The 72,089-nt window shown below is 45.7% G+C and overlaps 1 protein-coding gene across 16 annotated transcripts; it reads left to right on the top strand.

Annotated features, from left to right (window-relative positions):
- Positions 1-33,636: 33,636 nt before the first annotated feature.
- ENTPD6 (ectonucleoside triphosphate diphosphohydrolase 6) lies at positions 33,637-71,809 on the top strand. Of its 16 annotated transcripts, none has more exons than XM_064275692.1 (16): positions 33,706-33,937; positions 35,497-35,600; positions 39,003-39,091; positions 40,587-40,898; positions 43,131-43,207; positions 56,799-56,942; positions 59,420-59,495; positions 60,062-60,097; positions 60,921-61,009; positions 61,640-61,719; positions 62,578-62,642; positions 64,058-64,159; positions 65,654-65,794; positions 68,007-68,063; positions 69,107-69,219; positions 69,605-71,809. In XM_064275692.1, exons 4-16 carry the CDS (start codon positions 40,616-40,618, stop codon positions 69,704-69,706), a joined length of 1,365 nt encoding a protein of 454 aa, XP_064131762.1. In that variant the 5' UTR covers positions 33,706-33,937; positions 35,497-35,600; positions 39,003-39,091; positions 40,587-40,615; the 3' UTR covers positions 69,707-71,809. The 16 variants fall into 16 exon arrangements, 14 of the variants coding, with proteins under 14 accessions (XP_064131754.1, XP_064131763.1, XP_064131762.1 ...); XM_064275691.1 differs by having other exon boundaries at positions 40,584-40,898; XM_064275690.1 differs by lacking the exon at positions 39,003-39,091 and having other exon boundaries at positions 40,584-40,898.
- The last annotated feature ends 280 nt before the right edge of the window (positions 71,810-72,089 follow it).

Raw genomic sequence — 72,089 nt, 5'->3', positions numbered from 1 at the left:
TGGCATTCCTTAGTAAGGAATTACTGTGGTGTGTGACCGTTCCTTTCATGAAGGAGACTTAAGTTTTCATTATTAACAATGACAAAACTTGTATATGGATCTTTGTACAACATTTACTTCTAAATAGTTTATCATCTCTCAATATACATATGTTTAAATATACATATGTATGTTATATAGTTTTATGTATGTGTGTATATATAGAGAGAGAGAGAGTCACTAGGTTGCACAAATGTTTAAGAAAGTGCAGATTAGCTAAAAGGTTGTCAGCCTGAACATACCCAGAGGCACCTCAAAAAGAAGCCTGGTAATCTGTTTCTGAAAGGTCACGGCCATGAAAACCCCATGCAGAAGTTTTATTCTGCAACTCATGGGGTCTCCACGAGTTAGAATCAACTCAATGGTAACTGATTTGTTTGTTTTTTCATATATATGTTATCTTCAATTATCAATTCCAAATGGTATTGTATTGCGATCAGTAAGTGTGATCTACGTCATGATTTCTGCTTTTGGGAATTCATTGACAATTTCTTCATGGCTTACCACATGGCTGATTTTTGTGACTGTGCTACATATGGTTAAAAGTAATATATATTCTCCGAAAGTTTAAAAAAAAAGACCTATTATCTTGTGTATGTGTGTGTGTATACATATATATATACCCAACTACAGTAGGTATGTATATATGTGTGTGTGTGTGTATACATACATACATATATGCCTCTGTGTGTGTGTGTGTGTGTATATATATATACACACATATCCATTGTTGTTTAGTTGATTCCAACTCATATTGACCCTATAGGACAGAGAAGAACTGCCCCATATGGTTTCCAAGGAATGTCTGGTGGATTTGAACTGCCAACATTTTGGTTAACAGCCATAGCTCTTAGCCACTAAGCTGCCAGAGTTTCCATATAGATAGATAGATAGATATAGATTCAAAATTTTATTGCAGTAAAATATATATAATAAAAAATGTTACATTTTAACCATTTAAAATGTACAAATCAATGACATTAATTACATTCATCATATGGTACAATAAACACCACTATTTCCAAAAGTTTTTCATCACCCAAAACAGAAACTCGTTGGCTCTTAAGTAACAACTTCCCACAACCCTCCCTTCTAGCCCCTGGTGACCTACTTTTTTCTCTATGCATTTGCCTATTCTAGCTATTTCATATAAGTAGGATCATACAATATTTGTCCTTTTGTAAGATCTATTATCTCTTACATGAAGTTTGTCATCTGTGTTATTCAAGTGCTCTGCTAATTTTTATCTTCTTAATCTATCAGTTTTAAAAGATATGCATTAAAAATCTCACACATAATAATGGATTTTTCAATTTCTCTTTGTATTTCCAACAGTTTTTATCTTAGATATAAAACTCACCAACATTTATTTGCCGCCTGCTCTATCTCAGGCCTTGTGATAATGACTTTACATATATTAGCTTATTTAATCCTGACAACAACCCTATGAGGAAATCATTATTATTAAACTTGTTTTTTAGATTAGAAACCTAAGGCAAAGAGGAATGCTAGGTCACACACCTAGAAAGCAATGGAACAGAGATTTAAACCCCTACATTTTAGCCCTAAAGTATGAGCTCTTAACCACTATAAAAAAAAAAAAAAAAAAAAAACACTATAGCTACTGTTTTTTCATTAGGACTCTCCATTAGTCTACGCATCACTGTCTTAGTTTTTTAGTGCTGCTATAACAGGAATACCACAAGTGAGTGTCTTTAACAAATGGACATTTATTTCCTCACAGTTTAGGAAGCTAGATGTTCTAATTCAGGTCACTGGCTCTATGGAAAGGTTCTCTGTATCAGCTCTGGGGAAATGCCTTTGTCTCTTCAGCTTCTATCCCTTGGTTCCTTGGCAACTTTCACGTGGCACAGCATCTATCTTTCTCCCATCAGTGCTTGCTTGCTTCTATGCCTAATCTGCTCCTTTTATATCTCAAAAGTGATTGGCTTAAAACACAGCCTACACTAATATGGCCTTATCAAAATTGCAAAGAAAATCCTATTCCCAAATGGAATTACATCCACAGGTACATGAGTTAGGATTTACAACACATGTTTTGTGGGAAGACTTTTTGAGTGAGTCTCTTAGACTTACAACTTTTTTATCGTATATTTCTCTTGACCATACAAAACAGGAAAATATAGGTGAGATAAATGAAGGTATATCTAAGACTTGTTGTTCAGACTTCAATTCTTCTTAATTATTTAATCACAAAATGTGGTATATACATACAATGGAATACTACTCAGCCAGTAGGAGAAATTAAATCTTGACACATGCCACAGTATGGATGGAGCTTGAAGACATTATACTGAGCAAAATAACCCAATCACAAAAGGACAAATATTGTATGACTTCACTTATATAAAAAGACTAGAAAAAGCAAATGTATAGGGACCAGAGTTTATCAGTGGTTACCAGGGGTGGAATGGATGGGGAAAATGGTGGTTAACGGTGATGGAAAAATCGCATTAATTAAGGGTAGTATGGCACAGTAGATTATTGTAGCTGCTGTAAATAAGTTGTACATCTGTAAAAAGTTCAATTGGCATAAGTTGTGCGATATGTATATTTACAACAGTGACAAAAAAAAGAGTAGCTGCTGAGGCTGCTTATGCACAATGAAATACCTCATGGGATTTGGGTTCTTGGTTTACAGGTTTAGGGTCATGGTTACGTGGGACATCCCAGTTAACTGGCCTAATAATGATGTGTTTAATGCTTCTGTTCTACCTCCTAGTTCGTTGCATAGTGCCTGGGGTCTGAAAAGCTTGCAAGCAGCCATTCAAGGCACAATAATTGGTCTCTATTCACCTACAGCAATAAAGGAAGAAGGACTGTCAGGAATAGGAGGAGGAAATGGAAGATGTGGCAAATTTCCTCCATGAATAACTGCCTCCATTGCCATGAGACAAGTAGTGCCTGGCTACCATTACTGAACATTTTGTTGAAAAGGTCCATAGAAGTATCCTGATCAAAAAGGGGAATGCAAAAGAGAATTTTAAATTCTCATGGACTCTAGACTTTCTAGAGCCATGGAGGGTGAATGAACCCTGGAAACCGTTGCCCTGGGATAATCTTTAAACCTTAAAAGAAGAATATTCCCTGAAATCATCTTAAAACTGAACAATAGTGTAGCTTAACTAGTTTAAAAAAAAAAAAAAAACTGCCTTGAGCATTATGCTCTTTTAAGAACTATCTATATGGGGTCAAACTGACAACAGCAAATTGAAAGATTACTTAGGAACCTTAGGGGATAGTGAGTTCATATCAATGAGGGGGGAACAACTGAGAAAAGGAGGGTGAGAATGGTTGCACAACTCAAAAAATGTAATCAATGTCACTAAATTGCACATTTAGAAACGGTAAATTGGTGTATGTTTTGTCATGTATATTCTCAACAACAACAAAATAAATAATAAAATTTAGGAAAAAAAAGAAGAAAGTAAATATCAGCCCAGGATTTTATATCCAGCAAAACTGCTCTTCTGCATAACGGCCACACGAGCAGTTATCAACATGCAAAACCTCCAGGAACACTGTTGCCTTGATCCCTCCTTGAGGGATCTCTCAGAGAACGAGCCTTGTAGCTTACTACGCATTCTTAGTTAAGCCTCGCAATAATGCTCTGAAGTAGGCATTAGCATCTCTATCTTACAGATGAAGAAACTAAGTTTCCATGATACTGAGGAACTTGCTAAGAAGTGATGAAATTCTGGGGAGATGGTGGCATAAACAGACCATCATTTCTACTCTCCCCACAAACACAATGAGGGAATGGTGCTCAGCCATGAGGGACTTTGAATTGTAGAGCACAGGACAACAGCGTGAAACTGCAGACAAGAAAAAATCAATGGGTCAGCAATGAGCTGCTTCCCTCACAGTCCCTACCTGTCCCCCCAGCCATGCAGGTTGCTGTGAAAGCAGCCCCAGGAAAAGGGCTTGCTTCTCTAACCACCACGTCCTCTTGCCTGTACAAAGAGACAGGACCACACACTCTGCTCTAAAATCAACAAGGCATAATTCCCTGAGGGTCTGTTCAGAGAGTGCCAGCACCTCCCCCCACCAGACACTGTCAGCTTCAAGGCAGTTGTGAATCACAACAGATGGCCCCAGTAGTGGAGTCTATTCCCATAATCAATACTTTACCTGTCTTCCTGGGCACTCCATCGCTCAGACCTCTGTAACTGACAGGACAGACCTCCCTGGGGGTCAGTTTGGTTCTGTCTACTCCCTCTTCTTTTGTCGCTGAGGAATACTTACTGACGCTGCTGTGTGCTAGGAAGTAGATGTCTTGAGAGGATGTTACACCAGCAGCCAACACACTACAGGGAAAGGTTCTGATAGCAACAAAGCAGACCTCCCTGGGGGTTCATTTGGAGTGTGACAGCCCCCTCCGTACCTGGTTATAGTAGGCTGCAAAAAAAAAAAAAAGCAAGGCTGCTGCAAATTGCTACAAAAGGTGTCCTGCAGTAAGGTCTGCTCCCATATTCGGCACTTTACCTGTCTCTCCATGCACCCACAGCTCAAGCCTCCAAAACCAACAGGACAGACCTCCCTGGGGTCAGTTTGAGTCTGCCTGTCCCACTTTCCAGTCAGTGCTGAGGACTGCTAACTGAGGTTGCTGTGTGCTAGGAAACGGGCATCTTGAGCAGAAGCTGCACTCACTGACAATAAACTACTAGGGAACTCTTGTAGCAACAAAGCAGACCTCCCTAGGGGTCCATTCAGAGTTTGACAGCTCCTCCCCCACCCAGCAACTGTTGGCTTCCGGACTGAAACAAACTCCTACAGAAGGTTTTCTACAGTGGAGCCAGGAGGTGGGTCACCTAAGTGGAGACTGCTCCACCAAACACCACAGGACCACTGGGGCTCTGAAACCAACAAGACAGATCTTTCCCAGGTCCTTCTGGGAAGCGCCAGCCCCTCCTCCTCCTGAAATGGAGGAAAGTCTGCCTGTGCTTCCCCTGAATGCCAGCTCAGACATAAGCAGCTCCCATAGTGCTGGGAAGGAAGACTGGGGCACAACTGGAGGGTAAAATCTAGTCCTGAAGGGGGCTCGCTTGGTGTGGGTTTTCCCACTGAAAATGTGGTTGCAGAAACAGTGAAGGGATGGAAGTAATAAACAGCAAGAAAGGACTGTGCCTCCTGGTGGAAAGATTGATTGGTGTGTGAAATTTTGCCTGAGTAAAGGTGTCTGCTACTTGTCAGGTTGACCTCGATGTGTTCTTTGCTATGTTTGAGACACACTGAAAGTTGAAAACCAAGATCTGGAACTTTTGAATCCTAATTAAACCAGGGAGGGAGAAGGAGCTATCAGAGAGAAGGAGAGAAAATGGTAAACAAAGGCTCTGCCCACCTAAGAAGTTTTTGCCATGAGACCAGAAGTACTGGTGCTCAGCTACCATTACTGAACATTTTAAGCAAAGACTCTACAGAAGAGTGCTGATCAAAAGGGAGAAAATTCAGAATTTCAGATTATCATGGAATTCAGACTTTCTGGAGACATTTAAGCTGTATGAACCCCAAAACTATTTCCCTGAGATAATCTTTAAACCTTAAACCTTAAGCCAAAAATATCCCCTGAAGCCTTCTTAAAATGAAACAATAGCGTAAATGGTAAAGAATGTCTGCCTTGAGCATTGTACTCTTTTAAGATCTATTTACATGGGATCGAAGTGACAACAACAACTCGAAAGATTAGATTGGAAATTTAGGACGCAGTGAGTTTATGTTAATGAGGGAGGGATAACTTGGAAAAGGAGGGTGAGAATGGTTGCACAACTCTAAAAATGTAATCAATGTCACTGATTTGTACATGTAGAAACTGTTGAATTGATGTATATTCTGCTGTGTATATTCTCAACAACAAAAACAAAATGAATTTTTTTTTAATGGTGGATATCAAAGTCCAGCCCTTGCTGCTCTCAGTCACTCACAGCACAGCTGCCCACCCATGGTTTGGCGCCCCACACTTGCTCACTCTTTGCGATCAGGAGCTGAAGCTCCCTTTACATGCAAATGCTAACACAAGTGGCTACATCCTAATCTTCAGATCTGGGTCCAATCCTAGTTCCACTCAGCAGTAACCAGTCGTGTGACTGTTGTTAGCTGCTGTCATGTTGTCCCCTAAACTCATGGCAACCCGATGCATGACAGAATAAAACCCTGCCTAATCCTGTGCCTCTCATAGTCAGTTTCAGATAGATTCTATCATCCCTTTTTACAGATGATTAAACGGAAGAAGAGAGAGCAGAAATAAGTGGCCAGGTGCCAGAGGGTACTTGACAGAGCCAGTATTCAAACCTGGGGCCTCTGCCTCCAGAGCATAGTCTGTTTTTTTTAAAAACTTCTCTTCACATTTGCTTTATCTCTCTGAACTATTCGAAAGTTATACACATCTTAACATTTCACCCTTAGATACTTCACAATTACCACACATTAAAAAAAAAACACTAATTTAATATTACCTGACATTCAGTCCATAATCAAATTCCTAAACTAACCAAACCAAACACATTGCCATCAAGTTGATTCTGACTCATAGCGACCCTATAGGACAGAGTAGAACTGCCCAATAAGGTTTCCAAGGAGTCGGTGGTGGATTCAAACTGCCGACTTTTGGTTAGCAGCCAAAGTTTTAACCACTGTGCAACCAGGCTCCTCAAATTCTGCAGTTGTTCCTAAATACAGACTTGAAAGTTTGTTTTTTCCTTCATTTCAGGATCCAATCAAGTTTTACAGAGGCTTTTTCTTGTTGTTTTGTTAGTGTCTTTTAATCTGGAGTATCAACCACCCCAAACCCTACCTCCACTTTTCCCCATGACATTGTGGTGTAGAATGCCTCTGTGATGGTTAAGATTGGGTGTCAACTCGCCTTTCTGTGACTCTCAGTGTTTTGGCAGCCGTGCAACTTCGTGATCACTTCACTGCTGAGATTTGATATGTGATCACCTCTATGATGCTATCTGCTGTGAGTAGCCAATCAGTTGAAAGGGGTTTTCCTTGGGGGCGTGGCCTGCATCAAATGTGGACAGATGTTCTGGCAGGTCTTGGGAGCTTTTTTTGCTCATTCTAATCCTGCAACTGGCTCCTGTTTGTATGACCTCTGGTTCTTGGGACTTGAGCTAGCAGCTTACCTGTGGTCTTGCCTGCCAATCTTGGAATTTATCGATCTTCGCAGTCTGTGAGCAACAGCCCTGCTCTACAACCTGCCAATCTTGGGTTTGCTAGCCCCCCGTGGCTACATGAATCAGGAGAAACCTCTATCCTGACCCACGGACTTGGCACATTACAGCCTCTACAATCACTTGAGCCATTTCCTTGATTGATATATATATATATTATATATATATATATACACATCTGTTTTACTGCTTTTGCTTCTCGAACCCAGCCTAAGACAGCCTTATATTCTGGAATTGTCTGGCTGTTTCCTCACAGCTAAATTCAGATCAAACACTTATGGCAAAAACACCACATAGGTGACATTTTTTCCAGGAGCTCGCCCTCCTTCCACCTCACAGCATGGTTCGCGGTGGAGTTATTCTGGGACTAACAGGCACAGTCGGCACCTAGATGGGAAAGGATGACCCTCCACACAGCTCTCAACAATGGGCAGCTGCATGACTGTTATGAAGTCACTGTTACTGAGAGCCCCTCGTATCACACCAGTTGTCACATTATTTTTACAATGACCTGGCTGTCCCCTGCAGCAGACACCTGGTATTCCCTTGGCTAGGGACACAGCACCTCACAGCCTCCCACCTCTGGGCTGGCTTCTCTGCCTGAGGGCTTTTACTGGTTCCTCTGGAACATTCTCAGCCCATACCCAGGGAAAGCCAGAAAGTAGCGGGCAATCCTCACTGATGAGGGGTGGAGTTGGCAGATGCCAGCCCAGTGCCCAGCTTCCCTGTTCCTTGGTGCACAGCTCCTCTGAGCATCCCCCATTGTCACACTGTCCCTTCCCTGGCTCCATCCCCCAGCTCCCTCACTTGGATTTCCTGGGACCACTTACACATAAAGCGCACACAGTCCTCAATCAGGGTCTGTCTGGAGAAGCCAAGCTGAAGGAAGAGACAAGTCCTGAGGCACAGCCTGGAGCACTTGGCCCTTGTATTCCAGAGGCCATGTCTGGGCTGCCCCAGGGCTGCCCCTACAATGGGAGTCACAGTGGGCTCCAGTGCCTGTGGATGGAAGAGGGCTCAAGGGGGCCAAAGAAACCTCACACCTAGCACAGACTGCCCTGAAGCTGTCTGCTGCCCACAGAGCCTACATCTGCTGGGGGGAATGTGAGCCAAGAGGGAACTGCCTGGGGAGACCATTAACCCAGGCAGGCAGGCACTGGGAGCCTAGAGAACCAAAGAACCAGGTGAGACAGGCAGGATCTGTGGAAAAACTACAGAAACACAAAGATCTAACAACAATCTCCTAGTGTTTCTGAAGTCCTAGCACTGTGTGCACACCTTACTGCTATTTTTACAATATGCACCCTTCCAAAAGAAAGTGCAAGAAAGCATACATACATAGAAAATCAATGACATTTAATTCAGTTTTTAAGACTGTCTTAGTTCTCTTGTGCTGCTATAACAGAAATACCACCAGTGGATGGCTTTAACAAATGGAAATTTGTTCTCTTACAGTCTAGGGCCAGAAGTCCAAATTCAGGGTACCAGCTCCAGGGGAATGCTTTCTCTCTTTGTCAGCTCTGGAGGAAGGTCCTTATCATCAATCTTCCCCTGGCCAAGGATCTTCTCAGTGCAGGGACCACGGGTTCAAAGGACACACTATTCTCCCAGTGCTTCCTTCTGGTTGGTATGAGTTCCCCCATCTCTCTGTTTGCTTCTCACTTTTATATCTCAAAAGTGATTGATTTAAGACACAACCTAATCTTGTAGATTGGGTCCCACCTCATTAACATAACTTCCTCTAATCCTGCCTCATCAACATCACATAGGTAGGATTTACAACACATAGGAAAATCACATAAGATGACAAAATGATGGACAATCACACAATACTGGGAATCCTGGCCTAGCCAAGTTGACACACTTTTTGAGGGGACACAATTCAGTTCATAATAAAGACCGCTGAGAATTTCACAATTCCCCAAGAGAAATACAGATATCCTCAGCTGTTGTAAAATTAGATCTCACGTACTCAGAACTACCAAAACCATCACTATGTCTGAGTAGTAACAAAACCAAAATGACCAACTTAGTTTTAAGCCAATTTAATTTTTCTAAAAATTAGTAAACCTACTGTTCAAAGTTCAGGGTTATGAAAAACAAAGACCCAGAAACCGTCACAAATTAAAGGAGATTAAGGAGACATGATGGCTGGTGGCAGTGTGGTTAAGTGCTCTGCTGCTAATGGAAAGATCAGCAGTTCAAACCCATCAGCCGCTCTGTAGGAGAAAGATGTGGCAGTCTGCTTCCGTAAAGATTTTACAGTCTTAGAAATCCTATGCGTCAGTTCTACTCTGTCCTATAGGGTTGCTAAGAGTCGGAATCGACTTAACAGCAATGGGTTTTGAATCACTAATCCTGAACTGGATTCTGAAACAGAAAATGACATTAGTAGAAAAACTGGTGAAATACAAATAAAGTTTGTAGTTTCATACATAGTGTTCTACCAATGTGAATTTCTTAGCTTTGATAAATTTATATATGTAAATTTATAAAAGATGCTAACATTTGGAGACACTGAATAAAGGGCGTTTGGGAACTCTGTACAATCTTTGCAACTCATCTGGAAGCCTAAAATTATTTCACAATAATAAAGTGGTATCATGGATTGAATTGTGTTCCCCCAAAAAGTGTCAGTTTGGCTAGGCCATGATTCCCGGTATTGTGTGGTTGTCTTCAATTTCGTGATCTGATTTTGTCATGTGTTGTAAATCCTAACCTCTACATGTTAATGAGGCAAAATCAGTGTGGGGTGTATCTTGAGTCATAGTCCTACAAGACTCAAGTCACATCCTTACTCAAGTCACACCCTTGCTTGAGTCACACCTTCTATTTTACAAGAGATAAAAGGAGAGAGAAGTGAGCAGAGCAAGAGAGAGGGACCTCACTACCACCAAGAAAGAACAGCCAGGAGTGGAGCATGTCCTTTGGACCAAGGGTCCCTGCATTGATAACCTCCTAGACCTAGGGGAAGATTGATGCCAAAATGCATGGAGATCTCCAAGGAACACTGGGCCCATAGATGTTGAAAGGAGAGAAGGACCTTCCCCCAGAGCCATCAGGGAGAGAAAGCCTTCCCCTAGAGCTGTCCCCGTGAATTCAGACTTCAAGTCTCCTAAACTGTGAGAGAATAAGGACCCATACCTCACACCATGCACAACAACTAACTCCAAATGGATCAAAGACCTAAACATAAAGACTAAAATGATAAAGATCATGGAAGAAAAAATAGGGACAACCTTAGGAGCCCTAATACAAGGCATAAACAGAATACAAAACATTACCAAAAATGACGAAGAGAAACCAGATAACTGGGAGCTCCTAAAAATCAAACACCTAAGCTCATCTAAAGACTTCACCAAAAGAGTAAAAAGACCACCTACAGACTGGGAAAGAATTTTCAGCTATGACATCTCCGACCAGTGCCTGATCTCTAAAATCTATATGATTCTGTCAAAACTCAACCACAAAAAGACAAACAACCCAATCAAGAAGTGGGCGAAGGATATGAACACACACTTCACTAAAGAAGATATTCAGGCAGCTAACAGATACTTGAGAAAGTGCTCTTGTTCATTAGCCATTAGAGAAATGCAAATTAAAACTACGATGAGATTCCATCCCACTCCAACAAGGCTGGCATTAATCCGAAAAACACAAAATAATAAATGTTGGAGAGGCTGCGGAGAGATTGGAAATCTTATGCACTGCTGGTGGGAACGTAAAATGGTACAACCACTTTGGAAATCTATCTGGCGTTATCTTAAACAGTTAGAAATAGAACTACCATACAACCCAGAAATCCCACTCCTCGGAATATACCCTAGAGATACAAGAGCCTTCACACAAACAGATATATGCACACCCATGTTTATTGCAGCTCTGTTTACAATAGCAAAAAGCTGGAAGCAACCAAGGTGTCCATCAACGGAGGAATGGTTAAATAAATTGTGGTATATTCACACAATGGAATATTATGCATCGATAAAGAACAGTGACGAATCTGTGAGACATTTCATAACATGGAGGAACCTGGAAGGCATTATGCTGAGCGAAATGAGTCAGAGGCAAAAGGACAAATATTGTATAAGACCACTATTATAACATCTTGAGAAATAGTATAAACTGAGAAGAGCACATACTTTTGTGGTTATGAGGTGGGGAGGGAGGGAGGGTGGGAGAGGGTTTTTTACTAATTAATTAGTAGATAAGAACTGCTTTAGGTGAAGGGAAGGACAATACTCAATACATGGAAGGTCAGCTCAACTGGACTGGACCAAAAGCAAAGAAGTTTCCGGGATAAACTGAATGCTTCAAAGGTCAGCGGAGCAAGGGCGGGGGCTTGGGGACCATGGTTTAAGGGGACTTCTAAGTCAATTGGCAAAATTCTATTATGAAAACATTCTGCATCCCACTTTGAAATGTGGCGTCTGGGGTCTTAAATGCTAACAAGCGGCCATCTAAGATGCATCAATTGGTCTCAACCCACCTGGAGCAAAGGAGAATGAAGAACACCAAGGTCACACGACAACTAAGAGCCCAAGAGACAGAAAGGGCCACATGAACCAGAGACCTACATCATCCTGAGACCAGAAGAACTAGTTGGTGCCTGGCCACAATCCATGACTGCCCTGACAGGGAGCACAACAGAGAACCCCTGAGGGAGCAGGAGATCAGTGGGATTCAGACCCCAAATTCTCATAAAAAGACCATACTTAATGGTCTGACTGAGACTAGAGGAATCCCGGCGGTCATGGTCCCCAAACCTTCTGTTGGCACAGGACAGGAACCATTCAGAAAACAACTCACCAGACATGAAAGGGACTGGACAGTGGGTAGGAGAGAGATGCTGATGAAGAGTGAGCTAATTATATCAGGTGGACACTTGAGACTGTTGGCATCTCCTGTCTGGAGGGGGGATGGGAGGATAGAGAGAGTTGGAAGCTGGCAAAATTGTCATGAAAGGAGAGACTGGAAGGGCTGACTCATTAAGGGGAGAGCAAATGGGAGTACGGAGTAAGGTGTATACAAACTTATATGTGACAGTCTGACCTGATTTGTAAATGTTCACTTGAAGCTCAATAAAAGCTAATAAAAAAAAAAAAAAAAAACTGTGAGAGAATAAATTCCTGTTTGTTAAAGCCATCCACTTGTGGTATTTCTGTTATAGCAACACTAGATAGCTAAGACAAGTAGGTTGTTGATTGGGAGAGATCCCAGGCCAGAGGGAGCTGGGGAGGTGTAAGCACTGACACTGGAATGCTTTATTGAGCTGATCTCCACTGTCTGTCTGAGGTGACAAATTCTCCAGGGCTTTGAAGGGGTCTCTGAAGTGTATCTGAGAACTGTTTGTCTGGAGAGTGGCTCCTACTGTAGCTGGTCAAGGAGGTCGTGTACATTAACTCCCCCACAGCCATCTCACACACTCAGTCAGAGAAGCTCAAGGCAGAAACCAGAGTTGGTAATCAGATCCCTGCTGCACAAAGCAGTGGAATTGAACTGGAGCAAGAGAAGGAGCCGTGAGAACACACAGTGTTGCCACAAGGTGTCCAGTACTATGGAGAAAGTATGCCCCAGTCAACATCCTCCAGCACCTGGTGCCCCATAAACCCCCAGCTTCCTGACAGAAGTGCTTCCATGTCTCTTACTGAGGGCTTCCTCTGCCCACAAGACCAAATCAAGTTCATGTGTAGGGAGGGCCAAAAGGGACAAGGAGCTAACACCTCCAGGGGCAACCCTCAACCAATGACAGACTATCGTTAGTGGGTAAACACATGGCTTCTTTGCCCACCAGGTGAGATGACTCAAACATGTTCCACACTCTCCCAAAAGTCTCCAACAGGCTCAAGCCCCAGTTGCCCACAGAAGTAATCCATTCATCAATGTACTCTACCTTGGCTTCCTTCTCCTCCCTGTCTTGCTTCCTTGGTCTCTCACCATGCTTTCCCAAATCACATCCCAAACTAAAACAAAAAAAAAAAACAAACCAGTTGCCATCAACTCCAACTCCTGGCTACCCCACGTATGTCAGAGTAGAACTGTGCTCCAAAGGGTTTTCAATGGCTGTGATCTTTCGAAAGTAGAGCTTCGTGTCTTTCTTCTGAGGTGCTTCTGGGTGGATTTGAACCTTCAACCTTTCGGTTAGTAGCTAAGGACTTATCTGTTTGCACCACTCAGGGACTCCTAAACAAACTATTTACCTCCAAATCCTTGTCTCAAGTCTGCTGTTAAGGAACCCACTGAAACAGAGGCTGAGCCTCGGTTCGAGCCCAAGACTGGCTGATTCAGAGCCCAGGTGCTTAGCCCTGGTACTACCTCAGCTGCTCAGCTCTTGGGAAAGTCAGTTTATTCAGGGACACTGTGAGGGGCCACAAACATCTGTGTGCCGCCCCCAGTTACTGGGCACCATTTTCCACCTTCTACTCCAACTGACGTCTAGCCACCATCAGCAAAACATGCACTCTGGCATCTTCCTTCTTCTCCAGATCTGGAACGATGTAGAAGGGAACTTGTCCAGCCAGGGAGTTACCTCTCAACTATATCTCATTCAGCACTTGACGTTCACCATCACCTCAACTTCTGCCACAGCTGTCAGTCTCCTCTCCTCTCTCTCCAGCCTCAGCCTACTGGGGAGCTGCTCTCTCAGGATTCTGTCCTAGCCTCTCATGACCCATAATCATTTCTTCCTAGCTTAGTTATCCCAACTCTTCCTTCATTTCACCTTGCTCTGTGTGACAAGGCTCTCCTGAGACCAAATGTGGTGCTAACAGCTGCCTCCACCACTTCTGTTTAGCTCCCAAAATTGCTCTGTGATATCTCATTCCCAGCAATGTTATGCTGATGTTTTGGAGAACTCTGGCTTCCATTGAGTCTTTGTTCCTTGCCAGCCATGGACGCTGGATATGGTTGACATTAATGAACTACAGCAAGGATTGCAGCTCACAGTAGCTCTGCCCATCCCCCCCCCCATTGGCCTGGCATTCTCCCTGAGGTGTCTTGAGGGCAGTGGTTGGGACTGTGGCTCCAAGGCCTGCCAGGCAACAGATGGATGAAAAGCCAAAGTCTGCAGAGAAAGCAGAAGAGATAGTGGCGAGGCAGCTAGAAAAGAGGACATGTGCAGCCCAGGGAGGGTAATGGGCCCCCTAGCCCAGACCACTCATTTTCTGGTGCCAATAGGCTGTTTACTGAACCCATTTTTCAGCCTCAGTTTCCTCATATCTAAAATGTGGAAAATAATACTACTTTGCAGGGCTGTTGTGAGAATTAAATGAGATAGGCATAAGTACACAGCCTGGGTCAGCTTATGGCAACCTATGGAATCTGTGCTATCATTGTTATCATCATTAATTACCGTTTTTTAAATCTCTGAATCCCCTTACAGAGAAAACCAGTTATCTTGATGGCCGTTTGAGAAAGGAGTAAATTTTTTAAGATAGTGTGATCCAAAGAATTTTCTACCAGCAACAGTTGTTAAGCCCAAGAGGCCTTGGAATTCTTTTAGAAGAGGGTTCAATATCATCAGGCTTGGGTGGCTCCCAAGAGGCCTAAATTATCCCTGAAGTCCCACTATCTTGGCTTATGATTCCTCCTATCTCCCTAATTAAACAGTCTGGTTTAATCCCTGCTGCTAGGCCCTCCCTTAGACCTGCCCTCCCCAGCCGCGCAGCCACTCGGTGCTGGGCGTAATTTAGAAACTGCCAGTTTGCAGACTTGGTGCCCCCAGCAATATGTTCCACGCCCGCTTCCTTTGTGCAAGGCCTGACTGGTAACTGGCAGTTGGAATGTCTTCTAAGCAGACAAAAGACCAACTCAAGTGTGCGACTATTTGAGGGCAGCGGTCACTCCCTCTGTGAGTGGTTAAGGTTTGGGCTGCCCAGAGCCAGCTGCTGTGTCCTCTGAAAAGAATGGAGCCAGCATGTGGGCTCCACAAAGGCCTGGGCCCTGGGCCCCAGTGCAACGACCCACTCAGAAGCACCCTCAGCATATGGGTCCCCAGGGCTTCCTACATTTCACAACCATGACTTCCCTCTTCAGGGACAGCAATATTTGGAGACCTTAAATGGGCTGTGTGACTACATTAAATTCCCAAGGCAGCCAGAACCAAGATGCTAATTGGCTTGGCTCATGGTTCTTCCCCTCCATGAAACAGATTGGCTCATTTTTCAAGCAACTAATTGTTAATTTGAAGCCATGAATAGAAAGAGATGGGAAAGACCTGTCACCTCCTGTCTACTAACTGTTAAGCTTTGTTACTCATAGGCTCCATGGAGATGAAAGGTCTTTGAGTTAGAGAAGATGGCAAAACACAGGCAAGTCAGGGACCGATGTATGTGTACAAACTGCATTGCACAATTGCCTTTCTTTTATGAAACATGGTGGGGATGCCATTCACAATTAACCATCACTGTCAGTGCTTATTGGGGACAAGGCTCATGTTATCTCAGGCCTCAACAAATCCAAACTTTGGAGAGGTTGCCATCATTTGTACAAAAGTCTCAGTTTGTAGGAAAGACGATGTAATTCTCAGTTACTCTGCTGGAATTGTTTTAAAAGGTCGCACAGGTTTAAACTTGAGTCCCATTAGTAGACCACATCTTTGACACCATGAATTAGCATTTACAGTAATTTCTGCAGTTGTCTTATGCACAGTGTAACTTCATTACACTGCATTTTGGTGTATTAAAGGCATTTACTTGTTAAATACAATTAAAATATCCCATAACTTATTTGTAACCCATTTTCCCCCAACATTTTATTACGAAAATTTTCAAATACAAAGAAAAATTGAAGGAACTTACAATGAACCCTATAGAGCACTTTGCACATTCTATAATTGTTAAAATTTTGCTATACTTGCCTTATCATAAATCTATCCCTCTGTCCACCAATAAATTCATCATATTTTTTGGTGCATTTCAAACTGAGATGCCAATAGCAGTACCTTCCACCCCTAAATCTTGAGCATTCCCATCATGAACTAGAGACTAGTGTGCGTTTATGGGAATATTTAGGTAAAACTTATATACAGTGTCATGCCCATCTCTGATGTGCATCATTCCATGAGTTTGGACCAAAGTGTGCATCTTTGACCTAACCCCTATGAAGACACACAACATCCTTAGAAAGTTCCCTGTGGTCCCTTCCCAGGCAATCTGATCCCACCCCCAACCCACCCCCATCCCCATGTTGTTGTTAGGTGCTCTGAAACTCACGGTGACCTTATGTATAATAGAACCAAACATTGCCTGTTTCTGCACCATCTTCACGATCACTGGTATGTTTGAGTCCATTGTTGTGGCTATGGTGTCGGTCCATCTCTGAAGGGATTGCCTTGTTTTCATGACCCTCTACTTTACCAAACATGTCCTTTTCTAGTGATTTGTCCTTGCTGATGGCATCTCCAAAGTAAGGAAGCTGATGTACTGTTGTTTGCCCCCCACAATAGCTGTAACTCATTTTTGTTATTTATATTTTAATATATCTGGAACTTAAGTAAACACAAGTGATCTAGAACTATTTTAAAGCACAGATGAGAAGGTTGGGAGGGAGCAGGGAGTTTAAGTAAATGGAAGTGAAACAACTAGAACAGAAATAACAAGAATGTTGACGCAATATGAAGGATATAACCAATGCCACAGATTTTGCTGTGTATATTTTTACCAAAAGTGAAATAGTGAAAAACTAGGAAAAAAAAATCATCTAGGCTTCTCTTGACTTCTGTGAGGTCCAGAGAACCACCTTACTGTTCTTCTTATTTTTTTTTTTTAATCACCAAATCATCAATGTATCCCTCCAGGACTAAGAAGGCAGAGTGCAGCTCCCATGATTTTAAGTTCATGGATGCAAGATGTCACTTTCTCTTCTACAAAAAAAGAAAATTAAGCCAGGATTTTTTTAACTTTTTTCACTGGCCACTTAAGAATAGGCCAGTGCTTGACTGCATGCTTTACGAGAAAACACAGGGATCTTTGAATCTTTTGGATCAGGAATACAGCCTCAAAAACAGGATTAGGTATTGTTGTTAAAGTCCCAAAATTTTCAGGCAAAAATCATAAATGGATGATTAATGGGTGAAAGTATGAGAAGTAAGAGAATATTTACAATCTTAAAGTATTCCCCTACAAGATAGTAATAAATTACAAAAGTAAAAATAGTGGAGAAACCTGACAGACACTACCTTCACCCAATGAGCTAAGGTAACATCACCTATTTCTGGAGAGAAAAGGGACATCATCGCTTCTGAGGCATTCTAGCCAAAAGTGCATAAATTCAATCTACTCATAAGGAAACATCAGACAAATCCAAACTGAGAGGCATTTTACAAAATAATTGATCTGTATTTTTAAAAATAGTCAAGGTCCCATGCAGCTTGTCTGTGCACAAAGAGGGGTTCTAAACACTGGCAGGACTGGACGACAGATCTTCCTCCTAAAGTGCTTGGAGCTGGCTGTCCCCCACTCCCATTAGTGAGGCTCATAAAACAGCAACTACAGCTCCAGATGTCTGTGCCTTGCCCAAGGAACCCAGTCTGTGGAGGAAGATGGGAAGACTGTGCACAGCAGCTGTGGATGGCAGGGTACCTTTGAGTGCCTGGACAGTTCCAGTGGGCTGCCATCGAGTCAATTCTGACTCATTATGACCCTATAGAATGGAGTAGAACTGCTCCACAGGGTTTCCAAGGAGTGACTGGTGGATTCAAACTGCTGACCTTTTGGTTAGCAGCCGAGCTCTTAACCACTGCACCGCCAGGGCCACTTAATAGAGTGTTGCAAACAATTATAAGGTGCAGCAGAGAAAGGAAGAAAGAACTAAGGAATGAAAGCCATGCCATCTGGTGAACAGATTGATTAATGCGAGCAGCTAAAAGGAAAAAAAAAAACTAATCCGAATAGAGAGGTGCTTCAAGCAGGCTAGAAGATTCTGTCCACTTGACGGTTTCTTCCAGAAAACAGTGCTGTCCATACAAATACTTGGAAGAGCTGAGTAAGCTACCATCGAGCAAAAATCTAATGCCCCAAAGTCAATAAGAGACTACAAGAAATATTAAGAAAATAGAAATGATGGCTCACTCAAACGAACAAGAAAAAAGGAGAGACATCATATCTATGGAAGCTTGACTAATGAATGGAACGGAAGAACACAATACAATGATATTAAACAAGCTCATAGAACTAAAGGAAAACACAGCAAAAGAACTAAAGGCAATCAGGAAAATTATCAAGGAACAAAATGAGAATATAAACAAAGAGATAGGAATCATAAAAAGAAACCAAACAGAAATACTGGCTATGAAAGAGACAACAACTGAAATGAGAAACTCAATGGAAGGTTTGAATAACAGATTTGAAGAGACAAAAGACAGAATCAGTGAAGTTGAAGATAAGATAACCAAAATACTAGAGGTCAAAGAACAACAAGGGAGAAGGATCAACAACACCAAGCACAGTTTGATGAAACTATGGTACAACATCAAGCAAACCAACATATGCATCGTAGGAATTCCGGAAAGAAAAGAGAGAGATAAAGGATCAGAAAAAAATCTTTGAAGAAAAAATGGCAGAAAGCTTTTCAATCCTGGTAAAGGACGTAAATCTAGATATTCGAGAAGCTCAATGAACTCCAAGTAGGATGAATCCAAAGAAGCACATACCAAAGGACATCATAAGCAGGTTATCAAAGATTAAAGACAACTGAGCCAGCCAACGTGACACTATAGACAGAAGCACCACACCAGCCCTCTACAGCAAAGACCAAAAAAACTAAGTAAAACAGATACAAACGTCAATCCTGGACCCCTAAGAATCAAATGAAGAGATAAAGAACTCAGCCAAGAACTGAATGGAACAAGAAACTGACAGAGAATGAGGAGAGCTATGGAATGGGGGTCCCCTACCAACTAACGTGGTGCAGACTCATCATCTTGGACCTCAGCCACCAACAATGGCAGACAGGGAGTATGGGAAGGCAACTTCATGGAGCCCCCAAGAGGAGACAGATCTCTGCATAACCAGGGATACACTCTTTCCACCTCCCACCTGTCTCCCCTCTACATGGCTTCCACCACTTTGCAATGGGCCACAGTCCCTTGGCCAGAGAGACAACAGCTCCTTGCTACCTGGATTTGCCTCACCCCCACCAGCCAGCTCCTTCAGTGCTATTTTTGTCATTGTTGTTGTTTTGGCTTTTTTGTTTGCTTCTTTTCTCTCTCTCACTTCCTTCCTTTCCTTCTCCCGCACCTCCCAGCTAGCACCGTGTGCAATCTCCACCCCTTCTTGACAGGCTGTGTCACATTGCTCCACTAGAGAGCCACTGGCACATGGCCTCTCCAGATCCATGCCACACCCACTGGCAGGCTCCTTCAGCACATTTCTTTTTTTGTTTGCTTTTGTTTTTCATTTTTCGTTGTTGTTGTTTCTTCTGTCTCCCTTCCTTCCTTTTCTTTCTCCCACACACCTAGCCCCATGCGCCACTCTCCTCTTCTCATCAAGCTGTGCTAGAGAGCTTTTGCACACAGCCTCCCTAGGTCTGCGTGATCACCATAGGCTGGATCCCTTAGCACCATATTTTCTATTTATCTTTACTTTAACCTTCTCACTTTTACTTCCCCCTCCCATCTAGGCCTGGTGCTGCCTCTGCCACTTCTTGACAGGCCACACTGTGTTCCTCAGCAAGAGAGACATCAGCTCACCCCACCCCAATTCCACCCTACCTCCAACAACCAGCTCCCCCAGCACCATATTTATTTATTTGTTTTTATTTGGTGTTGTTTTTGTTTGTGTTTTGTTTCATTTTATTTTGTTTTTTCTTTCTTCTCTCTCTTTCCCTTCTTTTCTTACCTTTCACCAGACCACCTAGCCCCATGCACCACCCATGACCCTTCTTGACAGGTCAAGCCACACTACTCAGCTAGAGAGCCACCAACACATAGCACTGCAGGGTCTGCCCTGCACCCACCCACCAAATCCTACCCCACCACCATTTTATTCACTTTTTCTTTTGAAATTTTTCTTTTTTCCTTCACTTTATTATTTTTTTTGCTTTGTTTCATTCTCTTCTTTCTTTCACCCACTTAGCTCCACACATCACAACCTCTCCCTTCCCTCCTGCCTTTCTACACCACACACTGAGCACCATACCACCAAGTGGCAGAGGCATGGACCACTGGACCCTGCCATCCACTGCCCTCCAGCCCTGACCTGTTGACCCCACTATGTGCTGCAAATGACCCATCCATGCCCTTGACCCTTTGCTGGACCTGCCCTGATGCACCATAGCTGAGCAACAGGCCCTGTCCACTTGGACAATGTGGTGAGAAGTATTCTGCCCACAGATGAGCAAGAAACAAAGCACATCCAGCCTGCTGCTCAGACATAACCAAATAAAACAAAAAAGTAGGATGAAACAAACAAATCTACAATCAATAAACAAAGAAAATTAATCCTGAATGAATGTCCTGAAGAAAGCAAACAATATCAAAACATATTTAAAAAAAAAAAAAAAAACCAGGACAGGATGGCTCCAGAAAGCATCAAAAATAAAAAACTAGATGACCTTTCAGTAGAAAAAAAGGCACTGGAACAACCTGATATGGAATTTAAAACTCTAATATTCAGGGCTCTCCAAGAGATGAAGGAAAATGCAGATAAAAATAGACAAAATCATAGAAAATATGGACAAAATCATGGAAAATATAGACAAAACAATGGAAGAATTCAGGAAAACATGCAGGGACCAATGTCAAAATAAACAAACAACTAGAAATGGCACAAAAACAACAATTAGAAATCCAAAAGATAACAAAGATTTCAGAAATGGACAGTGCAATAGAAGGTTTTAGGAGCAAATTTGAAACAAAAGAAGACAGCATCAGTGAAATTGAAGACAAATACTTGGATACCACTTTGGGGAAAAATCAGAGAAAAGAATGAAGAGATCCTGAGAACAATGTGATATACAAATAAAAGCAAAAATTTACATGTGATCAGAGTCCAGAACAGGAGAAAACAGAAAAAACGAAAAAGTTCTTTGAGGATTTGCTGACAGAAAACTTCCTTAATATCTTAAAAGATAGAAAGCTGACTATCCCAGAAGCTCAACGAACCCCATATAAGATAGATCCCAAAAGAAAATCACCAAGAAATGTCATAATCACACTCACTAAAACCAAAGACAAAGAAAAATCCTGAGAGCAGCTCGAGAACTATGAAAAATCACATACAAAGGGGAAACAATAAGACTACGCTCTGATTACTCAGACACTCTGTGGGGCAGTTCTACTCTGTCCTATAGGGTCGCTATGAGTTGGAATCGACTCGACGGCACTGGGTGGGTCTGATTACTTGGCAGAAACCATGCCAGCAAGAAGGATATGGGATGACATACATAAAACCTTCAAATAAAAAATTGCCAACCAAGAACTATATATCCTACAAAACCCTCACTCAAATATGATAGCAAAATTAGGACATTTCTAGATAAACAGACATTAAGTATTATGTAAAAACCAAACCAAACTTACAAGAACTATTAAAAGGAGTCTTTTGGTTAGAGAACCAACAGCATCAGACAACAATATGAATCTAGGACGCAAGACAGCATCAGCCAGATAGAAACCTAGGTAATGAACTCTCAAGGATAAAACAAAACTAAAAGATTTACAGTAGGGAAACAGCGACGTCAATCTGTAAATAACAACAAGGTCAGAACAATAAAAGAGGGAATAAACAATGTAAGTATAGAACTTCCAAATGGAGAGGAAGTCAAGGTGATTATCAAGTAATAAAAGACTAGTTTAAACTTAGGAAGATGGGGTAAATTTCAAGGTAACCACAAACAAAATTAAAAACCTACTCAACAAAATAAAGAAGAAAAATAAAGTCTTGGTAAACACAAAGTCTACAAAAACTAATGAAGTGTAAAAAAAAAAAAAATCCACAAACAAAAGGAATTCAGCACAGGACAGTAAGAGGAACAAAGAAATGTCAGCACCACAAAAAAAAAAAAAGCTCTACAAAATGACAGCAATTAAACTCACACCTATCAATAATCACACCAAACTTAAATGGCTTAAATGCACCCATAGAGAGACAGTGACAGAATGGAGAAAAAAAGCACCTACCAACATGCTGTCTACAACACACACCTTAGAAACAAAGATGTAAATATATTAAAAAACAAAGGATGGAAAAAAACATATCCAACAAACAGAAACCAAACAAGAACAGGAGTGGCAATACTAATCTCAGAAAAATAGACTTTAAGAAAAATCTACCATAAAAGACAAGGAAGGACATTATATAATGATTAAAGGGACATGAAGACATATCTATAATAAATATCTACACACCAAAAATACATAATTTATGTTCCAAAATACATAAAATAAACTCTAACAGCAATGAAAACAGAAATTGACAGTTCCACAATAATAGAGGAGGCTTCAACACACCACTCTTGGTAGGGGACAGAACATCTAGAAAGAAACAATAAAAATACAGAAAATCTAAATGACACGATCAACAAACTTAAACTCACAGACATATATACAACACTCCACCCAACAGCAGCAAACTACAAATTCTTTTCCAGTGCACATGGAACATTCTCCAGGATAGACCTCATTTTAAGCAGCAAAGGAACCATCAACAAAATTCATAACATGGAGATAATACAAAACATCTTCTCTGATCATAATGCTATAAAAGTAGAAACTGGGTGGGGCCAAGATGGCTGACTAGGCAGAAGTTTCCATTGAAATCTCTTGCAACAAAGACCCAAAAAAACAAGTGAATCAATTACATATATGACAATCTACGAACCCTGACCACTGAGCACAGAACTAAGGAATCGACCTGAGTGACAGGGGGGCAAGAGACCATGCAGAAGCAGTGACTAGTTGCCGAGCCCTCGTAGCACCCCAGCTCTGATTCCTTGGTGCTTGTCTTTGGCGCAAATGCGGTGGGGCTGATGGTAGTTTCCTGAGACATGGCAAGCACGGAATGCAACCCTAACTCCCTGGGACAATCTTGGCAAGGAACTAGCCAGAGTACACAGGCTACACACACCTCTGGAATCTCAGATAAAACAGTGTTCTTGACACAAGATGAGTGATTTTGTCTATTTTACCATGCTACCCTCTCCCTCTCCTATCTATCTGATCCCTGCCCCACTGGCTTCACTAACATTTGAATTCCCTGGGCCTGAGATAGAAATGCCCTGCTTTTTTCTGACCTATTCCCCTGGCTTGGGAAAAGCACCAAATTATTAGGGGGAAAATATTTTCCCAACTCCCCTAAGCTGGGAGATCAGAGCAGTAGCAGCTCCCACAGACTTTGGCTTTCACCTCTATGTGGAACCAGGTGGCTATTATAAAACAAAGGCAAATTTGTTAGAGGTCTGACTATAATTGTTTCAGCTGAGCAGTGTAAGGAAGGTTTTGGAGGTCTGATACTGCTCTATCTATTAAACAGAGCCCTCACCTACCCACAGCAGGGACCTGAGGGCTGAGGCTCCATCGACACCACCTAGCCACCTGCAAAAGGAGTCTGAGGATAGTGGTGCCTACCAGTCTTTACAGGTATAAGCATTGGGTGCCTAAGGTACAGCTGCAGAGCCCACCTACCAGAGTGCTCTAGAGAACAGAGATGCTCCTTCCTCACTGGCACTTAGGGGAAAGCTGTCAGCACCCTGCCCTCCTCAGAGTGTGGCCCCCTGACACTACCAGAAACCATTTGCATACAACCATCACCACTACTCCTCTAAGATAGTAGGTGAGAGCCTACACTACACACTAGGTGACTGACTACCAGGGCACCTAAGCTGATTCTATTCAAAAATAATGAATGCACTTATAGGCTCATATACCTGGTAACAGCTCTAACCATCTGGTAACAAGACATTAGTGCTTCAAAGTCTCCAATAATCAAGTTAGCACACTCTAGTAGCCCATTTGAGTATACTGAAACAAAACAAAACAATAAGATAGGACTCAATGAGCAAATATGAAATAAATTATTACAATAACTTATAGATGGCTCGGAGACAGCAGTTGATATCAAATCGCATAAAGAAGCAGACCAAGATTGCTTATACAAACCCCCAAAACAGAGAATCAAGATCTCTCCCGGATGAAGATATGTTCCTGGAATTTCCAGATGTAGAATACAAAAGATTAATATACAGAATGCTTTGAGACATCAGAAATGAAATCAGGCAATGTAGAGAAAAAGCCAAGGAACACACAGATAAAGCACTTCAAGAAATTAAACAGATTATTCAAGAACATAATGAAAAATTTAATAAGCTGTAACAATCCATAGAGAGACAGCTTTCAGAAATTCAAAAGATTAACAATAAAATTACAGAACTACACAACTCAATAGGAAGTCAGAGGAGCAGAAATGAGGAACTGGAACGCAGAATTGGGGAGTTGGAAGATAAGGCCATTGACACCAATATATTTGAAGAAAAATCAGATAAAAGAATAAAAAATATGAAGAAACTCTAAGAATCATGTGGGACTCTATCAAGAAGAATAACTTGTGTGTGATTGGAATTCCAGAACAGGGAGGGGTAACAGAAAACACAGAGAGAATTGTTGAACATTTGTTGGCAGAAAATTTCCCTAAAATCATGATAGATGAAAGGATATCTATCCAAGATGGTCATCGAACCCCATACAAGGTAGATACCAAAAGAAATTCACCAAGACATATTATCATCAAACTTGCCAAAACCAAAGATAAAAAGAAAATTTTAAAAGCAGCCAGGGATAAACAAAAACCCACCTACAAAGGAGAATCAGTAAGAATAAGTTTGGACTACTCGGCAGAAACCATGCAGGCAAGAAGGCAATGGGATGACATATATAGAGCACTGAAGGAGAAAAACTGCCAGCCAAGAATCATATATCCAGCAATACTGTCTCTCAAATCTGGAGGCGAAATTAAGCCATTCACAGATAAACACAAGCTTAGAGAATTTCCAAAAACCAAACAAAAGCTACAAGAATTACTAAAGGAAATTCTCTGGTCAGAAAATCAATAATATCAGATATCAACACAACACAAGGACAGAGAATAGAGCATCCTAATATCAACTCAGATACGGAAATCACAAAAACAAAATAAGATTAATTTAAAAAAACCCCTGAAAACAGGGAATCAATGATGTCATTATGTAAAAGATGACAATGATCAATAAATAGGGACTAAATACAGGAGGCATAGATCTTCCATATGGACAGGAAATCAAGGTGATACAAGGAGATAGAAGTTAGGTTTATACTTAGAAAAATAGAGGTAAATATTAATGTAACCACAAAGAACACTGACAAGTCTGTACTTCAAAATAAAAACCAAGATAAACATAAAGACACAGCAAAAAACAAATGCAACTACAATGAAAAAGAGTAACACACAATTTACAAAGAAAAATTTCTCAGGACAAAAAAGTAAGTGGAAAAATGAAATTGTCAACAACACACAAAAAGTCACCAAAATGACACACTAAACTCATACCTATCTATAATTACGCTGAATGTAAAAGGACTAAATGCACCAATAAAGAGACAGAGAGTTGCACCCAATGACAGGGCTGCAAGATACATAAAACAAACACTAACAGCATTGAAAAGTGAGATAGACAGCTCCACAATTATAGTATGAGACTTCAACACACCACTTTCGGTGAAGGACAGGACATCCACTAAGAAGCTCAATAAAGACACGGAATATCTAAATGCCACAATCAGCCAACTTGACCTCACAGACATATACACAACACTCCACCCAACAGCAGCAAAGTATACTTTCTTTTCTAGTGCACATGGAACATTCTCTAGAAGAGACCACATATTAGGTCATAAAGCAAGCCTTTGCAGAATCCAAAACATCGAAATATTACAACACATCTTCTCTGACCATAGGCCATAAAAGCAGAAATCAGTAACAGAAAAACCAGGGAAAAGAAATCAAATACATGGAAACTGAACAACACCCTGCTCAAAAAAGACTGGGTTATAGAAGACATTAAGGAGGGAATAAAGGAATTCAGTGCTCAGAGGTCAATGTATATCAATAAATGCACACATACAAAAACTAAAAAAGAAAGGGCCAAAATCAAAGAACTGTCCCTACGACTTGAACAAACAGAAAGACAGCAACAAAAGAAACTCTCAGGCACCAGAAGAAAACAAATAATAAAAATTAGAGCAGAATTAAATGAATTAGAGAACAGAAAAAACAATTGAAAGAGTTAACAAGACCAAAAGCTGGTTCTCTGAAAAAATTAACAAAATTGATAAACCATTGGCCAGGCTGACAAAAGAAAAACAGGAAAGGAAACAAATACCGCAAATAAGAAACAAGATGGGCGATATTACAACAGACCCAAATGAAATTAAAAGAATCATATCAGATTACTATGAAAAATTGTACTCTAACAAATTTGAAAACCTAGAAAAAATGGATGAATTCCTAGAGACACATTACCTACCTAAACTAACACTAACAAAGGTAAAACAACGAAATAGATCCATAACAACAACAAAAAAAAAAAAATTGAAAAGGTAATCAAAAAACTCTCAACAAAAAAAAGCCCTGGCGCTGATGGCTTCACTGTAGAGTTCTACCAGACTTTCAGAGAAGAGGTAACACCACTACCACTAAAGGTATTTCAGAGTATAGCAAAGGACGGAATACTCCCTAACTCATTCTATGAAGCCAGCATAGCCCTGATACCAAAACCAGCTAAAGGCACCACACACACACACCTACACACAAATTACAGACCTATATCCCTCATGAACTTAGATGTGAATTCCTCAACAAAATTCTACCCAATAGAATTCAACAACATATGAAAAATAATTCACCATGACCAAGTGAGATACCACGTTTGCAGGGATGGTTCAACATTAAAAAAAAAAAAAAAAATTAATGTAATCCATCATATAAATAAAACCAAAGACAAGAACCACATGATTTTATCCATTAATGCAGAAAAGGCATTTGATAAAGTTCAACACCCATTCATGATAAAAAAAAACTCTCAGCAAAATTGAAGGAAAATTCCTCAATATAATAATGGGCATTTATACGAAGCCAACAGCCAACATCATTCTAAATGGAGATTCTGAAAGCATTCCCCTTGAGAACTGGAAGCAGACAAGGATGCCCTTTTCACCACTCTTATTCAACATTGTGCTGGAGGTTGTAGCCAGAGCAATTAGCCTAGATAAAGAAATAAAGGGCATTCAGATTGGTAAGGAAAAAGTGGAAGTATCTCTATTTGCAGACGACATGATCTTCTACACAGAAAACCCTAAAGAACCCTCAAAAAAACTACTGAAACTAATAGAAGAGTTCAATAGAGTATCAGGATAAAAGATAAACATACAAAAATCAGTTGGATTCCTCTACACCAACAAAAAGAACATCGAAGAGAAAATCACCAAATCAATACCATTTATAGTAGTCCCCAAGAAGATAAAATACTTAGGAATAAATCTTACTGGAGACATAAAACACCCATACAAAGAAAGCTACAAGACACGACTGCAAGAAACCGAAAGACACCTACATAAGCGGAAAAACATACCTTGCTCATGGATAGGAAGACTTAACATTATAAAAACGTCTGTTCTACCAAAAACCATCTACAGATACCAATGCAATTCCGATCCAAATTCCAATGACATTTTTTAATGAGATGGAGACACAAATCACCAACTTCATATGGAAGGGAAAGAGACCCCAGATAAGTAAAGCATTACTGAAAAAGAAGAACAAAGAGGGAGGCCTCACTCTACCTGATTTTAGAACCTATTATAACAGCACAGTAGTCAAAACAGCCTGGTACTGGTACGACAACAGACACATAGACCAATGGAACAGAATTGAGAATCCAGACATAAATCCATCCACATATGAGCAGCTGGTATTTGACAAAGCCCCAAAGTCAGTTAACTGGGGAAAAGACAGTTTTTTTTAACAAATGGTCCTGGCATAATTTGATATCCATCTGCAAAAAAAATGAAACAAGGCTCATACCTCACGCTATGCACAAAACTAACTCAAAATGGATCAAAGACCTAAACATAAAATCTAAAACGATAAAGACCGTGGAAGAAAAAATAGGTACAAGGTTAGAAGCCCTAATACATGGCATAAACAGCATATGAAACATTCCTAAAAATGCAGAAGAGAAACCAGATAACCGGGAGCTCCTAAAAATCAAACACCTATGCTCATCCAAAGACTTCACCAAAAGAGTAAAAAGATTACCTGCAGACAGGGATGAAGTTTTTAGCTATGACATTTCTGATAAGCACCTGATCTCTAAAATCTACATGATTCTGCTAAAACTCAACTACAAAAAGACAACCCAATTAAAAAATGGGCAAAGGATAGGGACGGGCACGTCTATAAAGAAGACAATCAGGTAGCTAACAGATACATGGGGAAATGCTCATGATCAATCATTAGCCATTAAAGAAATGCAAATCAACACTATAATGAGATTCCATCTCGATCCAACAAGGATGATATTAATCCAAAAAACACATAATAATAAATGTTGGAGAGGTTGTGGAGAGATTGGAACACTTGTACACTGCTGGAGGGAATGCAAAATGGTACAACCGCTTTGGAAATCCATTTGGCGCTTCCTTAAAAAACTAGAAATAGAACTACCATACAATCCAGCAATCCCACTCCTTGGAATATAGCCTAGAGAAATACAAGCCTTTACACGAACAGATATATGCACACCCATGTTCACTGCAGCACTGTTTACAATAGCAAAAAGATGGAAGCAACCAAGGTGCCCATCAATGGATGAATGGATAAATAAATTATGGTGTATTCACGGAATGGAGTACTATCCATCGATAAAGAACAATGATGAATCCACAAAACATTTCATAACATGGAGAAATCTGGAAGGCATCATGATGAGTGAAATTAGTTGCAAAAGGATAAATATTGTATAAGACCACTATTATAAGAATTCGAGAAATAGTTTAAAGGAGAAGAAAATATACTTTGATGGTTACAAAAGCGGGGAGGGAGGGAGTGTAGGAGAGGGGTGTTCACTAATTAGATAGTAAAAAAAAAAAAATTAGATAGTAGATAAGTTTTATTTTAGGTGAAAGGAAAGACAATACACAGTACAGGAGAGGTGAACACAACTGGATTAAACCAAAAGCAAAGGAGTTTCCTGAACAAACTGAATGCTTCAAAGGCCAGCACAGCAGGGGTGGGGGTTGAGGACTATGGTTTCAGGGGACATCTAAGTCAATTGGCATAATAAAATCTATTAAGAAAACATTCTACATCCCACTTCGGTGAGTGGCAACTGGGGTCCTAAATGCTAGCAAGCGGCCATCTAAGATGCATCAATTGGTCTCAGCCCACCTGGAGCAAGGAAGAATGAAGAACACCAAACACACAAGGTAATTATGAGCCCAAGAGACAGAAAGGACCACATAAACCAGACTCCATCAGCCTGAGACCAGAAGAACTACATGGTGCCTGGCCAGAACCGATGACTGCCCTGACAGGGAACACAACAGAGAACTGCTGAGGGAGCAGCAAAGCAGTGGGATGCAGACCCCAAATTCTCATAAAAAGATCAGACTTAATGGTCACACTGGGACTAGGACCTCGGAGGCCATGGTCCCCAGACCTTCCGTTAGCCCAAGACAGGAACCATTTTCAAAGCCAACTCTTCAGACAGGGATTGAACTGGAATGTTGTTGTTGTTGTTAGGTGCGGTCGAGTCGGTTCTGACTCACAGCAACCCTATGCACAACAGAACAAAGCACTGCCCAGTCCTGAGCCATCCTTACAATCATTGTTATGCTTGAGCTCATTGTTGCAGTCACTGTGTCAATCCACCTTATTGAGGGTCTTCCTCTTTTGCGCTGACCTAGCACTCTGCCAACCATGACATCCTTCTCCAAGGACTAATCCCTCCTGACATGTCCAAAGTATGTAAGACGCAGTCTCACCATCCTTGCCTCTAAGGAGGATTCTGGCTGTACTTCTAACACAGATTTGTTCATTCTTTTGGCAGTCCATGGTATATTCAATATTCTTCGCTAACACCACAATTCAAAGGCGTTAATTCTTCTTTGCTCTTCCTTATTCATTGTTCAGCTTTCACATGCACATGATGCAATTGAAAATACCATGGCTTGGGTCAGGCACACCTTATTCTTCAGGGTGACATCTTTGCTCTTTAACACTTTGAAGGGGTCCTTTGCAGCAGATTTACCCAATGCAATGTGTCTTTTGATTTCTTGACTGTTGTTTCCATGGCTATGGATCCAAGTAAATGAAATCTTTGACAACTTCAATCTTTTCTCCATTTATCATGATGTTGCTCGTTGGTCCAGTTGTGAGGATTTTTGTTTTCTTTATGTTGAGGTGCAAGCCATACTGAAAGCTGTGGTCTTTGATCTTCATTAGTAAGTGCTTCAAGTCCTCTTCACTTTCAGCAAGGAAGGTTGTGTCATCTGCATAACGCAGGTTGTTAACGAGTCTTCCTCCAATCCTGATGCCCCATTCTTCTCCATATACTCCAGCTTCTCCGATTATTTGCTCAGCATACAGATTGAATAGGTATGGTGAAAGAATACAACCCTGACGCACACCTTTCCTGACTTTAAACCAATCAGTATCTCCTTGTTCTGTCCGAACGACTGCCTCTTGATCTATGTAAAGGTTCCTCATGAGCACAATTAACTGTTCTGGGACTCTCATTCTTCGCAGTGTTATCCATAGTTTGTTATGATCCACGCAGTCGAATGCCTTTTCATAGTCAATAAAACACAGGTAAACATCCTTCTGGTATTCTCTGCTTTCAGCCAGGATCCACCTGACATCAGCAATGATATCCCTGGTTCCACGTCCTCTTCTGAAACTAGCCTGAATTTCTGGCAGTTCCCTGTCGACATACTGCTGCAGCCATTTTTGAATGATCTTCAGCAAAATTTTGCTTGCGTGTGATATTCATGATATTGTTCTATAATTTCCACATTTGGTTAGATCACCTTTCTTGGGAATAGGCATAAATATGGATCTCTTCCAGTCAGTTGGCCAGGAAGCTGTCTTCCATATTTCTTGGCATAGATGAATGAGCACCTCCAGCGCTGCATCCATTTGTTGAAACATCTCAATTGATATTCCATCAGTTCCTGGAGCCTTGTTTTTCACCAATCCCTTCAGAGCAGCTTAGATTTCTTCCTTCAGTACCATCGGTTCCTGATCATATGCAACCTCTTGAAATGGTTGAACATTGACTAATTCTTTTTGGTATAATGGCTCTGTGTATTCCTTCCATCTTCTTTTGATGCTTCCTGCATCATTTAATATTTTCCCCATAGAATCCTTCACTATTGCAACTCGAGGCTTGAATTTTTTCTTCAGTTCTTTCAGCTTGAGAAGCACCAAGCGTGTTCTTCCCTTTTGGTTTTCCATCTCCAGCTCTTTGCACGTGTCATTATAATACCTTACTTTGACATCTCTAGACACCCTTTGAAATCTCCTTTTCAGGTCTTTTACTTCATCAATTCTTCCTTTTGCTTTAGCTGCTCAATGTTTGAAAGCAAGTTTCAGAGTCTCCTCCGACATCCATCTTGGTCTTTTCTTTCTTTCCTGTCTTTTCAGTGACCTCTTGCTTTCTTCATGGATGATGTCCTTGATGTCATTCCACAAATTGTCTGGTCTTTGGTCACTAGTGTTCAATGGGTCCAATGTATTCTTCAGATGGTCTCTAAATTCAGGTTGGATATATTCAAGGTCATATTTTGGCTCTCATGGGCTTGCTCTGATTTTCTTCAGTTTTAGCTTGAACTTGCATATGAGCAATTGTTGGTCTGTTCCACAGTCGGCCCCTGGCCTTGTTCTGACTGATGATATTGAGCTTTTCCATCCTCTCTTTCCACAGATGTAGCCAATTTGATTTCTGTGTGTTCCATCTGGTGAGGTCCATGTGTATAGTTGCCATTTATGTTGGTGAAAGAAGGTATTTGCAATGAAGAAGTCGTTGGTCTTGCAAAATTCTATCATTTGATCTCCGGCATTGTTTCTATCAGCAAGGCCATATTTTCCAACTGCTGATCCTGCTTCTTTGTTTCTAACTTTCACATTCCAATCGCCGGTAATTATCAATGCATCTTGATTGCATGTTCGATCAATTTCAGACTGCAGCAGCTGATAGAAATCTTCTATTTCTTCATCTTTGGCCCTAGTGGTTGGTGTGTGAATTTGAATAATAGCCGTATTAACTGGTCTTCCTTGTAGGCTTATGGATATTATCCTATCACTGACAGCATTGTGTCTGTCAGTTTTTCGTACTGTGGGGGCCTGTGTGTTGCTGTGATGCTGGAAACTATGCCACCGGTATTCAGATACCAGCAGGGTCACCCATGGGGGACAGGTTTCAGCTGAGCTTCCAAACTGAGACTAGGATGAAGGACCCGGCGGTCTGCTTCTGAAAAGTGTTAGCTAGTGAAAACCTTACGAATAGCAGAACATTGTCTGATATAGTGCTGAAAGATGAGCCCCCCAGGTTGGAAGGCACTCAAAAGATGACTGGGGAGGAGCTGCCTTCTCAAAGTAGAGTCAGCCTTAATGACGTGGATGGAGTAAAGCTTTTCGGGCCTTCATTTGCTGATGTGGCGCAACTCAAAAGAAGAAGACACAGCTGCAAACATCCATTAATAATCAGAACCTGGAATGTACAAAGTATGAATCTAGGAGAACTGGAAATTGTGAAAAATGAAACGTAATGCATAAATATTGATTTTTCTTTAGGCATTAGTGAGCTGAAATAGACTGGTATTGGCCATTATAAATCGGACTATCATATAGTCTACTATGCCCGGAATGACACCTCAAAGTGGAATGGTGTTGCATTCATTGTCAAAAAGAACGTTTCAAGGACGGTGGAGGGGGCGGGAATTTAAATGTAGGGAGACTGGGGAAATTCCACAGGCCATCAAGAGTATTAAAAAAAAAAACAGTATTAGGTGAAGGTAATTCTTGTGCCAGGAAGCTCCGCAGCGCTGAGAGGGAATTAATTAAGCAAATGTCCACAAACGGTGTATGGAAATGCACGACAAGCCCTTCTCCGAACCATAAAAAACAGTATCACGACTCAAGGGCATAAACGCCTCCGGGCACCGCGCCTGCGCAGCCGGGCCTGCGACGCCACGACGCCTCCACCGCGCCTGCGCAGCCGGGCCTGCGCGGCCCCCAGCGCCCTCCACCGCGCCTGCCCATCTTGGCCCGCCTGCCCCGCCCTCCACCGCGCGTGCGCATCTGGGCCTGCCTGCCCCGCCCCGCCCCGCCCCCAAGGCGACGAGCACGTGGGCGGGGCCCTGCTCCGCCCGGATCCGCGGGGGTGACAGCGCGGGGGAAGGACGCGGGGAGCCGGCAGAGGAGCTCAGGCAGGGTAAGTGGCCGGCAGGGGACACTGCGCGGCGGCGGGTCTGCCCGAGGCGGGCTGACTGTCTGCACCTGGGCCTCCAGCCACGTCCGGGACCAGGTGCGCCCTAGAGGAGGGCCCGGAGCCGTGAGACGCCCCGGTGCCGAGCGGTCCTCGCTCCTGCCCCCGTTCGTCCTCCCTGGACGTCTGAACCGGGACCCCGCCGGCCCTCGGGGGTGCAGAGGACGACAGTGTGCCGTGTTCCGGGCAGTGGGGTAGGTCAGACAGTCGGGGTCCTCACTGCCAGGGACCCAGGGCCCTGCTGCGGCCATTCATTCCGCCGGCCTCCCCGCCCCAGCCCGGCGCAGGGTGCTGGGGCACGATGGGGGCCGGGCAGGTGGGCCACAGCCCCGCTCCCACTACTGCCCCCCCCGGCTCCCCACTGCCCCCCCCGGCTCCCCACTGCACCCCCGGCTCCCCACTGCCCCCCCACCTCCCCACTGCCCCCCGGCTCCCCACTGCCCCCCCCGCCTCCCCACTAACCCCCTACCCCACCGGCTCCCGGCTCCCCACTGCCCCCCGGCTCCCCACTGCCCCCCCGCCTCCCCACTGCCCCCCGGCTCCCCACTGCCCCCCCACCGACTCCCGGCTCCCCACTGCCCCCCCCGCCTCCCCACTGCCCCCCGGCTCCCCACTGCCACCCCCGCCTCCCCACTGCCCCCCGGCTCCCCACTGCCCCCCCGCCTCCCCACTGCCCCCCGCCTCCCCACTGCCCCCCGCCTCCCCACTAACCCCCTACCCCACCGGCTCCCGGCTCCCCATTGCCCCCCCGCCTCCCCACTAACCCCCTACCGGCTCCCGGCTCCCCACTGGCCCCCCCACCGACTCCCGGCTCCCCACTGCCCCCCCTCGCCTCCCCACGGCACCCCCCCACTGCCCCCCCCCCGCTCTCCACTGCCCCCCCGGCCCCCACTGCCTCCCGGCCTCCCGGGAGTCGGTAACGTCATGCTGTTCAGACCTGACTGAGGTGCGGGGACTGGCATGGGGAGGTGACCAGGAGAGGTCTCCTGATGTCCTAGGGGTGGTCTCCCTGAGCGAAGGCCCCCACAAGTGCTCTGCGATGGAGGGAGAGGTATGGAGCGGTCCTGAGTGGGTAGAACTGGACACCAGGCTAGGCGTTCAGCAGAACGCAAAAAACAGCCAGGAGAGTATGTGGGAGAGAAGGGCAGGGGCCATGGGTGGAAAGAGGGTTTTATTTGGAGGGGATGGGGGTGGGGGGTGCTGAATTGCCTGGTAGGTCCCTGTGGGCGTAGCCCTCACCTTGGATGCCCAGAGGAATCAGTCACCTGGAGGTGTGGGGCGGCCCCAGGCATCCCTCTCGGCTCCTGTATTCCAGGATAATGTCATGTCCCATGTGTGTGGTACAGGAGAGGGCACAGCCCCAGCCCACCTGTGGGGTCTGGCCTCCAGGCAGGAGGTTTCTTGGGGAGAGGTAGAAGGTGATTCAAGGGCTCCATACCCACCGTGCAGGAGCTGAGGACGTTGGGGTCTGTCTGAGGAGGGGTTTTCCTCTTGCTGTTATCGTTGTGGAAACCCTGGTGGTGTAATGGTTTAAGTACTAAGCCTGCTAACCAAAAAAGGGTCAGCAGTTCAAATCCACCAGGTGCTCCTTGGAAACTCTATGGGGCAGTTCTACTCTCACCTATAGGGTCACTATGAGTCAGAATCGACTGGACGGCAATGGGTTTCTTTTTTGTTTTTTTGGTTACCATTGTAGCAAGTGTCATGGTACAGATCCAGAAATTGTTGTTTGTCCCCCTCCTGCCCTCATAAGGTCAGCTGGCTGCTATCTCGTAAAAAATCAAAGAGGTGGACAACATAAAGAAGCCTGGAAGTGCCTCCTCTTGGGCGTCCTGTGAAAAGGCTTAGAAACAACAGGTGAGGTTGAAAGAGCTGACCACCCCAAGCAGAGCTTTCCTGGCATATCACTAATGAAGTGTGTGGTTATTTTGCCAGGAGGGGAGGAAAGCCAGTTTAGACCACCCAGGAGAGTGAGTAGTGCTTACTCTTTAATGTGTTTTCTTCTTAGATATGTTTTCAGCTTCTGAGTAGCATTTGCACCAAGGCTCTGTTGCGTACTTTAACTGAAAACCTGGAGAAACTGGACAACAGATTAGATGGCCACCAAATGAGCCTGAAATTTCCAGAAACCGACATGCTGTCCCCAACTCCTAGAAAGCTCAGCAGGGCCAAGGGCAGTTTCCTGCCTCTAACATCTCAGTCCAAACCCAGGTTCCCCTGTCTGACTGCTGCCACCACCTGAGAGAGGTGCCAGAAAGACGTCCCACGTCCCAGCCCACCTATCACCCCACACCTGACTTACCTTCCTTACAGGCGCAAGGACCTGCCCCTCCCCTCCAGGGCGGCCCAGACCTGACCTGTGGCATAGAACTGTTCCTGGTTTAGGTTCCTTCTATAGTGTATGCTCTTTGGACTTGGGGTATGGAGAAAGGACCAAAAGAACAGGATGTTTAAAAAAAAAAACTCTTAAGGGAGACAGGATCTCAACAGGCATGACCCGTCATCATTGTTGGGACAGTGAGGTGTGCATCGTAACTTTAAACTAGTCCAAGTCTCAGTGCACTCCGGCAGACCTTGCCCAGGTCCCCCACCTGTGGCTTTTTTATGACCTGCTTGGGCTGAGAGCCACTGAAGGCTTTTAATCAAGAAGGTTTGGGTGTGTCTAGTGATAGAATGGAAACCCTGCCGTCGTAGTGGTTAAGAGCTACTGCTATTAACCAAAAGGTCAGCAGTTCGAATCCGCCAGGCACTCCTTGGAAACCCTATGGGGCAGTTCTACTCTGTCTGGTAGGGCTGCTGTGAGTCGAAATCAACTCGACAGCAGAAGGGTTGGTTTTTGGTTTTGGTAATAGTCTGAAGATGGATGAAGGTGGAGAATCACCTGTGTTCAGACTCTTAGGCCTCTGTCATTGTTAAAATGGCAGAAGACAGGCCAGGTCGCTGCCCTTGTGGAGCTCATGGCCTAGAGGAGAGCCACAGGCCTCCCAGAACTAATCCCACACACACATAATTACAAACTGTGGTGGGTGCTAGAACAGAGGGGAGCAGAGAGCTCAGAGAGGATGTAATGGGTCCCATTCAAGTTGGGGGTGATCAAGGAAGTGGTGGCAGTAACATGTCACCTGAGGTTTAGGGATAAGGATGAGTTGGCCAGGTGGGTGGATGAGATTCTGGGAATAGGTAATAGTGTGTGCAGACAGCCTGAGGCAGAGGGGAGCTGAGTGCTAGAGGCAGAAGGAGGCACTGTGTTTCTGGAGCCCCATAAGCAAAGGCAAGAGAGTATGAAATGAAGATAGAGAGGCAGGCAGGTGAGGCTCTGTGAAGAGTCTTGCTGCGACCCTCAGCGCAGTGGGACGCCTCAGGTGCAGGGAGACCCAAGAGGGGCCCAAGTGGGGCAGAAGCCAGAGGTTAGGGAGAAGGGGCTTGTTCCTTGCACTTCCAGCCCCAGTCCCCCACCTCCCACAATGAGCCCTACAAGACAAAGCACCTGTTTGCACCACGTAGCTGGGCCTTTCTCTGTACTCCTGCGTGGCACTGCCCTGCCTCCAAGTAGACCTGACCTATTGCTATCTCTGTAAAAAAAATTAATCACAGATCTCTGTGTAGCTGCTCTAAACACATCACACATCTCACTACCAGTAAACCCCAAATATGGGAGGGCCTTTCTGTGAATAGCCCACATCATAGACTAACCACTGCCAGGCTGCAGTAGACCCTGACCCCAAGTCCTGCTCCCAAACCAGCTGGTCCCCATCTCCTCCCCAGGAGTGTCTACTCCACTTACAGTGACTGGTAGAGAGAGTGACAGATGGACACATAAATAAATAGACACTCTCCAAGGCTGGGGAGCTCTGAGACTCAGGCACCTCGCTTCTCCTCTGAAGCCTCAGGTCCCCACACCATCCTTGCACTTTGTTGTTGTAGTTAGGTACTGTCCCGTCCACTCTGACTCATGGTGTCCTTATGCATAACAGAATGAAACGTTGCCCACTCCTGTGCCATCCTCACAATTCTTGGCACATTTGATTGTTTGAACCCATTGTTGCAGCCACCGTGTCAATCCATCTTATTAAGGGTCTCCCTCTTTTTCGCTGACCTTCTGCTTTACTAAACGTGATGTCTTTCTCCGGTAATTGATCCCTCCTGATAACATGTTGAAAGTAAATGAGACAAAGTTTCGCCATCCTTGCTTCTAACTAGCATCCTGGATATACGTTCTCCAAGACCAGTTTGTTTGTTCTTCTGACCAAAACCAAACGAAACTTTTGCCGTTGAGTCAATTCCAACTCATAGCGACCCTATAGGGCAGAGTAGGGTTTCCAAGAAGTGACTGCTGGATTCTAACTTCCAGCCTTTTTGGCAGCTGAGCTCTTAACCACTGCACCACTGTCTTCTGACAGTCCATGGTATATTCAGTCTTTTTTGCCAGCACCACAATTCGAATGCATCAGCTCTTTGGTTCCCTTTTCATTGTCCAGCCTTCAGATGCATATAAGGTGATGGAAAATACCATGGCTTTGGTCAGTCAGATACACCTTAGTCATCAAAGTGACATCTGTACTTTTTAGCACTTTAAAGAGGTCTTTTTCAGTAGATTTGTCGAGTACAATATATTGTTTGATATTTTTTGACTGCTGCTTCTGTGGGCATTGACTGTTGATCCAAGAAGAATGAAATCTTTGTCAATGTCAATTTCTTTGCCATTTATCATGATGTTTATTGGTCCATTTGTAAGGATTTTTGTTTTCTTTATGCTCAGGTGTAATCCATACTGAAGACTGTAGACTTTTACTTTCATTAATTAGTGCTTCAAGTTGTTTTCACTTTGAGCAAGCAAGGTTGTTTCGTCTGTATAGCTCAGGTTGTTAATGAGTCTTCCTCCAATCCTGATGCCCCGTTCTTCTTCATATAGCCCAGGCTCTCAGAGTATTTGTTTATCATACAGATCGAATAAGTGTGGTGAAAGGATACAACCCTGGCTCATCTTTTCTAATTTTAAGCCACACAGTATCCCCTTGTTCTGTTCAAACAACTGCCTCTTAATCCATGTACAGGCTCTGCATGAGCACAGTTAAGTGTCCTGGAATTCCCGTTCTTCATAATGTTATCCACTGGAAGCTGTTAATAAAACCCAAACAAATGCTCTCAGTTTGGGGTATGTTGAACCAAAAATAACAATGCTGAGTTAGTTTATTCTGCTACTTGCATAGAAGTTTTATAGGCTTTGAAAGTACATAGACATCATTTCCTTCTTGGCAGGAATGTACTGTATGAATGAAAGCAGGCATCTGGTGTAAAACATCCAAAAACAAGCTATGAGCATCAACCCCCCAAAAATATATGTGCAGGTACTATATGTATGTATATAGGCATAGATGTGTATAAGTATGTATGTGAGTATATATGTGTGTATATGTAGGTGTATGTATATGTATGTATGTGACTGTATGCACATATGTTCATATATACAATAAAGCACACAGGGGCATTGTTACAGATACTTCTTGAATGTAACCAGATACCTCGTGGGATTGGATTTCTGGGTTTGAAGCCTTGGGACCTTAGTCTCATGGGACAACTTGGTCAGTTGGCATAATATAGTTCATAAGTTTATATTCTGCATCCTAGTTTGGTGAGTAGTGTCTAGGGTCTTAAAAGCTTGCGAGCGGCTATCTAAGATACGACTGACCCTGATCTCTACTCGTCTGAAACAAAAGAGAAAGAAGGAAGCAAAGACTCAAAGAAGAAACTAGTCAGCAGGGCTAATAGTCTACAAGAACCATGCCCTCGTCTACCCTGAGACCAGAAGAACTAAATGGTGCCTGGCTACTACTACCAACCAGTTCCCCTCAGGGACACGATAGATGGATCCTGATAGAATGGGAGAAGAGTGTGGAGCAGACTTACTGGACTGGTTGAGACTGGAGGACTGTCTGAGACTATTGCTCTGAAATACTCTAAACATTGAACCAAGACTAGCCCCCGAGGTCACCTTTTAGCTAAATAACAAATCAGCTCACAAAATAAAGAATATCACCCATGAGTACTATACTCCTTTGAAAAATCATCTGTATGAGACCAAATGATCAACAATTACTTTAAAACAGTCAGGTAAGGTAAGGTAAGAAGGTAAGGGAACAGGGAAACTAGATAAGTGGAACAACCAGAAGGGAAATAATGAGAACGTTGTAAAGAATGTAACTGAACAGTTCGTGTAGAAATTGTTAAATGGGAACCTAAACGCTGTGTAAACCTTCAAAGAAAACACAACAAAAGTATTATTTAAAAAAACAAACAAAAAAAAAAAACAAGCTCTTTTCTTAGATCTGCTTTGAGCTCTGCATTTCCCAGAGGGACAGGGTTTAAAACCTCACAAAAAAGTTTAAAACTCTATGTATGAAAGTATAAATGAGACTGGAGAGAATATATCAGATACACGTTTCTGTTATCTGGAAAGGTTTGAAAGGGACTCCAACTAACGAGTAGCTTTTTTTTTTTTTATGTAAGTAGTAACTAGCCCAAAAGGCGTGTGTCTGAAACAGCACTTATGAGGGGAGGGAACGCCGGCTTTGGAGCCGAGCACTAGGCTTACGCCACACTTGCAAGACATAAAACCCTGGGCGGGTTATCTGGTCTTTATAAACTCAGCTCCTCACCTGTAAAATGGGGGTCATGCCTTTTGGAATTATGTTGAGGATCAAATGATGCTTCTGGTTCCAGGAATAAAAATGTAGCCAGTTTCTGGTTATACATTTTGTTCCTGGACATAGTGGATTTCTGATTTGCTCTGGAGCCTTGCAGCCTAACATGTTTTTCCTGCCTCTTCTCCCTCTCCACCAGCAGCTGTGGGACAGTCCTCGACAGAGAAAGAAATGAGAAAAATACCCAATAATGGGAACCTGAAGATGGCTTACCCTCTGGGGCTGTTTGTGTGCCTGTTCATTTATGTCGCCTACATCAAGTGGCACTGGGCCTCTGCCACCCAGGCCTTCTTCAGCATCACTGAGGTGGCTACAGGGGCGCGCAGGGGCCAGCAAGCCCACAGCCCCACCAGGCCGTCAGGGCGTGGTCATGCGGTCTTCTACGGGATCATGTTCGACGCGGGGAGCACAGGCACCCGCATACACATCTTCCAGTTTGCCCAGCAGCCGAGAGGTATCCCTGGGCAGAAAGCCTGGCCTCGGCCTCTGTGGGCCCGTGCCGTGCTCTGCACTTCCTCCCCCTAAAAGATGGTGGTTTCTTGGGGCATGGTCTGGACCTCCTGCTGTGGAATCAGCTGGCCCCAGGAATTGAAGTTTTCCAAGTGTCCCAGGTTGTTATGCTTCACATAGGGGGCTCTGGTAATAATGACATAAAGGCAGCTGGGGTCCTAGAAGGTATTTGGTGGCCTGTCTCCTCCTAGTATGCAGTCAGGCAGTCGAGTGGCTAGGTCCTGTCTGGAGAGTTTGAGGCAAGAAGTAACCCCAGATTCAGACAGATGGGATCAGGAGTTCGGAAGGTAAGATAGGTGGCCAAGACCAGGAGCCTGGGCTGGGAGACAGAGTTGCACATGGGTGTGCGGGCGTTGGAGAAGGGGGAGGACAATGAGCACGACAGCAGCACTAGAAGGGCAGTGGGGGCTGAGCCTCTGGCCGACTGGATCCCAGATAGGGCCAAGTGCTATGGCAGGAGCACATGTGGGCACTGGGCATCAGCCCTGGCTGCTGCCTAGCTCTCAGCACTTGAGCAGGTGCTGCTGTCCTCCCTTCCTCCCCTGGGCTTCGTCCTCATTGCTGCTTTCATGCCTGGCAGCTCTGAGGTTGGCCCCTCCTTGGCCAGACATCTACTCCAGCACTGACTGGCCCTCTTGCCCAGCAGGCCTAATATCCCCCACCCCGGGCCCTTTGCTCATGTTTGCACCTTCTGAGCAGAGCCAGCCTGGACATTTAGCTGGGCTCTAGACAAGTAGCAGCTCTCTCAAAAGCTTTTGTGGCATACGTATTTACTTCTAATTTAATCTATTTTATTTTTTAACTTATAATAGTTCAATATTTCGATGTCATACCTGCCTTCAAAAATGGCTTTTAAGCTAAGTGTAAGATAGCACATGTCAGCGTGTGCTGAAATTTACACACTTAAATAGATATAACATTCGCCTGGCTCAAAAGTAACGTACAGAAAGGTGTCTGGGGTCAAACCTCCCCCCACCTGCCTATTCTCTACTCTTCCTTTGTGGGTGACCACAATGATTAGTTTCTTGTATATCTTTTCAGAGATTTTTTTCGTACACGAATAATGTTTTCTTCCTCTCCCCCCTTTTTTATCCACCTCTACAGCACGCTGTACAATCGACTAAATTGTTTATTGTTAGGAAAACTCATTAGATGTGGGAGTGTTATGTTTCTGGGAAAACAGAAGCATGCCAGTTTTGTTAAACGTATCTTTGATTTAAAGTGACTTTAATAGTTGAGGAGCATATCCTGTCCGGAGGTGAGATGAGAAGGCAGAGATGGACAGGAGCTGGTTGAATGGACACGGGGGGGTACAGGGTGGAGAGGAGGAGTGTGCTGTCACATTATAGGGAGAACGACTGGGGTCAATGACCATATATGTATAACATTTTGTATGAGAAACTGATGTGAATTGTAAACTTTCACTTAAAGCACAAAAAAAGAATTAAAAAACATTGAAGACAAAAAAAATATATAGTTTAGGAGCATAAAATTGTAACGCACACAGCAGCATTGCGTGTTAATAAAATGATTCCAGTGTTTTATCTTTGGAGAAAAAAGTCCTCACAAAAAAGTTTTTTGTCCTTTGAGTTTTTCTGTTCTGATTTTCCCTTGTGCGTGTTTGTGTCTGTACTGGAGCCAGTATTCTTTGGCTATGGAATGCCTCTGAACATTTTCCCTTGCCGTGGGCACAGGAACCCGGACTACTAATAATGTAAAACGCTCCATTTTAAAGAAGAAGAAAAAGCAAATCTTTAGAACCCTGTAATATAGCCATCCCAGAATCAAGGACGTGATTTTTACATTTGCGATTTGCGATTGTTTGCCTGCTCCTCTGTTCAGTGAGCAATAATGAACTATTAAAATGGAGCACTTTAAGTGAATGCAGCTTGTCATATGTAAATGATACTTCAAAAAAGTTGATTGAAAAACAAGTGAAGTTTTGGCCAAAACACTTAGGACCACAGAGAAGACAGCATCCTCCCCTTGCATAACTGAGCTGAAGAGGCAGACTGTAGTGAGGAAGGGTCCTGTTTGCTCACGGGGAGGGAGATGAAGCAGTAAACGGGACTAGCTGTAAGTTGTCAGATGTCTGCCTTTAAAAACATGCTTTTGTACAGCGATGACTTGAGGGAAAATTATAGTCATTCTTTTTTAAAATGTGTTTTCTCTTTAGAAACTCCCACCTTGACCCATGAAACCTTCCGAGCACTGAAGCCGGGTCTTTCTGCATATGCTGATGATGCTGAAAAGGTAATTCGATTTTCCGAAGTCTGTTTATTCATAAAATTTTTTCACTAACTGGTTTGTTAAAGCCAGCCCTTGACACAGAAATGCAGTAGCCCATCCTCAGAATCACCTCTGAGTACTGACAGGACGCTTGTCGTGGGGGCGAGGAGCACCACCACCACCACACCAGGCTTGTCGAGACACCGCGCCCAATCCAGAAGTATAAATATTACAAACTGACAAAAAGCATTTGAAAGTTGAGTTAAATTTTTATTGTGGTAAAATATAGATAGCGCAAAATTTGCTGGTTTAACCAGTTTTAAGTGTACAATTCATTGGCATTATTTACACTGTTAAAAATAATCAAAACTCATCAAAATTTGAACATAAAGTTTATTCTGAACAGTTATTCTACATGACCATTTTGATTCTAGAAAAAGCAAATGGCTCAAAGAAGCTAGGTACAATGAGGCTTATAAAGAGAAGAAAACCAAAAAAACGAAACCCCCTGCTGTCAAGTTGATTCCCACTCATAGCAACCCCACAGGGTTTCTAAGGGTGTGCATCTCTACGGAAGCAGACTACCACATCTTTCTCCTGCGAAGCTACTGGTGGTTTCGAACCCCCAACATCTCAATTAGCAGTCAATCGCTTTAACCACTGTACCACCAGTGGTTAAAGAGAAGAGAAGGGAGAAATATAGATCAGCCATTGTCTAATCTTAACGTGATTGACTGAACTCCTCTCCCCTTTTTAATTGAGATCAATGGATGTCAGGTTACAAGATAGTCTCTGGCCCTCCACCCAGCCATATCTTTAAATTCAAAATTTAGTAAGCCTGGCTTCAAACAGGATTTGCAACTTTGGGTGAAAGAAAAGCTGCTGGTGAGTTAATTTTGGGGTTCATGTTTGGTTTCATAAGTAAAACCTCAAAATCAAAACAAGATCTCTACTGTCAATCTCTCTTGGACATCTCCCACATCCTGATCATGACTCAGTTAGAATCTTTGATCATTAACCGCTGGGCAGGCACCAATCTAGGTTCTTCTGATCTCATAGGTACTGTTTGTAGGGTACCTTTTTGTGAAGCATGTTATTCTTTTTGGTTCTTTAACTTCTTTTTTGTTCCTCTAGTCAGAATGAGACCATTTGCTATACTTTAGATGACGACTAGCAAGCTTTGCCAACCAGCAGAAGAACTCACATTCTGTTTGAAATTAAAGCAAAGAGGTTATTACAGGAGAAAACAATTAGCAAATAGGGTAACACAGGGTCTAGAGGCACTCAACACAGTGTTGCAGTTTGCTGGAGCTGAAGAGAAAAATTTATAGTAACTTCTCAGCAAGATTCTTATTGGTTGACCCTCCTTGGGCTTGGCTGGACTTGCCCGGGCTTGCCTAGGTATAGCCACACTCTGGTAAAGATTGTTTTCTCAGACCCTCCCTGAGCTTGCCCAGACTTGTCTAAGCTTAGCCTGGACTTGTCCAACTGTCATAGCCGCATCACCTATTCAGCAAACTGTTGAAATTAGTACAAGGCTTATAGCTTTAGGGCAGAAGCAGGAGTGCAAAACAAAATTGAGTCCAGCCTACTCCTAGGCTAGCCAGCCACTCTGTCTATGCCAGGTGCTTCTGTATCTGAAACTCTATTCACTCTCTCCTTTTGATCAAGAATTCCTGAGAAATTCTCTGATCACATTATCAACCACATTTTGGGGAGAGTGCATTCTTCTGCAAGGACTTTGATTTATATAGTCCATCAGAATATGTTAGAAGGAAGAACTTTTTTTTGTTGCTGTCTTTCAGAGGATCTTATAGATGGCCGCTTACTGTAGTAAGCCTTAAAGCTCCCTGACGCTATTTACATATAGCCAGGCAACATCAAAAATCTTTGCCATGCTATAGCTGGGGCCTCTACTTCTGCAGTGTCAAGCTTGGAATGACAAATAGAGCAGGCTGCATTAAGGAATAACCTGATCTTAAAAGGGGTGGTTTAAGGAGTGAGCTCAAGTCTCCGAAATATGAGTACACTGATGTACTTAGGAAACCCTCGTGGCGTAGTGGTTAAGAGCTACGGCTGCTAACCATAGCAGTTCAAATCCACCAGGCACTCCTTGGAAACCATAGGGGGCAGTTCTACCCTGTCCTATAGGGTTGCTATGAGTCGGAATAGACTCAAGAGCAATGGGTTTTTTTTTTTTTCTTTTTTTTAGGGTACATAATTCTTTTCATAGGCATTAAATAGCATTGGAAGTAATTTTAAGACCACATTTGATAGTTCCAATAATAATCACAGTAGTAATTCATATAATTATTCCTGTAAGTAGATCAGATCCATGAACCAATACTTTTGGGTAACCAGCTAAATATATCCAACCAGGAGTCAGAGGTAAAGTTGGCTATGTGAAGCCAAGAGGCCTTTTGGTGAATCTTTTCAATGTCTTATAATAGATTTTTCAAGCTGGGAAATGCCATAGTTGGGTACGAGTGCTCAGAGGAATACCGCTCCCATTCTAAGTTTATCAGCTATTGGATTATCTTGTGACGTAGAGTCTAACAGAACTGATAAACAAATTTTTAGTTAGGAAGGATTTTCATACAGCATTGTCTTAAAGAACAGCTAAAATAATTATTGATTTACCCTAAACATAGCTCCCAGTCTGATCTTGGAGTCTGTTTCCTAGGACAAACTGAATTCTTCAAAAGGGCAAAATTCCTAAAGCAAAACAGTCTTCCTAGCTTATCTGGACCATTGTTACCAGGATCTGTTTTTTTCTTAAGGCTCAAGGTTCAAAACAACACCCAAGAACAATGGCTTGTGTGGGTTACTCCAACCTCCGTGAAAGCTGGAAGTCTGGATTCCAGGAGAATTACAACTCTTTTGTCATTCCCTCCTTTTGATCTTGACCCTGCTATATAATCTTTAAACCAAAAATGTCCAGTAAAGCTGAACACCATCTGATCTTTAAAATCTCAGGCACCACACAGCAAACTAGGAGGTACGACAGAGACACTAACAATAATATCAGGCCAATTGTGTGAAATGACCCATGAAATCATTACCCTTATGTCTTTGAACCAAGGAAACAAATCTCATGAGGTGTCAATATATACATAAGCAGCGTCAATAAATGCTTTTCATGTGCCTCAGCAGCAATGACATTCTGCAAAACCTCAGATTGCATATTAATAAATGTAACGAAGTTCATCTATTAAAGCATAAACTCCTCCTTGGAGTTAACAGGAAATCTAATGCTATTCTATTTTGTAAAGTAGTAGTTTGAACTTCATATACTTCTCGAATTATGGTCTATAAATTTGCTAACTTTATCAACAAAACCCGTTGCTGTCGAGTCAATTCCTACTCATTATCTAAACCCATTTAAGATCTGATGATTTTCTTTAATGCAAGAACCAGCTATTTCAGTAACAAATACTATGAGGCAGATTATACTCTATAGTAAGTATTTTCTCATCTCCTAATTCTTTCTTCTAATGTTTTCAGATTTCTGAGCTCAATTTTACATTCCTCTTGTATTTCAGGCCAAGACAAACCCACTAGTTAGATAATTTAGGAGAAAAGGGGAAAACAGTAGAGAGTAGAATCTTAAAACAGGAGCAGTATTTCCACATAAACCCACAGTAACCCTTTAGTTCACTCCGTCATGTTATAATTTCAGTTCTATGCAATTCTGAATCAGCAGCAGTCTGGAAACCCATCAGCTTCAACGCAAGAGTCCCAGAAATCTTAATTCAATCCAGAGTATCCATGTTCAAAATACCACAGCCCTTTCCATTAGTCCAAAATAGTCAGCCTCTTGTTGAGATATATTGGTCAAGTGTTTCAGCAAGTCAGCAAAGTAAAAGATTATTTGCAGATGAGAAAGCTTAATATGGCCATGATCGATTTACCATAATAATACTTCTTAAAAGTGAAAGACTTGATGGGAATTACAAAAGTACTACAAAGCCAAAATTCAACTTAAAAAACATGTCTAAATGTAATGATTAACCTTATTTTCAAAAGCTCTTCAAATATAACACATAATAATCTTGAAAAGTAATACAACATAGTCAGGATATAACAAGAATATACCAAGATTATCAAGGCTCTAAAGATCTGAGTAGTAGAAAAAAAAGCTGTGTAAGCAATGTGAATTCCTCACTTAAACCATTGGCTTCGATGATGGTAGAGTTAAAAAAAAAAAAACAAAGTTGCAACCAAGTTGTTGTTAGGTGCCTCCGAATAGTTCTGACTCATAGCGACCCTGTCTTTAACGGAACGAAACACGGCCCTGTCCTGTGCCATCCTCTCAACCATTGCTATGTTTGAGTCGACTGTTGTAGCCACTGTTATCAGTCTGTCTCCTTGAGGGTCTTCCTCTTTTTCACTGACCCTCTACTTTACCAAGCATGATGCCCTTCTCCAGGAACTAGTCCCTTCTGATAATATGGCCAAAGTACATGACATGAAATCTCACCATCCACACTTCTAAGGAGCTTTCTTCCAAGACAGATTTGTTTGTTCCTGGTAGTGCATACTATATTCAGTAGTCTTCTCCAACATCATAATTTAAAGGTGTCAATTCTTCTTTGGTCTTTCTTATTCATTGTCCAGCTTTCACGTGCACATGGGGTGATTGAAAATACCATGGCTTGGGTCAGGTACACCTTAGTCCTCAAGGTGACATCTTTGTTTTTTAACACTTCAAAGAGGTCTTCTGCAGCAGGTTTGTTCAATGCAATACATCATTTGATTTCTTGACTTGCTTCCATGGGCATTGATTGTGGATCCAAGTAAGTGAAATCCTTGACAACTTAAATACTGTATTTTCTCTTTTTATCATGACGCTGCTTATTGTCCAGTTGTGAGGATTTTTGTTTTCTTTATGTTGAGGTGTAATCCATACTGAAGGCTGTAATCTTTGATCTTCATCAGTAAGTGCTTCAAGTCCTCTTCACTTTTAGCAAGCAAGGTAGTGCCATCTATGTAACACAGGTTGTTAATGAGCCTTCCTCCAATCCTGAGGCCACGTTCTTCTTCATATAGTCCAGCTTCTCAGAATATTTGCTCAGCATACAGATTGAATGAGTATGGTGAAAGGATACAGTCCTGACGCATATCTTTCCTCATTTTAAACTACTCAGTATCCCCACGTTCTGTTTGAATGACTGCCTCTTGGTCTTTGGACAGATTCTGCATGAGCACAATTAAGCACTCTGGAATTCCCATTCTTCGGAGTGTTATCCATAATTGTTATAATCCACACAGTTGAATGCCTTTGCATAGTCAAAAAACACAGGTAAATGTCTTTCTGCTATTCTCAACTTTCAGCCAAGGTCCACCTGACATCAGCAATAATAGCTTTCGTTTCTCTTCTGAATCTGTTTTGAACTTCTGGCAGGTCCCTGTCGATGTACTGCTGCAACTGTTTTTCAGTGATCTTCAGCAAAATTTTACTTGTGTGTGATATTAATGATATTGTTTGATAATCTCTGCATTCATGTTTAAGTTAGTCTAGGTATTTTGAAAGACAAGATGCCTTAATTGCTTAGGCTATATTCAAGAACCAATTTCTTTTTTTTTTTTTTTAAGCTATTCTCTTGGTAAGCAGTTTTGCCTTCTCAATTTTCCACTTTCTTCTAACTTTTTTCCACGTAAATTTTCTTTTTATGCTTTTTTCTTTCTCATTTTTGAACAACTAGTTTCTTTCACTTCAGGACCAAATTACAATCTTTTCCCTTAAAATGCAGTCCATATACTTAATCTCACCTAAATTGCTTGGAAGCTGCTCTAAAATCAGAAGGAATTCATTTTCATTAGTTCCTAGAAATATTTGGACTGTTAAATTTATGTAACCATTTATTTATCATTAAACTAATCACAATAGAGCTCTTTGAACTAATATGATCTAACGTAATAATGCTGCCTGAAGGTAGGAAAATGCTTCATTTTCATAACCCTGTCTTCTGCATGCTTTAAAGAATCTCCTAGAGAAGTAAATTTAGATTAATTTCTATCTTTTTGAGGCCTCATTATACCAATCGAAATAAACAATCCATCCTTTTTTCAGTGCACTTTTCAAATGAACCAGTTTGTATCAAAATTTCTCAGAGTAGTTACTGAAAGCCCAAACCATAAGACAGCACAAGAAGCAGTTTTCCTTGGAGCTGAGGCTTACAGTGACCTCGTGATGGCGCATAGGGAAGGAAAAAAAAAAAAAAAACCAGACCAAATGCTCTCTCCAGGTCAAAACCAAAGTCCTCAAGACAAAAATCTCACATCTTTTTAGGTGACCCACCACAAAATTCACCCAAGTGAACACCATTTATGGTTACAAGCACACATTCACTGGTCTGTGGAGCCAGCTCAAACAACAGGCTAATAGGGTCTATGGCACTGTTCTACCTTACGATTTTCCATTTTATGACAAGCAACAGCAGCATAGCACTCTTAAAACAGCAAAACCCTAAACAAGGCAACATACGCACACGAAAGTAGCTATGCAATTCCAATCTGTTTCAGTTAGGTTGACTCAAAATTACCAGAGATCTCCCTTGAACCCAGTTTGATTTCCCTTGTTCAAGTATTGAGCTGCAATTATTTGGAGCCTCCTTCGGACCCAGTCTGAGATTCCTTGCACCCAAAACAGGGCAAGTATATCCCTTACTCTCAAACCGGGACAGGTATTCAAATAAAATTATGCCTCCCTTGGGTCAAATCCAACACCTTTTATTGAGCTCAGTTTGCTGTACCTTGAAGCCAGACCAAGGAAAATATTCAGATATCACAAATGGCAAAACTCCCTATGAAACCTAGGTACCAAACAGAAATTCCCCAAAGTGGAACGAAACAGACAAAGCAGATGGGAACCCAGTTCCCCAAGCAAACAGCATGAAAGGGTAACTTACCAAGGAGAAGACGTCTGTAACTGCTTTGAGGTAAGCTTAGAGAGTTCAACGCAAGACGAGTGGAACGCAAACCCGGGAGATTTGTACCAAGTTCTCCAGCTGTGATGAGGGAACAATTGGACAGGGGTCCATTTTGGTACCCTTTTTTGTTTGATAGCTCAACACAAAATGAGGCACTCAGCTAAGTGATTTTCTCTGGGTCCCACTTCTGAGAAGAAACTGTTAAGAGTAAACGTAACTCAGTGAAACCTGACCATGGATTTATTCTGAGCGCTTACTCTATATGCGTACGTTGTTAGTTGCCCTCAAGTCAGTTCCAGCTCATGGCAATCCTGTATACGACAGGATGAAACACTTCTGGGTCCTGCACCAACGTTGTTAGTTGCCCTCATGTCAGTTCCAGCTCATGGCAATCCTGTATACGACAGGATGAAACACTTCTGGGTCCTGCACCAACGTTGTTAGTTGCCCTCATGTCAGTTCCAGCTCATGGCAATCCTGTATACGACAGAATGAAACACTTCTGGGTCCTGCACCAACGTTGTTAGTTGCCCTCATGTCAGTTCCAGCTCATGGCAATCCTGTATACGACAGGATGAAACACTTCTGGGTCCTGCACCAACGTTGTTAGTTGCCCTCATGTCAGTTCCAGCTCATGGCAATCCTGTATACGACAGGATGAAACACTTCTGGGTCCTGCACCAACGTTGTTAGTTGCCCTCAAGTCAGTTCCAGCTCATGGCAATCCTGTATACGACAGGATGAAACACTTCTGGGTCCTGCACCAACGTTGTTAGTTGCCCTCAAGTCAGTTCCAGCTCATGGCAATCCTGTATACGACAGGATGAAACACTTCTGGGTCCTGCACCAACGTTGTTAGTTGCCCTCAAGTCAGTTCCAGCTCATGGCAACCCTGTATACGACAGGATGAAACACTTCTGGGTCCTGCACCAACGTTGTTAGTTGCCCTCATGTCAGTTCCAGCTCATGGCAATCCTGTATACGACAGAATGAAACACTTCTGGGTCCTGCACCAACGTTGTTAGTTGCCCTCAAGTCAGTTCCAGCTCATGGCAATCCTGTATACGACAGGATGAAACGCTTCTGGGTCCTGCACCAACGTTGTTAGTTGCCCTCATGTCAGTTCCAGCTCATGGCAATCCTGTATACGACAGGATGAAACACTTCTGGGTCCTGCACCAACGTTGTTAGTTGCCCTCAAGTCAGTTCCAGCTCATGGCAATCCTGTATACGACAGGATGAAACACTTCTGGGTCCTGCACCAACGTTGTTAGTTGCCCTCAAGTCAGTTCCAGCTCATGGCAATCCTGTATACGACAGGATGAAACACTTCTGGGTCCTGCACCAACGTTGTTAGTTGCCCTCAAGTCAGTTCCAGCTCATGGCAATCCTGTATACGACAGGATGAAACACTTCTGGGTCCTGCACCAACGTTGTTAGTTGCCCTCAAGTCAGTTCCAGCTCATGGCAATCCTGTATACGACAGGATGAAACACTTCTGGGTCCTGCACCAACGTTGTTAGTTGCCCTCATGTCAGTTCCAGCTCATGGCAATCCTGTATACGACAGGATGAAACACTTCTGGGTCCTGCACCAACGTTGTTAGTTGCCCTCATGTCAGTTCCAGCTCATGGCAATCCTGTATACGACAGGATGAAACACTTCTGGGTCCTGCACCAACGTTGTTAGTTGCCCTCATGTCAGTTCCAGCTCATGGCAATCCTGTATACGACAGGATGAAACACTTCTGGGTCCTGCACCAACGTTGTTAGTTGCCCTCAAGTCAGTTCCAGCTCATGGCAATCCTGTATACGACAGGATGAAACACTTCTGGGTCCTGCACCAACGTTGTTAGTTGCCCTCATGTCAGTTCCAGCTCATGGCAATCCTGTATACGACAGGATGAAACACTTCTGGGTCCTGCACCAACGTTGTTAGTTGCCCTCAAGTCAGTTCCAGCTCATGGCAATCCTGTATACGACAGGATGAAACACTTCTGGGTCCTGCACCAACGTTGTTAGTTGCCCTCATGTCAGTTCCAGCTCATGGCAATCCTGTATACGACAGGATGAAACGCTTCTGGGTCCTGCACCAACGTTGTTAGTTGCCCTCATGTCAGTTCCAGCTCATGGCAATCCTGTATACGACAGGATGAAACACTTCTGGGTCCTGCACCAACGTTGTTAGTTGCCCTCATGTCAGTTCCAGCTCATGGCAATCCTGTATACGACAGGATGAAACGCTTCTGGGTCCTGCACCAACGTTGTTAGTTGCCCTCAAGTCAGTTCCAGCTCATGGCAATCCTGTATACGACAGGATGAAACACTTCTGGGTCCTGCACCAACGTTGTTAGTTGCCCTCATGTCAGTTCCAGCTCATGGCAATCCTGTATACGACAGGATGAAACACTTCTGGGTCCTGCACCAACGTTGTTAGTTGCCCTCAAGTCAGTTCCAGCTCATGGCAATCCTGTATACGACAGGATGAAACACTTCTGGGTCCTGCACCAACGTTGTTAGTTGCCCTCATGTCAGTTCCAGCTCATGGCAATCCTGTATACGACAGGATGAAACGCTTCTGGGTCCTGCACCAACGTTGTTAGTTGCCCTCAAGTCAGTTCCAGCTCATGGCAATCCTGTATACGACAGGATGAAACACTTCTGGGTCCTGCACCAACGTTGTTAGTTGCCCTCATGTCAGTTCCAGCTCATGGCAATCCTGTATACGACAGGATGAAACACTTCTGGGTCCTGCACCAACGTTGTTAGTTGCCCTCATGTCAGTTCCAGCTCATGGCAATCCTGTATACGACAGGATGAAACACTTCTGGGTCCTGCACCAACGTTGTTAGTTGCCCTCAAGTCAGTTCCAGCTCATGGCAATCCTGTATACGACAGGATGAAACACTTCTGGGTCCTGCACCAACGTTGTTAGTTGCCCTCATGTCAGTTCCAGCTCATGGCAATCCTGTATACGACAGGATGAAACACTTCTGGGTCCTGCACCAACGTTGTTAGTTGCCCTCATGTCAGTTCCAGCTCATGGCAATCCTGTATACGACAGGATGAAACACTTCTGGGTCCTGCACCAACGTTGTTAGTTGCCCTCATGTCAGTTCCAGCTCATGGCAATCCTGTATACGACAGGATGAAACACTTCTGGGTCCTGCACCAACGTTGTTAGTTGCCCTCATGTCAGTTCCAGCTCATGGCAATCCTGTATACGACAGGATGAAACACTTCTGGGTCCTGCACCAACGTTGTTAGTTGCCCTCATGTCAGTTCCAGCTCATGGCAATCCTGTATACGACAGGATGAAACACTTCTGGGTCCTGCACCAACGTTGTTAGTTGCCCTCATGTCAGTTCCAGCTCATGGCAATCCTGTATACGACAGGATGAAACACTTCTGGGTCCTGCACCAACGTTGTTAGTTGCCCTCAAGTCAGTTCCAGCTCATGGCAATCCTGTATACGACAGGATGAAACACTTCTGGGTCCTGCACCAACGTTGTTAGTTGCCCTCATGTCAGTTCCAGCTCATGGCAATCCTGTATACGACAGGATGAAACACTTCTGGGTCCTGCACCAACGTTGTTAGTTGCCCTCATGTCAGTTCCAGCTCATGGCAATCCTGTATACGACAGGATGAAACACTTCTGGGTCCTGCACCAACGTTGTTAGTTGCCCTCATGTCAGTTCCAGCTCATGGCAATCCTGTATACGACAGGATGAAACGCTTCTGGGTCCTGCACCGTCCTTGCAGTTGTTGCTGCCCTTGAGCTGTTGTTGCTGCCACTGTGTCAGTCCATCTCGATGAGGGTCGTACTATCTTTTGCTGACCCTCCACCAAACATGATGTCCTTCCCCAGGGACTGGTCTCATCAGTCACACTTCTAAGGAACATTCTGACCATACTTTATCCAGGATAGATTTGTTCATTTTTGTGGTACTCCTTGGTATATTCAGTATTCTTCACCAGTACCACAATTCGAAAGCATCGATTCTTCGGTCTTCCTTATTCATTGTCCAGCTTTCACATGCTTGGGCCAGGCGCTCCTTAGTTCTCAAAGTGACTTCTTTTCTTTTCAACAGTTTAAAGAGGCCTCTTGCAGCGCATTTGCCCAGTGCAAATATGTCGTTTAATTTCTTGACTGCTGCTTCCATGGGCATTGATTGTGGATCCAAGTAAAGTGAAATTCTTGACAACTTCAGTATTTGACATTTATCATGATGCTGCTCATTGGTCCAGTTGTGAGGATTTTTGTTTTCTTTGTGTTGACATGCAATCCATACTGAAGGCTGTAGTCTTTGATCTTCATCAGTGTTTCAAGTCCTCTTCACTTTGCAGCAAGCAAGGTTGTTTCATCTGTATATTGCAGGTTGTTAATGAGTGTTCCTCCACTGAGTTCTTTTCCATATAATTCAGCTTCTCAGATTATTTGTTCAGCATACAGACTAAGTATGGTGAAAGGATACAACCCTGACGTACACCTTTCCTGATTTTAAACCACACAGTATCCCCTTTTTTTTATCTAACAGCTGCCTCTTAGTCTATGTACAGTGTGCATGTAGGAAGACTATTTTTATTTCAGAAAAAAACAAATGACTCAAAGAAGCTAGGTACAAGGTTACTTATAAAGAGAAGGGGAGGGAGAAATACAGATCAACCATTCACTAATCTTAACAAGATTGATCAAACCCTGTCCTCCCCTTTTTACTGATATCAGTGGTTATCAGGTCATGAGATGGTCTGTGACCCTCCACTCAGCTGTGTGTTTTGAAATTTAAATTTAGTAACAACTTTGGGTGAAAGAGAAGCCGTTGGTGAATTAACTTTGGTCAGGGATTTCTTTAAAGTCAACATTTCGTTCCTGAGTTAAGAAAAGTCCAACGTCAAAGCAAGAGATCTATCAGTCTCTCTTTGACAACATTCACCATGTAGTACGGCCATCACCACTATCTATTTGTAAAAGTTTTCACCAATTCAAATAGAAACTCAGTATTCCTTGAGCAATGACTCACTTTCGCATCTCCCCAGTCCCTGGTAGCCACTAACAAATTTTTGTCTCTTTGCATTTGCCTATTCTCAATACTTCATGTAAGTGGAATTATATATTTGTCTCCTGTATAATACATTTTTAATTTTTTATTTCAGTTTCTCTGAAGATAACAAACTGACTAAAACAAAAAATTAAAATTAAAAATGTATTATGCAAAATTTACAGAACTAATAAGTTTAAAAGAAATAGAAATAATTAAACCTTCAAATGATGTTTTTTGCCAGTTTGTAGCATTTATGCTTCTAACGTTCTTAAAGCACTAAGACTTTCAGAACACCCTGCATTTCCACCAATGAATGAAACTAGTTACTAATCTAGTTGTAAGGTCCTTTTAATTTAAGGATTTCCTAAATCATAAGCTAATATATTGTTCTTGCCCACAGGTGCCTGGTGATCTCAGACAATGTAATTACAGCTTTGCTTTCCTACTGCTAGATTTAAAAACAAATTGAAAACAAAAACTGAAATTAGTGATTAAATTAGATACCTTTAGAATAAACTTAGGTTTTTTAAATTGTGCTTTAAGCGAAAGTTTACAGTTCAAATCAGTTTCTCATACAAAAACTTCTGCACACCTTGCTATGCACCCTTAGCAGCCCTCCCCCGATGCGACAGCACACTCCTTGTCTCCACCCCGTGCTTCCTGTGTCCACTCACCTGCTCCTGTCCCCCTCTGTCTTCTCATCTGCCTTCCAGACAGGAGCTGTCCACATAGCCTCGTAACTTGCAGGGTTTTTAAAGCTTTGTTTCGGTAGCACATTCACATGGGACAGATTTCAAAAGCTACACGGGGGCACGCTGTGAGAACTTCCCCACCCGTTCCGGTTCCCCCGAAACACCAGTGTCACCAGTTTCTTAGGGAACGTTCGAGAGCTTTTTGATGTGTACATAAGTAAGTTCACTGTATCCCTCGTCCCCCTTAAACTCTCCATACACAGGAGAATGATGCATTGTTGAGCATTTTGCTTTGATCACTTCGCAGTGTAACTTGGAGATCGTCTGCGGTCTGTGTGGAGAACCTCCCTGTTTTCCTGGCTGCAGGTATCACGGTGTGTTAGTGCACACGTAGCTTATGGAACAATCCCCTTCTGAAGGACACTTATTTGATGTCCAGTCTTTTGTTAACTGCACCAGAAAAGACTACAGTGTATCCCCTTGTACACGTGTCACAGCACACCAAGGCTATCTCCTGGAGAATCTTAGGATGGGCCTCTGGATAAAAGGAATGTGTGTTTTCCCCTTGGACAGACAAACTCCCCCATGGCCCTGTGCCCGCTGGTACACCAGTGACACCATTCCAGAGTGGTGCCTCACTCCCATAGCGACGTAGAGCCTTGTCCTGCTTGGATCTTGAGGAGATGGATAGGTGAAGGATGGTTCCTCAGTGTGCTATCCATGTGGTTTGTGTGTCCTAACTACATTCCGGTGGCCACGGGCATGTCTCCTTGTTCACCCGGTCCCCAGGTCACACATACTTCCAGTGCCATTGGAGTCACTGTTTCCTGCCTAGTTGCAAAATAAGAAAAAATCAGATTTAAAAATTAGTAAAGGCTAAGCAGATGGGGGGCACCTATAAGCCTGTGTACTCTGACAGGACCCACCTTGTCTTTACAATGTTCACAGAGCACGCAGGGGATTCAGGAATTACTGGATGTGGCTAAACAAGAAATTCCCTTTGACTTCTGGAAGGTCACCCCTCTGGTCCTCAAGGCAACAGCTGGGTTACGCCTATTACCGGAAGAAAAGGCTCAGAAGTTACTGCAAAAGGTGATCTCATCCAGTTCTCCCTCGAGGGGTGGTCAGTGATAACTGGAAGCGCTCTGAACCTGCAGCGGGTCTCTGTGTAGACAGACAGGCTCCACAGAGCTTCCTGCAGTGGGGACATTGCAGTGTGACAGGCTCCACAGAGCTTCCTACAGAGGGGACACTGCAGTGTGACAGGCTCCACAGAGCTTCCTGCAGAGGGGACACTGCAGCATGACAGGCTCCACAGAGCTTCCTGCAGAGGGGACACTGCAGCATGACAGGCTCCACAGAGCTTCCTGCAGAGGGGACACTGCAGTGTGACAGGCTCCACAGAGCTTCCTGCAGAGGGGACACTGCAGCGTGACAGGCTCCACAGAGCTTCCTGCAGAGGGGACACTGCAGTGTGACAGGCTCCACAGAGCTTCCTGCAGAGGGGACACTGCAGCATGACAGGCTCCACAGAGCTTCCTGCAGAGGGGACACTGCAGTGTGACAGGCTCCACAGAGCTTCCTGCAGAGGGGACACTGCAGCGTGACAGGCTCCACAGAGCTTCCTGCAGAGGGGACACTGCAGTGTGACAGGCTCCACAGGAGCTTCCTACACAGGGGACACTGCAGTGTGACAGGGTCCACAGAGCTTCCTACAGAGGGGACACTGCAGTGTGACAGGCTCCACAGAGCTTCCTGCAGAGGGGACACTGCAGCATGACAGGCTCCACAGAGCTTCCTGCAGAGGGGACACTGCAGCGTGACAGGCTCCACAGAGCTTCCTGCAGAGGGGACACTGCAGCGTGACAGGCTCCACAGAGCTTCCTGCAGAGGGGACACTGCAGTGTGACAGGCTCCACAGAGCTTCCTGCAGAGGGGACACTGCAGCGTGACAGGCTCCACAGAGCTTCCTGCAGAGGGGACACTGCAGCGTGACAGGCTCCACAGAGCTTCCTGCAGAGGGGACACTGCAGCGTGACAGGCTCCACAGAGCTTCCTGCAGAGGGGACACTGCAGTGTGACAGGCTCCACAGAGCTTCCTGCAGAGGGGACACTGCAGCGTGACAGGCTCCACAGAGCTTCCTGCAGAGGGGACACTGCAGCGTGACAGGCTCCACAGAGCTTCCTGCAGAGGGGACACTGCAGCGTGATAGGTTCCACAGAGCTTCCTACAGAGGGGACACTGCAGCGTGACAGGCTCCACAGAGCTTCCTACAGAGGGGACACTGCAGCGTGACAGGCTCCACAGAGCTTCCTGCAGAGGGGACACTGCAGCGTGACAGGCTCCACAGAGCTTCCTGCAGCGGGGACACTGCAGTGTGACAGGCTCCACAGAGCTTCCTGCAGAGGGGACACTGCAGTGTGACAGGCTCCACAGAGCTTCCTGCAGAGGGGACATTGCAGCGTGACAGGCTCCACAGAGCTTCCTGCAGAGGGGACATTGCAATGTGACAGGCTCACCTTTAGGTCCCACCTGCAGGTGGTCAGTATTGTCTTCCTCGTGAGACTTAAAACTGTTTGGGTGTTTGTATAAGCTCGTCTTTTATGCTAAGAAAAACAACTTTATTTTAAAGGATACTGTGCTTTTGAAGGGCTTCCTTCCATTCAGAGACTTGATGTGTGTCAGGGAGTTCTTGGAGCTAAATTCCTGCTGCTTCTCTCAAGCCTGCTTGTTCTCTCCGTGGAAACTACTGGTCCTGCCCTTGGCCTTACATGCATAACTATCGAAGAGGTCCTTGAGCCTTCTGCTCTCCAAGCCGTGGTTCTCATGCTTGGAGCATCTGTTAGAGACTGTCTGCCCTGGCCCATCCTGCAACCTCTGGGGTCAGGATCCCTCTGGGGTTGGACTTGGGAACCTGTCTTTAGCAGGTACTTAGATGACTGGCGAGTTAGGGAAATTCAGCCTGAGCAGGACGACCCCTCTCATCATCCACACTGTTTTCCTGCTGAGTGATAAAAAAAATGGACTGTGGCAATTTTGCACTAAAATAGTTCCATAAAGTCATGACCTTCCAATGCCCGAGTCAGACATGGACTGGGACACAGCGGGGATGTGCAGGTGTGCCAAAGTCCTGCGTTATCAAGACCCAACATCACCTGGAACCAAGTGACAGCGCTCACTGCCCTCAGCCCTCCTCTGCCAGCTGTTCTGCCCATTAGGGGTCCCCTCTCAGGTGCTTGGGCAGTGCCCACCAGGCCCTAGGTCTGGTCTCTGTCAGTTCCACCCTTCGTTTCTAGGTCATAGCAGGACAGCATTTGGGTGCCCATCAAGCTCATCCCGCCATCCAGCCTCCTGGAGCCACCCAGTCCAGGGTGGCCAGGCCCCTGGGCAGCCATTGCCCAGAGCACCTGGGGGTATTAGCTGGATTGGAAAAGCTTAAAACAGGCTTTAGTCTTTGTCATTTCAGAACACCATCAGACTGTTCTGCTAATGCCTGTTGAAAACCTCATGTCACTGGGACTAGTGATTTAAATTCTGTGAAAAACCCCATCTCCCTCTTTATGTCCAGGTGGAGGAAGTGTTTAAGGCCTCACCTTTCCTCGTGGGGGAGGACTGCGTCTCCATCATGAATGGAACAGATGAAGGTAGGGTTGTCCAGAGCACCTTGGTCTGACAAAGGATGCCCCTGAGACTGACCATGAAGTGCTTCTGCTGAGAGCTCCCCTGGTCAGAGGAGCCAAAGCCGCTGATCCATTCTGACTCAGAGCTTAAATGTCCCAGAGGGTCTTTTTGGTGCCAGTGTTAGAAACAAACACTCATCCTGACCAACTCTGAACCTGGCGCACATGAAGTTTCTGAAAACAAACCACCTTTTCAGTTTCAAGAACGTTTGGAGAGACTCCCCAGCCGCTGCAGGTTAGAAGTTGTTGCTGTTGTAATTCTAAGGAAACACTTGAGTGGTTCCTCACTGGCCCCTGGTTTGAAATAGGACCCTGAGGAAGCCGGCGACAGAGAACAGGGTGGTCTAGTTCTTAGTAGTGTCTTCTCGCCACAGGGTTCGTTTGTGAACCAAATGCCTCCGTAACTTAGGGAGTGGTAGCCGTTCTGTGGGCCCGTAGTCTGAAGGAGGCACTGAGGGCCCCAGGTGCAGTGTGCAGCACCTCTGTGATTCAGCACGTGTGTGAGATCTCTCTCTCTGTCTTTCTCTCAGGTGTCTCCGCCTGGATCACGGTCAACTTCCTGACAGGTACGTGTGCCCATCTCACTGTGAGGCTGGCCATTCTCAGATGTCTGCACGTGTGGCTCAGGACAGGGCTTTCTAGAGAGCAGAGGCCTTACTCTCACCTGTTAACTAACTCCTGGGGGCTCACACTGGGGCGAGTTCTTAGGAGAGGGGGTGCTATGGGTTGGGACAGTGCCCCAGCACACCTGTGCCTTCTGCAGCAGACCTGCAGGGGACCTGGGCTGTGAGAGGAGTAACAGTAAAACAAGTCATGCTCTCAAATGACCAGCCTCCTCAGCTGTAGGGAGAGCAGGAACAGGCATCTTGCCACAGGCAGTGGGAGCAGTTGTTCCTAGGCCATCCTCAGTTCCTCTAGGTTTCTGGCCCCTTACAGTCCTTTGTAAAAGAACAGTGTATCTGAGGCACATACGAAAAGAAGCTCCCTGGCAGAATTCTCTCACATGGAGAGAGATAGGGAGAGATGAGAAGCTCCATGGCAGATGAGGGAGAGCTGGCCTTTGCCCACTAGATGCTGTAGAAATGCCAGAGGTCAGGGTCGCAGGGAGCACACCGGTGACTTCCTTCCCAGGAGGGACCTCAGGTTCAGGGCTTCTCTGAGGGCCAGTGTTGTCATGTGTCTTTAAGACTGCAGCCACCGGGGGCGCCATTGAGCATCCCGTAGCACGGAGCACCTCTCTAAGGGGACTCCAGCTGCAGCCGCTTCTGTCATGGTTCACTTCCCACTGACACCTGGGCCTGTAACCTCTCTCTGGTCAACTTTCCTACCATCCGTATCTACCCATTAACACAGCCGTGCCATGTTGGTTTTTGCTCACGCGTACTCCAGGCAGTTTGAAAGCCCCCGGAAGAAGCAGTGTGGGCATGCTGGACTTGGGTGGAGGATCCACACAGATCACCTTCCTGCCGAGCACAGAGGTAACCAGCCCACACAGCCCCAGAAGGGAGGCAGGGCAGGCCTCATCTAGGCACAGGGGCTAGGTGGCTGCTCCTGTTGGGATGGCAGGAACTGAGGCACCAGGTCAAGGCACTGCGCCTCTCCCAGCCCATGGCCAAGCGCATTTCCAGTTCTTGCTTTGTACTTTGGTTCAGAAATCACGATGGCTAAGCATACCCTCGCGCCCATTTTGCAGATGGGGGATAAATTAGATAAAGCTGGAACCTTTGGGCCAAGCAGGAAGCAAGGTGCCTCCTTCCCTGCGGTGCTGTGGTGCAGGGCAAGGAGACCTGGCTCCATCTGCCTGCTGCAGAGAGCCTCGCACCTCCTCACTGTCCAGTTACCACCACCCGCTGCCCCATGTTAGTACTGCTTCTTGGTACTGTTTACTTCTTGCAGGACTGTTTGTGAGAATGGGAACGCTACATATAAGGTGGAAAAACATGCTTTTCGTTTTGGATGTTTAGTTTTTACTCCTTGTTCCAAGTGTGTTCACAGCACGTGACTTCATGAAAAGCTAACTGAGTTGAATATACGTGTGAACTGAGGGGGTGGGGGACCATTTTCCAGAGAGACAGCAGGAAGCACAGTGACCCTCCTGTATTCCCCAGGGCACCCTTCAGACCTCCCCAGCCGGCTACATCACGTCACTACAGGTGTTCAACAGGACCTACCAGCTCTACTCCTACAGGTCTGTGTTTGGGATTGAGGCACAGGGACAGGGCAGCACGCTGCACAGCAAACACTGCTGGGCCCATGTCGCCTCAGTGGGACTGAGACACCTGGTCACAGACCTGCACCCAGGGCGCTCCCTGCCACAGGTGCCACCAAGCCTGGGAGCATTGCTTCTCTTCCTCCTCCCCCTCCTCCTCTGCTCTCCTCCTTCCCCTCTTCCTCTCCTCCCTCCTCCTGCCCTTCTCCCTCCTCCCTGTTCCTTTCTTCCCTCCTCCTGCCCTTCTCCCTCTTTCTGTCCTCCCTCCTCCTGCCCTTCTCCCTCCTCCCTGTTCTACTTCTCACTTCTCCCCGTTCTACTTCTCACTCCTCCCTCTTTCCTCTTTTTCCCTTCTCTTTTCTTCTCCTTCCTCCTTCACCTTCATTCTTCTTCATTTTTAGATTTGCCTACAATAACACTAATCTCTTCTTTTCTGCTTATTCTCCCCTGCCTTGGAAGAGCAGGAGGGGCCCACAAACTAGGCAGAGAAGTTTCTGGACCATCTGTTTGCCACGCAGCACCTTACATAAATTGCTTTTGTAAAGGCATGAGCCCCATGAAGAAGGGGCCATGTCTGTCATAACTCACCACAATGCCCTAGCTCTTAGCTGAGCTGCTACCCCATAATAGGCCCCCATATGCTGAGATAATGAGTTGAATTCCCTCAGCTCTGCAGAGGGGCTTCTAGAAGGAGCAGAAAAGCCTGCTAACTGCCTTGCTGCAAGCACCCTCCCTTGCCCACTGGCTTCGGACTAGGCCAGGTAACTTACTGAACAGTCAGGACAGTGCCCAGCATGCCCCTGCACACCCTTCTCTCTCACTGCTTTATTCCCACAGCTACCTGGGGCTCGGACTGATGTCAGCCCGGCTTGCGCTCCTGGGCGGTGTAGAAGGCCAGCCTGGTGAGTGGGGTGACCTCGGCCTCCACTGTCAGCAGGAGGGTGAGCCCTGTCCTGGGGGAAGGCTGTCTCCCCTCCCCCACCCCTGCAGCCTACTGCACGTGGCCAGGCTGTGGGGCAGGTTAGTGACCCTGAGGGCCAGGATAAGGACCACGGGCCCAGCAGGGACACTTCCTCTGCCTTTTCTAAATTGGATGTGCTAAGTTGCTTTTTAGAACGAAGGCTGTTTGTAGAGTCATTTCTGCAGCACCGTGCTGGAAGGTATAAGGGGCCCAAGTAACAGGGTGCAGTGGCCGCCTCCACTTGGGCTGACTTGTGTGTGAGGTTCTGAAGAGATGACCCTTGCTCGTCAGGGTGCACAGGTGCCCTGAGAGGGCTTTTCGTCTTCTCTTGCTGTATGACGGAGCATGTAGAGCCACCCTCTCCTTCCTGTGGCTGGGGTGGAGCAGCGTCTGGTCAAGCTGCTACAAAGCATGGCTTGACCCCAGGACTTCTTTGGCCCTTCTAGCTGGACCTCACTGAGGAGAATCCTAATCTTGGGTTAAGCCCACAGCTGGCCTTCGTAGACTTGTAGAACTTCCCTGTCCCATGGAGGTAGCACTTGGAGGCTGGCACCAGGCTCTCCTAACCGCCTGAGCTGGCATCTCTTCTCCACATGTGTCACGTGTGGGGTGTACCGCCCAGGCCCATGCTCACTCTCAGGCCCCAGACACCCCACACTGTATTTCTCAGCTGCCTCCACACACCTTCCTCTCACCAAGGCTTATCCTTCCAATAGGCTTGGAATATCTAAATGGAATTTTGGGTTTTGCATGCACGTCCTATTTCAGTTCACTTCTTTCAAATCCGGGTGTCCTTTGTTGTGAATCAAATACATGTCCAAGTCTCAGAGTCACCTGCAACCCCACTCCAGGGCCCTAGAACACCTGTCATTTAGCCAGAGTGTTCAGGTCAGCTAGCCCAGGATGCTGCCTTCCACCAGAGCAGCAGGGGGTACACTGTCTTGTCAGGCCACACCTCGCACGAGGGCTGTGAACTGCTCCCTGCCCAAGAGGTTGAGTCTCCCTGTTTGTTTACTGCTGTTGCGTAGCAGATCACCTCACACTTCATGGTTTAAACTGCAAACGGTTGTCACTTTATGACCTCTGATTCCCAGGTTCTGCTGGGCGCCTCTGCTGGAGCTACCTGGGGCCCTACACTGTGGTCAGGGCAGCTGGGGCCATTGCTGGATGTCCCAGCACCCCTCCACCGGCATCTCAGCCCCCAGTTGATCGGGGACACAAAAGGACGTGTGCTTCCTGGACCTCAGATGCCTTGGCTCTGTGCCACCATGGCCACCTTGGGGGATCTGTATGTGCCTGATCTGCACCCCAGCCCTCATGTTGTCATGTGCTTTCTCTCCAATCCCTTTATTTCAGCTAAGGATGGAAAGGAGCTGGTCAGCCCTTGTTTGCCCCCTGGCTTCAAAGGAGAGTGGGAGCATGCTGAAGTCACATACAGAATCTCGGGAGAGAAAGCAAGTAGGTGGCTTGCTCACAGTGTTTATAAGGCGAGGGTGGCAGCCTGTCCTCCCCAGACCCTGGCCCAAATGCCTGGGAGAAGAAGCCTCTCAGACAAGCTACGCACCCCACAAGGTGAGGGCAGGCCTGGTCCTCGTTGGGGCGCTGGGCCTGTGCCAGAGCGCTGGGAGCTGCTCCACAGGGCCCCCTGTCTGTCCCCAAGCACTTTCTTCAGAAAGGTTGAGTTTCCTAACAAGTCTGGTGAGGAAGGACCAAGCGTCCTGGGCTGTGAGACACACGTGAGCTTGCTGAGTAGCCTGACTCGAACAGAGGGAGATACCCAGCTCCCTCCTTCAGCACAGATTCTGCCTCCCTTGCACTGCCTGGTGGTGGTGGTAGGGCCCTGTGAGGCCTGCCCCTCACCCTGGCTATCTTGGGTGCCCTGCGCCCATTTGGCTGCTTCTGAAGGAAATACTGAAGTTTTGTTCCTGACTTGCATCTGTGGGCATGCGGTGTGTCCACCTTGTCTGTGGCCCTGACTGTCATCAGCTCAGGGGTTCTCGTGTGTTTCAGGCTCTGGGTAGGCAGCAGTGGATGATGCAGACAGCTCCCACATGGAGCTGACATTGTAGCGGGAGGAGTCAGACAGGAAAACCGTAGAAATGCTTTGGAGAAAAATAAAACAAGGAAAGAAGAAGGGAGCGTTGAGGGGGAAGACAGTTGAGAGTTGAGGAAGGCCTTGTATGGTGGCACTTCAGCCAAGAGGTGACGAGGTAGGGAATGAGCCTCACAGTTCTAGAGCAGCGGTGCTAGTGGGGAGGACATGTGCAAAGGCCCTGGGGCGTCTGTTTAAGGAACAAGGAGGAGCCAGTGTGACTGGCCTGACACGGGGCGTGGCAGGAAATGAGTTTGAAGGGCAGGCTTAGCACCACTGGGGAGAAATGGGAAGCAGCCCAGGGCAGAGGTGGAGGGTAAAGACCAGGCTGGTGCAGAACAGCAGTGGAAGCAGAGAGGAGTGATGGTGGTTTGGGTGTGAGGTGTGAAAGATAGAGAGACAGGGTGCGGCAAGTTTGAGGGGAACGGCAGGGGGCGTTGAGACTAGATGAGTGGCAGTGCTGTCAGATGGCCAAGGCAATTCCTTAGCCTCAGGGCCTGCGATGTCAGTTTCTCCTTCCAAGGAGGTGGGCGTGACCAGCCACGTGAACTCTGCGTGTTGCCAGTTAGGCATCAGTTTCCTCGTCTGTGGCAGGGAGAATGCAGACCTCATCTTCGAGGTGGAGCAGAAATCGAGCAGAAGGTGCTCATCCTTGCACAGTCCAGGCTTGATGGGACGGGGGCCAGTTAACCTGCTCACACTGCACCTCAAGGCCATTTGGCCAGCGAGGTAGTCCGGCGCCCTGAAGGTGGTCCCTGTGTGGTCTTATTGAGTTGTGTGCAGACCCAGTCCTACTCTGGCCGGCCGGGACCATGCACTCAGGACCACCTGACCCCGGCTTTGTGCTTGTCCTCTGCCAGCAGGCAACCCCCACGAGCTGTGTGCCCACAGAGTGTCAGAAATTCTTCGAGGCAAGGTGCACAGGACAGAGGAAGTGAAGCACGTGGACTTCTATGCCTTCTCCTACTACTATGACCTTGCTGCACAAGTTGGCCTCATCGGTAAGGACAGTGCCTGGTTGAGCTGTGCAGACAGGAAGCACCTAAGGGCACCCCGGGGTGTGGGCCTTTCTCAGGCAGTGGGTTGAGGCAGATGATCAACTTCTGTCATATTACCCTTTGGGATCATAGACATCAACTTAGCATCAGGGCCATGGGAAGCTTCTTGTGGTCTGAGTAGAGTGTAATCAGCCTGCTTTTTATACGCAAATTAGCTCTCGAAGGTAGGCTGTGCCCTTGAAGCACATTACACGGGCTACGTGATAATGGTCTACAATATTCCACAGTTCACACCGTGGCCACGCACCTGCTCAACGAGCTGCTTGGTGACGGCACGCCTCACCTGCTCGGGGCCAGAACGTTCCAGGCTGGCATGGGGAGGGCTTGGCCACTTGGCAGATCAGCCCTAGGAGCTCACAGCACATTCCGACTCATTGTCCACACCCAGTGAAGTAAATTATGGGCAGGAAAGGGTACTCAGTGTGCATTGGCTGGTGCTTCTCAAAGTCTGAGTGAAAACTCTTGAGGGTTGTGAAGTCAGTTTAGTGGCTGTGACCAGGATTTTTAGTGAAGTAAACTGGAAACATCAGAACGTACTGCCTGTGTAAGGGTTGTTGTTGGGTGCTGTCAGGTCGATTCCAACTCATAGCGACCCCATGTGCAGTAGAACTGCCGCAGAGGATTTTCTTGGCTCTAATCTTTATGGAAGCATATCACTGGGTCTTTGTCAAACAGAGCCTCTGGGTGGGATCGAACCGCCAACCTTTTGGTAAGATATGTTAATGTTTTAAGTGAAAAGCCACCCAGAAGGCAGATCCAGGGGCCCAGGGTTTGCCTTCCCACCTCCAGTGGATTTGCCTTGCTGCTCACTGACTGAGGGGCCACTCTGAGAAGTCCTCTCAGTATCAGGACACCCTACCTGGGGTGAGGGCAAGGTGAAAGGTGATATCTTACCCTCAGCCCAAGCGCCAGGTCCCTCCGGCACAAGTGGGGTCAGAGAAGGTGGGTCCCTGGCAGCCCAGGGGACCCTGCTGGTCCCACCCAGAGCCCAGGAGTACCTTTGAGATTGCCGCCCATGGCCCACCACACCCGCCTCATGAGGCACCAGTGGGTATCCCCACCCTTTGCCAGGCTGGCTTGGGGAGCACCCCTATCACCCACAGTCAGTGTGGGCCCTCACTGAACTGCAGGCTGCCCCCCAGGAGCCCTGGCACTTTCCAGGGTCCCAGGAGGTGGCAGCATGGCTCGAAGGCACCATGCTGTTCAGCATGGCATGTCCCTTGGCACTGTGCACACCCAGGTGTTGTCTGTCCGCTGCCAGGCACCCATCATACCTGCATTCACTTCCCTCCCTGATCGCACCTGCTCTGTGGGGAGGCTAGGTCTGCATCCATAAGTCACATCCTCCTAATGCCAACATTTGCTAGCTTAGTGAATGTTCGCAGCTAAGGATAAGTAAGGAGATTCCGCCTCCCAGCATGGTGAACAGCCTCTCATACAGCAGTTAAGTGCAGCCCTGGAGCTGCATCTCCAGGACATGGACATCTGTGCTGTGTTGAGGACCCAGCCACAGTCCCTGAGAGCCAGGCGTTCTCCCCGCCCTCCTCCCAGGGGTAGCAGAGGCCTGGCAGCACCTCCCTCCTACAGAGCCCCGTAAAGGTGTTGCCTGCTTGTCCCAGGGGCATTTCTGAGACCTAGCAAATTGTTCCCCCCCCCGCCACCTTTTTTTTTAACAGTTCTTTTTTTTTTTTTGTCTTCAAACTTAGGAAATTGATGCCAAAATACTGTTGCTGAGCTCAGTGCCACGGCTTCAGGAAACATCAATTCCATACATTTGCTTTTAACTTGAAATTAAGTGGCTTCTCAATTTTAGTGGCCAAAGGACCTTGGCGAGCTTCCTCTCAGAAGGCATTCCAGGGCTGGGGATGTGGTGACCCTGAAGGCGCTGGCTAGGCTTCCTGCCTGCTCACCCCATGCCCTGCCACCTCACGGACCTTGGTCCATGAGCAAGGTGCCTACCGCCTCTTAAAGCAGCAGGCTTTCGGAAGGCGGAACGCCTCACAGCTTGACCTCAGCGACACCCCTCACTGTATCCTAGGGTGCCAGGGGAGTGCTCCATATAGCCCTGGAACCCCTGGCCAACCCTCCCCGCCCCGCCTCAGTGTCACGGGGCCTCTGGCTCCAAAGCGAGTCAGGTGTCTGTCTTGTCCCACAGATGCTGAGAGAGGAGGCAGCTTGGTGGTTGGAGACTTTGAGATTGCAGCCAAATATGGTGAGTGACCATTGCCCCTCCCCGGGCCAGCAGAGCCCTCAGTGGGAAGGGCCAGGGGATGAATGCAGGTGGGACTGTTCCCAGTATTGGGCAGATGCCCACAGTGCTGAAGACGTGCCCCAGCATCAGAACTCTTAGATTTTGTCCTGATTCTGTTATAGACTAGCACTGAGAGGGTGTGAGATGGGCAGTGTGCACTCAGGGACCCAAGTCCGCCACCTCCCGACCATGTGGCTGCAGCAAGTGGCTCACCTGCCCAGGCCCTGGTGGTGTTCACTGTGGAAGGGCCATAATTCCAGTCCCTCCCTTGTCTCTGTGAGGGACAGACTCCCTCGATTTCATTCTTTCTGATACCTGAGCCACTGCCACATGCGTATCCCAGCAAATTTCTGACTGTCCCTGAGCCTGGAGAAGCCAGGAGGCCTTGCAAAACCAGCCCAGCATGCGAGGGTTCAGAGCTGCTCCCTATGGGGTCCCTCTTGCTCTTTAACCCACCTCCTTGTCTAGGTCGCACTCACCCCCCACCACCCAGGTGTGAAAGCCAAGCCTCCTTTTCAGTAACCTCTTCTGCTTGCCAGTTTGCAGATCAATACTTAAACTTTGTGTATTTCTACATATAAAGTTTTCACCCCCCAAAAGTGGCTTTTTTCCTAACTTTTATGCCACTTGTGGGTTTGTCCCTATGGGCACGGCATCCGTGACTCCCCTCCAGGGAACAGGTGCTGAGAGGAACTGCAGGCAGGCTGGAGTGAAGAATGCGAGCAGGCTCTCCTGAGCCAACCTTGACATCCTTCTGTCCCTTCATCCTGCGTGACGCCCAGGTCTTGTGCAGAGAAGACGCGGGGAGGAGACTGTGGGGTTTGTCCTCCGACCTTCCTCTGGCAGCGCTCTTGGCAGACTACCTGCCTGCCCTGAGCTGCAGTCTTGTTATCTGTAAATCACACTGGGTGCCCTCACAGTTGGTGGGATTGTCTGCATCCCTCCCCTTGCCCCTGGGAGTGAATCACCCGAACACTGATTGGGGCCCCCATCTTTGTCTCCAGTGTGTCGGACAATGGAGACCCACACACAGAGCAGCCCTTTTGTGTGCATGGACCTCACCTATGTCAGCTTGCTGCTGCAAGAATTCGGGTTTCCGGGGAACAGAGTGCTGAAGGTGAGGCCCCCCCACCCGCCGCCGCAGCCCCACCTCTGCCCCATCTCTGCCTAGGGAGGTCCCTGGGAAGCACTGCCCCAGGTGGGGTGTGGTTCCTCTGACATTCCTCCCCATCCCCTACCCCTTCATTCCCCCCAGGTGCCTAGGAAGCACTGGCTGTGGGGGTGCGGCTCCCCTGGCCCCTCCCCCACTTGTCACCCCCTGCTGAGGGAGGTGCCTGGGAAGCACTGCCCATGGGGTGCGGCACCCCTGACCCCGCCCCCAGTCATCACACCCTGCTGGGGGACGTGCCTGGGCAGCACTGCCCATGGGGTGTGGCACCCAGACCGCTCCCTGGTCTCCACAACAAGCATGGCCCTTCCTGACCTCTCTTTGTCTTTTCAAGCTGACTAGGAAAATTGACAACATTGAGACCAGCTGGGCTCTGGGGGCCATTTTTCACTACATCGACTCCCTGAGGAGACCCAAGGGCCCTGCCAATGAGTAGCAGCCCAGCTCCTGGCTGTGAGCCACCCCACCCTGCCTGTCAGCACTCAGATTTACATGAATGTCCTCACACAATCGGCTGCCGTTTCCATGAGAGCAGGACACCTTTGTGGAACCCCATCCCAGGCCCTCAGATGGCTCGACCCCTGATTACTGCGACTATCCTTGCTTTTATTGTAGGCATGTTGGAGGGGGGCTGTGGTGAAGGCTGCTACCAGCCCACCTTCCTCCAAGACCTGGGGACCAGAGAGCAGAGGGCGGGGTAGAAGGCACCCAGGCCCAGCACCTGTCTCTGCTGCATTGGCTTCAGGTGGGCAGTGGACATAGCCATGGGCATGTGTGAAGCCAGCAAGCTGCAGCCCTAGCCTGGCGAGGCTCCGGGCAGCCACGCACCGCCCTCTTGTTACCCTGCCACCTGCCTGGCTTCCTCCCCAGGGGCAGATCTCCAACTTGGGGAGGGGGTGGTTTGGTGGGGAGGTTGTGGTTTGGTGGGGAGGTCGTGTGGGCCTTTCTAAAAGCAGTGAGCCGGTGAGCTTTCAGAGGTTCGTCTCTTCCTTGGGTGTGGACAAGGAGAATTATCCCAAGGTCTGCTGCTTTGTGGGGTTAACTGAGTAGCTGCCGCTCTGAATCGAATAGGGAGGAGCTGGAGGGGAGAGGCCTTCCTCCCCTGTGTGCCCAGCACTCCTGCAAGGTGGTGCTGAGTCAATGCTGTGAAACCTCAGTGAGTTAGTGCTGCTCCGCCCCCAGGCATCTGCTGTGGTGCTGGGAGGCTCCGGGACGTGGGTTCACTGACTCCATGTCCCCATGAATGTGTGGTGGCTACCGTGAGCTGCAGGTGCAGCCAGGCCAGGCAGGGTCAGGAGCCCCGGGGCCCTGGCCTCTCACTGCCTGGGTCCTGGGACGCTGTCTGCCATCTGCACTCACCCACCCTCCTAGCCCCCTTGCCTGTCACAGGGAGGCTTCATCCCATCCATCTCAAGTTGTGCTTAACCATGACTCCCATCATGCGTGTAGTGAATGTACAGTACGTGGAATAAACTGGACCCTGTGTGTTCCACACCAAATAAAAGGTTTACAAGAATTTCTCCTCCCACGAGTCCTTACCAGCACTGCCGGGGACTCACAAGCACCTGAGCCTGTTTATGAAAGTTAGGGGAAAATGCCCAGGTGGGGCGCAGGGTCATGGTGCGTCTAAGCACTGTCAGGATACCTCATGAGGCGAGCAGAGGCCATGGGGAGGCTTAGCCGGGGAGGCCTAGCCAGGCAGCCCTGCTGGCGTCTGGCTAGAGAGGGAGGGGCATAGGTAGGTAGAGATGCACACAACCTCACTCAGGGGCCACACCAAGGCTCTGGGTAGGTTACCTCCTGTAGCTTGGCTTTCTCCAGCCAGAAAAGCCAGAGGAATCTGGAACAGTCCAGAGGGGGGACATGTGCCAGGAGGGAGCTGCGGGCCCACCCCTGCATTCCGAGTGCTCTGTGCGGCACCCACAGCCTAGCCTGGAACCGCGACTGAGGGGTCACTGCCTGTCCCTTCACCTCCCAACGTCACTGTGGGACCAGGTGAACAGGAAGAGGGTCCTGTGGAAAAGAGGAAAGGACTCTGCAGGAAAAAGTAAGAAAGTGATGTTACTTCCCACCTCTCGGAATCTTCACTTTACAATGGGTGGAGCAGGAGAAGAATACAAACGGAAAACCTTTCTGGTGTTTGAGCAGCTCTGTGCCTGCAGGACAATCGTAAAAACGGGGGCTTCAACCACAGAGTGTGGTTGTCGCCACCCCAACTCCAGAAGACTGGAGAAGACCCCCTAGGACCGCAGAACAAAACCGGAACCCAGCTGTTCTCTACCCAGTGGGGGAGGAGGTACAGAGGACTGAGGACCCAGGCAGGCACTGGAGGCAGAAGCTGCTTTCCCCAGGCGACCAGAAAGTCATACGAGCACCAGGGCATGAGAAAAACCTGTCTTGCCCACCCACAGTGAACCACCCCCAGCTGGAACTCCCTTCCAGCCACTGCTTCCCTAATACGCAACAGATTAAATATTTAAAGAACTCTGGAGGCAAGGAAATAAAAGATGCTTTAAAGTAAAAGCGAACATTGATTTGATCCATTTAAAGAAAGTGATCTCACATCTGAAAAAAAGTGTAAACAGCTGGAAATTTCCCAAGAGATCACCAAATAAGTCATGGAATATTTTTGGGCCCAGCAAAATATGCAAGTCATTTCACTCTGTGATAAAGTGGACTCTAGTCTTTTAAAAATAGCTACACATGCACATCGTGGGGGTTATAGAAGATGCAGACTAGGGACACGAGAACATGCCCAGAGGCCATGGGGGTCTGGGCTCAGAAGGGTCCTCCTTTTGCTTCCTGACCAGTGTGGCCCT

This window comes from Loxodonta africana, chromosome 24 (assembly GCF_030014295.1).
Source record: "Loxodonta africana isolate mLoxAfr1 chromosome 24, mLoxAfr1.hap2, whole genome shotgun sequence".
NCBI classification, from domain to species: Eukaryota; Metazoa; Chordata; class Mammalia; order Proboscidea; family Elephantidae; genus Loxodonta; species Loxodonta africana.
Note: the sequence above shows the minus strand (reverse complement) of the source record. Positions and strands in the feature narration are given on the sequence as shown.

Excerpts from the sequence above, each read along its gene's own strand:
- ENTPD6 (XM_064275684.1), top strand. The coding sequence starts at position 40,616 with ATGAGAAAAATACCCAATAATGGGAACCTGAAGATGGCTTACCCTCTG. Across the intron at positions 43,208-56,798 it reads ATGCTGATGATGCTGAAAAG|AGCACGCAGGGGATTCAGGA; the intron begins GTAATTCGATTT and ends CAATGTTCACAG. Across the intron at positions 61,720-62,577 it reads TACCAGCTCTACTCCTACAG|CTACCTGGGGCTCGGACTGA; the intron begins GTCTGTGTTTGG and ends TTATTCCCACAG.